The following is a 72,089-nucleotide window of genomic DNA, read 5'->3' as shown; positions in this document are numbered from 1 at the left end:
ACCAGCTGGTAAAAAGGGGGGGGTGATGGTTGGAGATTGAATGGTAGGTTCTCCATCCCACCTAGAAGGAACAGCATATGGAAGGTTCTCAAGTGCAAAAAAGCTAGTGTAAAAAAGCAAAGCATATTTATGGGAACTACAAGTTCTGATAAGAGAACAGGGTACTCGGGTGAGGGGGTTGGGACTGGAAGATGAAGCCCCTGACGTGGGTAAGGCAGAATGAACTGATAAATCACATTATGCTAATGGAGGTAAGGACTAATGACTCTTCAGCAGAAAAGAGCTAATAATTTCAGTATTTCAGATCACACTTTGAAATAGTGTAAGGTAGTATCAGAAAAATAAGTTAAGATGTTGTTACAATAGATGAGAGAGGCAAGGACCCAGACTCCACTCCCTCCCCCAAACATTCTAACATTTTGATCAGCCACATTATGTTTGTTTTGTTGGTAGGTTGGTTGGTTGCTTTTAGAGAAGGGGGCTTCCCCTGCTTTTCTGCATCTTTTCATTGCTCCCAATCCTTTCCCTTTCTTCACCTTCATTCCTTCACTCATGTATCCCTCCTTCTGCATTTTCCTTCCTCCCTCTTTCTTTATGACCCTGTTTCCCTGCAGTTTAGCACTCTAGGAAACACCTGCTGCGTGTCTAACATACTGTGATCCCTCATGTAGAGTCAGAGTGATTCTGGGAGGTGCTCTGATTTTCAAGACATTTCTGGACAAACACTGACACATTCCTAGTCTTCTATTCTTATTTTAAAATCAGTTGTTGAAGCACCATGACATCATCCTAAGCAAGGTAAAATACAACTGCTATTTTCTGCTTTATAATTATTACATGCCATTCCGTTTTTCCTGATCCCTCTCAGGACTGGAAACCCTTTGCTTCCATTGACAAGGCATTTACAGGTCACCTCCCAGGATGGGTTATTTCCGCAGATGGCTAATTTGGTCCATTTGTCTTGACTTGTGCTAATTTCCTCTCTAGGGGGTGAGATTTTTCTGACAATATTAATTTTTTTATAAGTAATAGTAGTGGGGAAAGATAGAGGAAGGGGCTAGAAGGGTATTCTTATGTAACTTCCAACACTCTAAATTTATCACAGTGCCCTCAGAACTCCCAACTCGTTCAGGAAGTGATTTTATCCAAGGGTTTGGATAAATTTAATCTGATTAAGACAATTTACATTAAAGTGTAAAATTATTAATAACCAACCCATCTAAGCTTGCTGCTCTTTTGTTTTTTTAATATTTATTTATTTATTTAGAGCGAAAGAATGGGGAGGGGAGCGGCAGAGAGAGAGAGAGAGAGAGAGAGAGAGAGAGAATCCCAAGCAGTCTCCAGACTGTCAGCCTAGAGCCAATGCAGGGCTCGATCTCACAGACCACGAGATCATGACCTGAGCTGAAATCAAGAGTCAGGCCCCAACCAACTGAGCCACCCAGGTGCCCCTTGCTGTAGTTTTCAAAGTAGGAGATTATTAAGCAGAAAGAATCTCAAATTGAATAAATTCTGGTTATTAAGTAGAAGAAGATAACTTAAAGCAGATCAAGAATAATATGTTTGATCAATTAATAACACTGCAGCATGAACATAAAATCATTATTCACCCTATGACAAGTTGGGAATAATTCAGAGCTGATCTAAAACAATGACCTCATGATTCTGTTGCAGTGCAATGGTTGGCCATCTCATACCTATTGATGGAGTAGGGATAAAGGTGAGCTGAGAAAACTTAGAAGGCTTTTATCATATTAACCTCTTTCAAATGTGACAATAACAAAAAGAAAAATGAAACCAACTGTAAAAAGTATAATATCCAAGTAATACAAGTTCGTGGTGTAAAACTGAACATCCCAAATCCACCTAAAGCAATTTATGACAACACAACATTTAATTGTACAGTGTGTTGTAATATGATGATGGAAGTGCTCCTCTGTACCTTCAGGACCTACATCCCATTCATTTCTCAGAGGTAATTAGTGTTAATTTCTCATGTATCTTTCCAAAACTGTTCTTAGTACACTGCATTAGTTAAGGTTCTTTTGGTTTCAGGCCACAAAAATAAACTCCAGCTGACTTAAGCCACAAAGAAGAATTTACTGGAAGGTTGCTGGGGTATTTTGCGGAATTGAAGCAGGCTTAAATCCCTAAGTCTTTGGAAATGGTAGGTTAAGGGAAAGTTAGGAGACATCCCAGCACCATAAGCCAGACGATTGCTGTTGATGTGACTTGGCTACGAAGTTTCCCAGCCTCTGGTATTTCTGTTTTAAATTTCAAATATGATTGGCAAAGCTGGATTGGGCCAGTGAGCTTCAGTGTAGCTAGATGTGTGTGGGTAGAGGGGTTAGTAGATGAGGCAAATGCCATAGTGTAGGAAGCTGGGGAAATTTTTTGGACAGGTTAAATGGTAGCTTGCCGGACAGCAACCCCATGAAATAGTTATTGCATGTAAGTATGTTTACATTTATCCACATACAAAACACACATCCGCAGTGTATATATTTGATTCTAAGACAAGTATCTTTCACATTTTAATTATCTATGAAATCAGGGATGAATTTTATAATTGATGCTATCTTAGCATTAGTGGAAAGTTTTATATACACCATTTTGTATTTCTCTGTGGCATATAAAATAGTGAAATCTCTCCCATTTGGCATTCCAGTAACTTCTTTACGGTGGAAAAAATACTGTTTGTTCTGGAGCCAGGTGTCACTTATAGGCATATTAGAATTGCATACCTGGCATTATTTTTAGGAACCCTACACTTAAAACTGGTGCCTGAAATTACCTTCATAGAAAATTCTCTTCACCATTGCAATTAAATTAAACTTTATGTAAACACTATAGAGCTTATTTTAGGAGCTAAGTACAAAGCTAGGTACTGTGGGTTAGAATAAAATGTGACTCCATTTTACTCCCAAGGTAATTACAAATTGACAACTTGATTTTGAACTTCTAGCCTTCAGAACTATGAGAGAATAAATTTCTGTTCTTCTAAGGAACCACGTTTATGGTAATTTGTTATAGAAGCCTTAGGAAACTAATATACCCTGGGAGAGGTTATACGGTGTTTTAAAAGTATAAAGCGTAATGATGTATATCAGATCTTTCTTGAGGTCTGATTTTGGGGAAGAAGGAGCATTATGAGTCTGAAACTGTGGATTTTTAGCAATTTAATTCACCAGGTACAGCCTGAGTTTCTGTTAAATCTATATAGCTGGTGGGAAATCCCCTTCTGGCTAACAGGGCATTAAGAGGAAATGTATTTACCTGCTTGCCTGAAATAACCAAAAAATCAGACCAAATATACCAAAACAAAACAAAGGAATCAGACCAAATATACAAAAGAAAAAAAAAAAGAAAAAAAAATTTTAGGACATTAGTCCTCAGGTAAAGCAGGACGGTGATGCCTGAGAGAGAAACAAGTGTGGGGCATATGTTTTTCTCTGGAGGAGAAAGGGGCATACGCTTGAGAATCATGCACCTTGGTGCATAGAGCTCTAGCACATTAATTGTCATCAAATGCTGTATGATCTGCTTCGATGTAGTTCTTCACAGTAATTCCTCAAAGTTTAGCACTTCTATCTGGGCAAACTTTTGGTGCGTACTACATATTTCTTCATGTCATTTCTACTGAAGAGAATTCGTATGACCGTAATGGTAAGAACCATTCCTCTATGCATATTCTGTCTCTGTCAGCCCCTGCAGGCTGAAGAGAACTCTTAGCACCTTCAGTTCTGCCAGCCAAGAAGGGTCTGACCAGTCCTTCTGACATTTGTGACGGGGGCCGGTAGATGAACAGGACTGAAAGCTGAAAGGAGGAGGGAAAGGATTAACAAAGGCAATCAATGATCATAATAACAGGATGAAGGGGTACAATGGGAAGTAGGAGTAAACATCTGGATGACAGGAGGTTTAGAGGGTAATGTGGTCTTGCTATTTTGAAGAAAGTTCCTTAAGAGTGGCTTCCATGCTGAAGTCAGTGGATGAGAGCAGAAAATTTATTTTTCTTCAAGTTTATTACTAAAGACTCTCTGTCCTCTCTGCAAGGAGTTAAAAAATGTAAATAAAGAATTTAGGGGGAACATCTCTTTATTTGCTAGAAGGGGTGCTAACCAATGCATGACTGGCTTACCAAAGCCAATTACATAATTTTACCTTAAAAATAAGTGATTTAGGTCACTTTGAGAGTTATTGTTTCATGAACTGTGTTCATTTGACTTTTCGGAGCCTGAACTCAGGGAGGTACAGTATATCATAGGACTTTAGGAAACATTTAGATCTCACTGTTTAATTAGGACTGTATTATAATTCTGATGTTATGGGACTTCAGAAAACATTTAATCCTGCTTCAGGTGGCCATGAGAGAATTATGATAAGAATTTGGAGTCTCAGGGGATTCTCATCTATCTCTTTTTTCCTGTAGGTACATTTCATCAGATTGGTCTTTCCTCAACTCTTTGAGTTAATTGATTTTCCCTCCAGTGTCTTCCATGTCCTACCAGCCTTTCTTAGTAAGTTCTTTGTTCCACGATTGGTTGTTTCTACTGCTTTATATTCCTACACCAAAGATGTTAGATAAAGTCTGTAATGCTCAAGTACTGATCCATGAGAATTTTGGTTTGGTTGAGTTACTCTACCATGGGTCCGTGTGCAAGAAGCTTGGCATTCAAATGTTCAGAATGGGCACATAGAGAAAGACTGACAGACACATCTTGTCTGAACCAACTGGAAGGGGAATAATGAACTTACTTGAGCTTGGTGGTTATGAGTGTGCCTTCTTCTCCTCTATGCAAACTTGATCCTGAAAGTCATTTTCAACTAGGTATGGAGACTATTTTCTAAGACCTCTTACACATACAGGTGGGGCAGTATTAACACATTATTTATATTAATAATTCAATGTTATCTCTCATAACTAATATGCTGCAAATATTGAACTGGGGAGCAGCTGTGTGCCTGCTCATATCTGAAATAAACAAAGAGCTAGTGTCTGTGGAAAGAAAGAGCTCAATTCATAACAAAATTGCATATATTTCTAATATAGGAAATATAGCTGCTTTGCAAAGTTCTCTCTAGGACAGTGGGAGATGTTATTTTACACACTCAGCATTCACTAGTTTTAACTTTCCAAACAGAACCTATTTCAAATATTTTAGAGATTTTTTTTTGTTCTGTTTTATTTTTACTTTCCTTAAATTGGATGGCCAAAGACTGCCTTCTGGAGGTCAAGCACTTGATGGACAGCTGAGCTCTGGTTTGAGCAATCAGAAGGCATCAGGCAATGGTGTAGACAGGAAGAAACAGAGGAACATCGGGTAGAAAACAGGCCAGGGGCTCTGGGCCTGGGAGTCTTGCCACATGTCAGAAGTGGAGTTCGAGGAGGCTGAAGATGAGGTGGATGAGAGCCAGAGAAAGACAAATGATGGTGGCAGGTTGTGAAGGAGACAGAGGGAGTTGGGAGAGGGGCATATGAAACATTGGAACTGTTTGGCGTGAGACAGACTTCTTCTGTTGGGGTCTGCATGCAGAAAACCTGCCAAGGCCCAGTGCTAAGCATAAGTAACCAGGTTGACTGAAGGAGAAACTATGAAGGAGGTAAGGGTTGTTTCCAACATTCTGCCATTACTTTTCAACACCCTGTAGCTCTTTTGGCAGACTGTCTCCATCCAGGTGTTCAGGCCCCCACCCTCCCTTCTCCTGAACTATAGCGTACAGGGTCACCCACATTGGAGTAATCATTGGACAACCTTCTTATTCCAAACTTTTCTTCCCAGATTTTCTGCTTCCCCTGAATCTGGTTCCCTCCTTGCTCATGCCCTTGATCCCTGCTGGAGCTAATTTGACAACTGATTGGATCCAGGGTGTCAATGGCTGATGTCGTCTCAGTGTTTCTTCCCTCCCTGGTTACATTTGGACTTCTAACACAGGAAAGAGGGAATTTGATGGAGTTGGGCAGGAATACGGCCTTTTCTTAATTCCTTCAGATAACTTACTGCTTTACCCACGAGTAGGGGTCAACCGTGAGAGTGTGAACTTAATTGTTAGAGCAGCTGTGTTTTAGGAGAAATGCAGGGAAGGATGGAAATTACTAGGGGAAGGAGTCAGTCAGAAGCTTGATGGAGACAGAAAACCTGTGGGATCTGAGCAGGGGCTAGATCAGAGTGTCTATTGGCCAGTTTTGGGAGATAAGCACAAAATATTGGAAGGCCCTGGTGTGTGGCTGAGGTAATTCCATAAAGTCGTCGTCTTCTTCTTCTTCTTCTTCTTCTTCTTCTTCTTCTTCCCTCCTCCCCCTCCTCCTCCCCCCTCCTCCTCCTCCTTCTCCTTCTTCTTCTCTTCCTCCTCCTCCTTCTTCTTCTTCTCCTCCTCCTCCCCCTCCTTCTTCTTCTTCTTTCTTAAATCATGGCTTGAACTAATGGCTTTCTCCAGGAGGGTTTCTCCATTCTCCCACTCTGTGTGTGTAGCCCAGCCTTCTGTTCTGATGATGTTCATTGGTTCTGTTACTGGGTCTGGGGATGGAAAAGGTTGCTTAGGTGTCAGCCAAGACACTCCTTCTGTTTGGGGGAGACGGAGCTGCCAGCCCGACTATCCGCTTCCTGCCAGCTTAAGGAGCTTATGACTCAGATTCAAGCAAAACACTGAGCTGAAGCAAAAAGAGAGGGAGGGAACCACAGCTCAGATGAAGGCTCCAGTGCCAAACTGCATCACTGAGACATTCAACTCAGGGGAACCCATAACACCAGAAGGCTGTGTGATTTTCTGTTCATGCTCTGCTTTGAAAACACACACATGTGTGCATGGACACACATGTTTCCTTTCTCTTACACTCAGACACCTTTCTCTCCAAGCTGGAGTTCTGAGGCTGTTGTACCCTCCTGTAGAAAAAGCTACTCTTGGAATCTGGAATGATTGGTAAGCCTCTCTAGGGTTCTGTGATAGCAGAAAAGTCCTCATTCGATGTTACAATTCAGCTGGAGTGTCTATTTATCCCTTCTTGCCATGTGTCACCTAGTTTCCATTCCTCATGCAAGGGGGTGTTGGAGGAAGGCTATAGACATTTCTTGGGAATAACACTGAAACCCAGACGCATGTGTTTCAAGTTCTCTGTAGTTCCGTTAGCTTCCTGGATACTGCTCTCATGGCTGAGTTGCTGCCAGTGTTGACTTGCTGGTCATTTTGGAAGGCAAATTCCACCCCTGAGGGAAGGTACTGGATGAATTAGAGACCTCCATTCTTCCTTTTCTTTTCCCCTTCCATTACTCATAGAAAGGCCCACATCCCTCCCTTTCCCCTTTCAGTTGTCTCTCTGTGAGTAAACATTAGTCATTTCCTTCTAAGTGTCTTACCTCCAGGTACCAAAGAGAAACATGTAGCCTCTTTGAAGTCAGAAGTATTGAAATGTATACTTCTGTGGTAAATACAGTCTACAGTGTGGTTTCTTCATGTATGATTGTGTATCTATGCATAATCTTCCTAATATTCAAAATGATCTGTCACTACCTTTCAAGAAACCCTAAAAACTCTCATAGTCAATTATTCAGGACCAGATGCCTTAATACTCTTTGGAAATCTTCCTGATCTAGATCTGGCTTAAGTTTGTAGTTTCATCTCACCTGGCATCACTACTCCTCTTTAAATTGGCTGGACTGGTCTACTTAATCCCCCAACCCAATTTAATCACTCCTATCTTTGAAATTCCCTCTTCTAAAATCTTCCTAATCCCAACCATTCTTAAAACTCAGACCTATCTCAGCTCATTATGTTTATTGGGTGAGAAGAAGAAGGAGAAGAAGGATGTGGACAGAGGGAAAGAATAAATGTATTGACGTTTCAGGGGAGAGAAGCTCTGTTGTGATGTGTGATGCTCCTTGGAAAAGTCTGTCTTTAGCCTAAGGAATGCATTATAGACACCCCCCTGCTCCCTTCAACATTTTGAAAAGCTCAGAAAATTAGATTTATCAGTGTATCAAGAGCCATCAATCCCAGTCAGAAAAACATTACCGTCATTCTGGAGTGGGACCAAATTTTTCCTGCCTAGCAGTGACAGATACATGGGAAGTCAAGTTGGAATCAGGAGGTAGTTTAGTGGGTGGAATTAGTTGGAAGGTCTAAATGCTGATTACAATTTAGCATAGTAGTTTTGTGTCTTCTATTCTTGAGGACCTCTCTTAAAGAGTGTTTATAGATGTGAATTGTCCTAGAGACGGGTTCTCAAGGTTGTATCTCTGAATTTGTAAGGCAGACAAATGCTGTTCCCATCAGACACATTTCTTTTTCAAACATGTGAACACCATGCATCTGGTTACTATCCAGGCTTAGATGGGGGGCTGTTCTGCCTCTTTAAGAGGACTCAGCATATCTCTGCTTTGATCATTACCTGTGGGCCTCACTCTTTAATTATATTCCCAGTTATAGGGAGGACCACCACCCACCTGCCCCATAGCTGATTCTCAGTGAGGCTCTAAAACTAATCAGTTTTATGTAGCACTTGTCCTCTCGCAGCCTCTCAGTGAATATTTGCTGCCTAAGTATTTGCCACTTTTGTAAGCTATTGTATTTTCCTTTGTCGGGGATGGGCAGCCCTGAGCTTAATTAGTGAGCCAAAGTTATGGCTGAAATTTTCCAAAAAGCTTCAACATTTAAGTAAATTTTCTTTTTCACCTTGAAAATAGAATTAGACTGATAATTTATATTTTTTATGAAAATCACTTCAGAGTTATCTAGATAAACCATTTCTTATTTTAATGGATAAAATAACTAAGAGTTTGATTGTCTTATTCAAATTCAAATAATTGGCCAGTGATGAAACAGGACAGGAATCCACATCTTCCAGACTAGGCAAGTGGAAATCACTCCATTAAACCGTAGTTTAATTATGGAGTCTAATTGAGAACATAGTTACTTGATCTTTATATTTCAGTATGGTCTCCCAGGAGCCAATGGAACAAAAGCCACCAGAGTTAGGCAATTTCATTATTGCTGCCAAACATTTATGTCCAACGTTCTTTATGTTCATTATAAAAGTTAGTAATGAAATAAACATTACTATGGTTACCATGGTGTTAGACAAAAATTTCAACATATGCTGCTTGGAGGGATTGATCCAGCTACTTCAGATGTGATTTCCAAGGTAAAGATTGTGGTAAGGGTGACTCCTATGAAGGAGTCAGCTATTACAAATATTGGGCTTCCAAGTTGCAATGTCTTTTCATACATTTATTTATTCTGACCTTGGCGGAGTTTGGAAATATTGTATAATTAGACTGGTTGATATCAGAGAGGCAAAGAACAGTGTTTTTTTTTTTCCCCTTCCAGAATGATGCAGTGTGCACAATCCTACTTTTATAGAAATTTTGGGGTACATTTTCCTTTTGTACCCAAATGTGAGTCAATCAAAGAAATATTAATTGGAAAAAAGTTGGAATAATACTAACAACACAGTTTCGAGAAGAATACAGTTTGTTACACACTGAGTGATATTTGGTTGGTGTCTTTCATAAAGTTAAAAGAGTTTTGTGATGAAAGTAGAATTTCTTAAAGTTTCACTTGAAGTAGCTGGATTATAAGGACACATTCTATGTAGTTTGAATTGTTTTCAATATTTTATTCTTTCTTCTTTTAATGTTTATTTATTTATTTTTGAGAGAGAGAGAGAGAGAGAGCACGAGCAGGGAGGGGGCAGAGGGAGAGAAAGAGAATCTCAAGCAGGTTCCATGCTATCAGCACAGAGCCCGATGTGGGGCTCAATCCTGTGGACCATGAGAGATCATGACTGGACCTGAAATCAAGAGCCAGAAACTCAACCAACTGAGCCACCCAGGTGCCCCTATTCTTTCTTTTTATGGTGGACTTTTTCTCTATCAAAGAAAAAGAAAGCCATGATCTTATTCATTGTCTTGTTATTAACCCAGGGAAGTAAATTTTCAAAGTATGTTAGTAGTTTTTGCCTTGAACTGGCATTATTTCATAGAAGGTGAAAATCTTTTCATCAGCTTTGTCATTGAAGATAACACATTGGAATGGCCAAGGGTTCATAATGTCAATGTGTGCTTCAAAGAAATAGTAGAACAATGAGGGTAATTTCTGTAAGCGATTAAAGACGATTAGACTACATATAGGTTGTTTTTTCCTCCCAAAGTTGAGATGTTTCAAATGAGCGTGTTTTTTTTCTTGTGTCCTGAAGACCTGAATAATAGATTGACTAAGAGGATAAAGAAGCTCAGCTCAGTGCACTCCCGACTAACATGTAACCACAATACCACCGGGCATGAATCATATTGGCATTATAAGTATTACGTCCTGTGTGTTTTATAACAATTCTAAGAGAACATGTATTTGCGCAATATTTAGTCTGGGTGGTAAGTAGATTTAATTATATTTTGTAGGACTTTTTTTTCCTTCTCAAAGAGTAAGAGAAAGGAGTTTGGGTTGGTATGGGTAATTGCAGCAGTGACTATAGTAATGCTCATTAGAAACAGAATAGATTTTTATTATGATACAAATTTGTTTCCTATCAGTCTTTCTTTCATGGAAATCTTGTAACCTTATAATTTAAAGACATTCAGAGGTCTATGTTCTATAATAAAAGCAGATGAAATTCAAGGTATAAGAATAATGGAATTCTCTGAATATTATAGACTATGTCAGTAAAAAAAAGAAGGGCAGAAGACTGTCAGTCCTGCAGACAAGCATGAGATCAAAGGGGAGAGATGAAAGTTCCTTTTAGTCATTTTAAAAAATTTTCTGGAATATCTAGATCCTTGAGACTCAAAGTGTGGCCAACATCTGCATCTTCTAGGAACTGGTTAGAAATGAAGAATCTCAGTTTCCACAGTAGATTCACAGCTGCATTTTAACAAGATCCCCAAGTAATTCATATGCATGCTGAATTTTGAGAATTGCTGATATATAGAGCTTTTCTCCTTGTAAATGTCTACAGAGGAAAACATATGGAGTTTGTCTGTTTGATGATGTGCAAAAGTGAGACATCTCTCGCCTTACTATAGGAGGAGAGACAGAGGGTCTAAAAGCGTCAGGGTGGAACGCTAGCACCAGACCAGACAGCGAAAATAGGAGTCCTTGTCTACCATTGGGGTGGCTGTTGTTCCATAAGTCACATCCTGAAGGGTTAGATGTGACTCCACACCACTGTGCTGAAGTTATTTATTTACTTATTTTCTCAAGGAGCCGAGTGATGGTTGTGTTCACTGGAAGTTGTTTTCTCAGGTTAGATTTGACCATGTTGTTTCTGGAAAATATTAATTTTTTCCTTTGACAAGGTGTGCTTGCATCTTAGGTAATTAGTGAGGAAGTTAACTGCAGCACTCCATAGTCACGAACCTAAAGTGGATCCGGGGCACCTGGGAGGCTCAGTTGGTTAAGCACCTGACTCTTGGTTTCGGCTCAGGTCATGATCTCACAGTTTCTGAATTCCAGCCCTGCTTTGGCCTCTGAGCTGCCAGTGCAGAGCTTGCATGGGATTCTCTCTCTCTGACCCTCCCCACCTCTCTCTCTCTCTCTCTCTCTCTCTCTCCCTCTCTTAAAATAAATACATAAACTTAAAAAAAAATAAAGCAGATTCACACATTCTACTTTCTCCCCTGGTCTTGGAAACAGAGCAAATTTCTACTCTTTAGGGATCTATAAGGGCCAGCGTCTGGGGTTTAATGGAGTTAAGTAGGCCCTGAAAGATACTAAGAAATTCTCCAACTTCTGTGGGAAATGATGAATTTACTCAGGGAGTGGGTTGAGAAACAAGGACCTGGAGTTTAAAAATAAGGGTTGATTTTTGGTGTTGAGTTGTCAAAATTCTTTTCATAGTTTGACTTTAACCCCTTACTGGATAGCTATACATGTGGTGAGCATAGCATGATGCATAGAGAAGTTGAAATTCTATATGGTATACACCTGAAAGTAATGTAACATTGCCAACTAAACTCAAAAACAAACAAACAAGAAAAAGGAATATTGAAACAAAATAAATAAAAATAAGGGTTGTAAGAATGGGATGGAGAAATTAAGGAAGAAAGATAGTCATAAGAGAGAACATTCAGAAGAGGTTGTCTCTGTGGTTCTCAACTTTTTGCTGCACATTAGAACCAGCTGGGAAGAGGGGCGCCTGGGTGGCGCAGTCGGTTAAGCGTCCGACTTCAGCCAGGTCACGATCTCGCGGTCCGAGAGTTCGAGCCCCGCGTCAGGCTCTGGGCTGATGGCTCGGAGCCTGGAGCCTGTTTCTGATTCTGTGTCTCCCTCTCTCTCTGCCTCTCCCCCGTTCATGCTCTGTCTCTCTCTGTCCCAAAAATAAATAAAAAATGTTGAAAAAAAATTAAAAAAAAAAAAAGAACCAACTGGGAAGATTTTAAAATTTCTACTTCTTTGGCTGCACCTAGATCAGTAACATTAGAATCTCTGGTGGGACCTAAGTATCAATTGCCTTGTTTTGTCTTTTTTTTTTAAGATCTCACTCATTCCATTTTGTGACTAAGATTAAGAAACACTGAAGGTCTAAGTCTGTAAAGTTTCCTCCCTTTATGTGGTAAATATGTTCTATGTGGGAAGGTTAGTAGGCAGGAAGTGTTCCAACTTTTTGATCATTTGAGGAAAGCTAAGGCTGAATGAGACATGAGGCTTCCTTTGGGGACCACTAGGCAGAATATTCCCAGGCACCAGAGACAGTGTGATTAACTTCCTCTTGGTAATGTTTTCTGCTTGCTCTTCTCAACCCCTGTAATCTAGCAAGAAATGGTGCTGGCTGAGTATGGTAGCCAGCCTCTAAGATGGTTCCTGATAGTCATGCTCTAATGAACTCCTTTTCCACATTGAATCACTCAGGGCTGACCTGCGTAATCAACAGAATATGATTGAAGCGATGATCTGTGATACACAAGGCTAGGCCATAGAAAGTATTACAACTTTCGCTTCAGTATCTTGGATCTCTAGCTTTACCAGAAGCCAGCTGCCATACTATGAAGCCACTAACAAAGTCTCATGGAGATGAATCAGCTTGCCAGCTATTTGAGCGAGTCGCCTTAGGAGTGATTATCCAAGTCAACTAAGTCTTCAGATAACTTCAGCCCCAGGAGACATTTGACAGCAACTTCACTGGAGACTCTGACCCAGTTTAGGTGCTCCCAGAATTCTATTCTACAGGATCCATGAGAGAGAATTAGTGATTACTGCTTTTTTAGGCTACTACATTTTGGAATGATTTGTTATATATTTGGAATGATTTGTTTGCTCATCCAAACTCTGGTTACTCAGAGTTTGGGCATATTTATAGAAGACTTTGAGAGCATGGCGACAGAGCTGAATATTTTAGCAACAAGTTGCATACCATTCTGTCTTAAATTATACTAACTACTTTGAAAGTCAGATACTGAAATTTGTGGCAAACTAGTGATATCATTAAAATCTTAGCTTTTCATTAGGTTTTAACATGTAGCTAGACAGTATTTGATATACAGATTAGCACTGTCGAATATAACTTTCTGAAGTTATGGAAATGTTCTATGTCTGCATTGTACAGTGTGGTAGCCACTAGCTACAGTTGCCTATTGAACACTTGAAACTTGGCTGGTGTAACTGAGCTGAATTTCTAATGTATTTAATTTTGAATTGTTGCTAGAATGTTGACAGAATAGTTTATATAATTTCTGGGAAGAATATGGAGATGACAAAAATATTCTGTGTTGGTTTGTAAGTTGTGAATTGAGAATAAGTGGAAAACCCAGTGATGGATACAGTTTACCTATGGTATATCAGCTAAAATGCTTTTTCCCCCCTTTTAACCCCTAAATACATGTCTCTTGGAGTGAGTGCTGACAAAGAAGCAGGTCATAAAGGATACCTGTTGTATCCAAGATGTAATTGACTTCAGGCTTTCTAATGATAAAGGGGGCTATATTGGAATTTGAGAGGTATTTTGGGATGTTTTCAAACACAGTTGTCTGCATGGTAAACTGCTGAGTTGTTTTCCATAAAGGTACTGGTCCTGCCAGCTGCCATCTTACTCCGTTTGCTCCATGTTGTTGGACGGCTCCATACTACACTATTTATAGTGTCTATTATCTGGGAATGTTGTTCATTTGCGATGATGGGATGATGATGGGTATGATAATGATAATGACTATTAAATATCCATTACTATGGGGCACCTGAGGGGCTAAATTGGTTAAGTGTCTGACTCTTGATCTCACCTTAGATCTTGATCTCTGGGTCATGAGTTCAAGCCCTGTGTTGGACTCTGTGCTGAGCATGAAGCCTACTTAAAAAATAAATATCAATTACTGGTTAGGAGGAAACTAACTTATTATGTTTACCTAGTCTCTTGGACTTTTTTTTTATTTAATCAGAGAAAACACTCAAAATCAGGGGACCAGAAATAAATAAATAGAAATTCCTAGCACCTTTTTTTTTGCCCTCTGCCTTATCCAAAATTTCCAAACATGTTTTATGTGAAAAATTGTGGGTAGGCTAAATTGTACAACCTGAATTTTATTTAAAAATACACATGAACTAGTCCCATTTTATGATCATTTAGTCATAGTTTAATAGAAAAATGGTAACTTCTTATTATAGTAATCAGTGATAGATGACATGTTCTTTAATCAACTAAGGATATTTTTTGTCATATAGGTGCCTATGAATGATATCTTTTAATTTATCTGCTTTCTTATTTTGGGTATCTGTTTATACCAATTGCCACACTTTTTTTGCTTGTTTATTATTACAAAAATAAAATGATTTTGTTTTTGGAAATGTAAATCAGGCACATAATTAAAAGAAGGAAAAAAATCACCCCAAATCTGACCACCTATACACTCTATATTTATATACACACATCTTTATAAAAATGAGTTCATATCATGCATACTGCTTTGAAATTATTTTTTTTATTTACCATAAAACACCCCTATATATCATATTTTTATGCTGTTAGATGTCCTATAGTTATTTTACAGAACACTGAAATGAATAATAATTTATAATTATAAATTATTTATAATTTTTATAGAATGTTTGATACACGTTTGTGTATATTTGCATTCTACTTCTAATCCAAGAATTCCAGAAGCATGTCTACTACAAATCATGAGACAAAGTGAGGAAAACAATAGATGTCAAAGTCAGATACACACAGATGTTCCATTTAAATCTCTGTCAACCTGCTGCTATGTCTGGGGAAAGTCAGTCTTTTCCAGAGCGCTGAGGAGAGTACATGATTTTGTTTGGGAAAGTGGGGGAAACACTTGAAACATGAAGTCACTGAAACATTTGTTATTTCATGGTCTTGAAGTCAATCTGAATGACTGCTCCAGTTGCAAAGATGCAAAGATGCATTTTTCAATGTTGTGGGGATGGAAGGGTTAAATTCTTCATCCTACCTTTGCCTGTCTTACTTCCCCAACTTCCCTCCTGGTGTTTCATGAGGTTTCCTCCAAAACAAACTGATTGCATTACAATACTGCTTCTGGGGGAAATCAAAACACCTACTTTTGAAAGGACATTTGGCATAGGAGTAAGATCAAATTTGGTGTTTCTCAGAAATACATTGACGAGTAACAGAAAACTCAAGTCCTATTTCCTATCAATCTTCACTAAGGAAAAGGTTTTTCTAACTGAGAGGAATAGACTTATAATTGTGATATTGAGTAACTGAGTGAATTTGAGACCTAAGGACTTGATTGATTATTTCTTAGTTCTTCACTTAGTATCTTTCATGCAGTGGGTGTATTATGCTTGGGGCACTATTTTAGGCGCTGTGGATACAATACTGAGAAAGGCAGACATGGTCTCAAGCATTTATGGGCAAGGGGTAGACAGAGAACTGTATGTAAAGTGAACAATAAATGAATGGGATAACTTCATAATGTTCTATGAAGAAAAGGAAACCAAAGGATGTCATAGTTCATGTATTTTTCATTCATTTATTAATCAGTTCATTCATTTAATAAATATTAGTCGCTAGTGTAAGATAGCTACACTCTAATTTTTAAGAAATATAAAGGAACAAAATTGCTGGTAGAAGTCTGAGCTACGAACATTATATCTTGGTCTTAAAAATGGTAGTAAACTTATGAAGTTATTATGGAAATCATTGCCTTTTCTTTTTTAGCTTAATACAATATTCTAGAATGCATCACCATGTCTGTAGTTTATCTCCCAAAGGAAATACTATATAGATAATCTCTAGTAGCTAGGATACATTCACTAAAGATAAATCATGCTAAATTCACACAATTTCTCATTTTGTTAGGATCTCTAGAAAACAGAAAATTCCATTGATAAAATACATTTTAATTATTTCAGTTACATCACTACATGTGACAATGCCTTTTGCAAGAACATCATGATTAAGAAGTACTTTGAATGACAAAGTTATTGATATTTAGTGACTTGTGCCTGCTATGTATTGGCAAATGGTTTTCTAATGGAATCTGACTAGGCTATACTCTTAGTCCTGTTGGCTCTGTCTTTATACAGATAATTCCGACAGAATTTAGATGTGGAGATGCATAGGTGGGATGCATAGCTGAAACTATAAGTGATACACCCAAGCATAAAAGTGATGTCAACTGACAGAGACACACTGGTCCAAAACCAATGAAATGAAACTAAGCAGAAACCAATTTCAAGTTCTGTTTAGGTTCAGAAAGTCAGCTGCATGAGAGTGAGCTGGCTTGGCTACAGTACAGATGGCAAAGTTGTGGGACTTCCATTTGATGACAACCATAAAATAAGCCAAGAGTGTGATGTGGCTGTTAGAAAAATAGGCTAGCAGGATCATCAGTTGCATTCATGAAATATTGGGTCTAGCACAACAGAGACAATAAAAAATAACAATTTCACCAAATTCTGTTCAAGTGTGATGACTTATAGAATAAAGTGTCAAACTTCTTGCGTTATATTTTAAGACAGTTGGAGTATGTTCAAAGGAAGGTACACAGAATTCAGAAAATCATATCTTTTGAGACAAGTCTGAAAGAATGGGGCATTGTTTTCCCACAGGAGAAAAGACCAAGAAGATATTTGCAGAATGTTTTTGTCTACGTGGCAAACTTCCCTGTTGGAGAAACAAACATTTGTTTTATGCCGACCTAGAAGGTTAATCCAGAATAATAGTTTGAAGTTAGAGGGATGACAATTTTGGTCTGATATGAGAAACAGACTAGAGTTATCCTAAACATGGCTAACAGGTGAAGGGTGTCCCCTTTACTAGAGTCATTTAAGCCCAAAGTTTCAACCCAGAGTGGAGATTTTGGATCAGGTGGCATACCAATTATCTATCATCACATTAACAAATTACCCCAAAACACAAAGGCAGAACAATTCTATTTTCTTCATCCTTTAGTGGGTCAGGAACTCAGAAGGGCTTGCTTGGCTGGGCAATTCTCACTTCGGGTTTCTCATACAGTTGCATTAATACCAATTGCAACCATATGAAGTTATGTACCAATTGCAACCTTAGGAGGGCTTTACTAGTTGGATGTCCAAGGTGGCTTATTCACCTGGCTGACAGGTATTGCTGGTAATTGGTTGGGAGCTCAGTTGGGGCTGCCTACTAGAGGGTGTATTTGTAGCTTTTTTACGTCTTTATGTGTTTTAGACTTCACAGCATGGTTGCATCATAATAGTTGGGCCTCTTACATGGTGATATAAATCCCACGTGCTGTAGTATTCAACGTAGAAGTTGTATTGTCGTAGAAGTCAGGAAACATTACTTTCCCTACATTAAAGTATTTGCAAGGGAGTGAGAATGCTATGTAGATGCACGGAAGGGAGATACAAATCCCATTTTTGATGGAAAAAATATACAAAATTTGTGGATATTTAAAAACACCACAGGTGAGTTCTTAAGTAAACTTCAATTTGAAGCCTTTGATTTTATGAAACTTATTGCTGTACAGTAAGATTTTAAGAGAAATAGGGGATTTTGGTATCTTCTTACAAAAATTTGGTGTCGAAAGCTGGGCTGTCTTGAAATTATTCATTGGTATTATCAAAGAAAGAATTTTTAGTTTGATTTCATACACACACACAGGATAGATATTATGAGAAACACACAATTAAAATTATAAATTCACCCAAATAATTTATTGGATATTATAAATATAAATATGAAAATAAAAATCTAAAACAATGTGATAAAACAGGAGAGTTTGGCTAACTTCGTCCATTAGAGAGATCATGGTAAGACAGGCATGCCATTAACAAGCTTACAGAATTTGAGGCTTCTACACTTGTCTTGCTGGGTTGAAACAGCTATGAAAATAAAAATTTGAATTTAAACACTGTGTTTGGTGACAGATAAACTTAGAGTATTGTGCCATACAGGCAGATAGAGTTATTTTCATCAGGATGGAGGGGCCCTTACAGAATCTCAGTTCAAATAATCTCTGAAGACTCTCTCTCTCTCTCTCTCTCTCTCTCTCTCTCTCTCTCTTTCTCTCTCTGTGCGTGTGTGTGTGTGTGTGTGTGTGTGTGTGTATGCTGGTTCCTATCAATTATCTTCTTGATATCTCCTCAGATCCTGTACCAGGGGCTAACTATTGCTTTCATTTGCCCACAGAAATTTGCTATGCCTTTGGATTCTCCTGATGTCTAAGCCAGAACATACCCTTACTCTATTTCTGCCACAACAACTAGATTTTTAGCATTCTGTCTACTTTCTAATGGTATCTGACCCCTGCCGTGAACCTGACTTTGTCTTGGTGTCCTTATTAAACATTGACAAATCTACCCATGTTCATCACATTGCTGAGATCCACCTACTCCCCTTCTGAGATTTTAGCAAAGGGATTTGCTTCTCATAATTTTTGGAGTTTTGTTTCTTTTCATTCGAGGAACAACATCTATGCTTTCACGGAATAGCCTCTAAACAACTATAAATATTGATAGAGCTAATCATAATATTTTATTGAAGTTTCTCCTGATTTTTTCTATTCTTATGATGAAAGAAAATAGAAATAGAAATTGAAAACTTGCCTTTCCTAACCTTAATTTCCTTGGCTCAAACTTTCATTATCTTTTTTTTCACATTGATTAATGTCTGTTTGTTTGTTTTTGGAAATATTTGCAAAAGCTTTAGCTGTTGCTTTACTGTCATAAAATTAAGTAAAGGTCTACTTTGTACTGCACAAAGAGGATTCAGACAGTATTTTCAAAAAAGATGTCATTTGAAAAATGTTCAGTCTTGATCTCAAAGTTGTGAGTTCAAGCCCTGTTTTGGGCTCCATGCTGGGCATGAAGCCTACTTAAAAAAAATATTCTGCTACTCTGTCTAGCAAATACTCTGTATTTTTTACTTTAATTTTATTTCAAATCTAATTTTCATTCACCAGACCAAAATAGGAGACCTCTGCGTGAAAAGAACCACCCATTAAAAAACAGAAACAAAACCAAATTCTTTTTCATCGCAAGATACCAGCTCAAACAGAAGCCTCTTGAAATGCTGTGAAGAGTCATGAAAGCCAAAATAGCAGACCTCACAGGCCCTATGGATGGGAATTCATAAATAGTAATTTGGATAAATAAAATGCTGGGTTCCAAGGATGGTAATGAGACTGTTGCCTTATTCTTTAACTTTTTTTCCTTTAAAGAATAAAAACAAACTCATTTACAACAAAGGTACAAAACAATCCCTGCAAGAAGTGCAAATCTACTCCTTCACCAACACACTTCCCAGGGGAGTGTTCCTATCCCAGGCTGATTTTAAACATTTTCAAGTCTTTCATGTATGGCCCAGTTTGAGGTAACCCAATTGTGTCAGATGTATCAGCCCATCCAGGTATAAGCTCAGCATTCAGACCAACATTTGGCCAATGTCTGTAAAGTCTGGTCAAATAGATTATTTATTTTTTTGGAAGCTGAAGCAGAGATGAAATATGGTTTGAGATCTTGTGCCAAATTTTTCCTTGAAAAATCGGAGAACTTTCTCCTGTAAAATGTCCAGCAATGGAGTAAGAAAGTAAAATAAGGCAGCCTGTTCTTCAGGGATATATGTACTATTATTATGGTGTCAGTGATACATATGCTGTATTATTCTTGATCCATTACTGGCAGTTATGACCATTCTATCACCCTAGCCAAAAGAATGTCAAAAAGGTGGATGCAGAACAGGTTCTCATGAGGTCATTATTGCTCAAGAAGTGGGGGTGCTTGACTGGACTCAAGAATTGCTACCTGAAGGCTATTTGGTTACTTTGGACAGGGGAACAGTTTGCCATTCCATTGCCCCAGGGCAGCCCAGAACCCAGAACCCAAATGATGGGGTGGTTCATAGTAAGAGGTAATCGAAAAAATGGGAACAACTGTTGAACCTTCTCTAACTAGAAACAGTATGTGAGCATGTGATAATGTAAATACAATTTCAGGAGTGTTCAGATGAATTGAAACAACAAAAACATAACTTACATACTTTACAAGAGATGAACAGAAAGTCTAGTCATGTTCACCAATGGAAAAAGAGAAGATCTTTATTTTTGAACAGTGGCAAATAAGGTCATGGCCAATTAAAAAAAAAGTTCTGAAAAAGGATGTATTTTCTTTGCAAAAATTAGCATATGGATAAAACACATATAATAAGAAAGAAAAGAACAATAAAAGTAAAAAAAACCATGAGTGTAGATGAAGTAAGAATTGATTTTTTATATATATGTAAGTTTTTACCCACATACTCTAAATATAGAGTACTTAGAAACATGTAGATGTCACGTTGTACCATAGTTTATGCATACTCTTCAGACATATTTTTCATGTCACATTTTTATGAATACATAATTTCCATTGGTTATATGGTGTTCCATGATAAGGATGAGAAGAACCTACTGTTGAATACTTAGGGCTTTCTATCATTAAAAATTTTTAATGAACACTACTGTAGTAAATAAGCTTGTAGATTAAGTTTTATGTAACTACATGATTTTTTTCTTAAGGAAAATTCCTCCGAGCGTAAAACCTTCAGTGACTCTCTACCACTAATAGGATAAAGATAGGTTTTCTTACTCTGGCTCATATTTTCCTCACCCTCTCAGCTCCAACCACACTGGGCATGTGATTAGTGTGCTCTTGAAGTATTCCAGCTTTCTGGCATCTTTGTACCTGGCAAGAGTGCACTCCCTGGGCCCCTCTGTGGTTGGTTGAGGCCATGTGACTAGTTATGACCTTTTAGCCTTTTCTTCTTCCCATGGTGATTGGTAACTAACATTCCAGATAGTGGCTTTTTTATTAGACTGTGTTCCCTGGTGAGATGAACAAGGAGCAGAGATGACTGGAGCAAAATCAATTCACATTGAGTGAGAAATAAATCTTTGTTGGTTAAAATCACTGAGGCTTTGGGGTTATTTGTTACTGTCGCATAGCAGAGCCTATGCTAACTGATATACTGGCCTTTATGTTCTGCATTCCCTTTCCTTCTTTATGTTATTTGTATATATGATTACATTTTCCAGGTGCTTCTTTTCTTTACCTAGTAAGCATTTACTTACTCAATGCTTTATAGATAGGTGAATCTTAGGAAATTTTGTTAGAATTCTGGGACTGCTCAGTTTACCCTTCTAGGCACCTCTAACTCCATATAAATCTTTTTCAGTGTTTGCCACAATTGCAATTTTACCTTGTTTACTTTTTTGAAGTTTTTTTCTTAATGTGTATTTATTTTTGAGAGCGAAAGAGCAAGAGATACAGAGACCAAGTAGGGGAGGGTCAGAGACAGAGGGAGACACAGAATCTGAAGCAGGCTTCAGGCTCTGAGCTGTCAGCACAGAGCCCAATGTAAGGCTCGGATTCAAGACATCATGACCTGAGCTGAAGTTGGACACTTAATCAACTGAGGCACCCAGGAGCTCCTGTTTACTTTTTTAGTATGCCTGATTTTTGGTAATGTCTATCTTGTCTTATTGATCATAACCACTGTGAGAGGTAGATATTTTCAGTGTGCTGGGTATATAATAGATACTTGGTAAAATATTTGTTTAATGAATGAATGAAATGCTAAGATACATTCCTAAAATTTATCATTGTCAGGCCAAATTGATCTGCAGATTTTATACCACACTACACAAAAGTGAACGTTCTCTGTTATACGTAGCTTCCGAATTTTAGAGGCAATAAGATCTCATTGCTCATTGTTTTAATTTTAATTTCTTCTCTAAGGATAAAATACTTCCATTAACTCCTAGCCATTTATATTTCTGGTCACCTATTCATATTCTCTGTTCAGTGTGAGTTGGGTTTCTATCACTTATAATCGAAAGGGTACTGAATAATGCAAATAATGAGTTAAATTCAGCTTTGTTCTGCTACACAGACATTGAATGCTCTCTTTTACTCTGGATCTCTGAGCCACTCTCCTTTCTCCAAAACATTCTAGAAGTGCCAAGTTCACTGAACCTGAGGATATTAAAGTTCTTCAGGAGCTAGTAATAAGGTAATATTTTGATTCCTACTCCACTAATTTTCCTTCCATAGAGTGTCCTTGGGAATCTGTCAAGGAGATTCATATGACCAACAGACCAGTGTTTGGACATTCTAGAATTTATGGCTATGAAACAATTACCAGATCACCTAATTTTTTAGAATTCTGACACAACATATCTTATCTAGCTATGGATCTCACATGTGAAACTTTAAATTAAACTCAGTCATGTATACACAACCCAAACCCATAGCCAAGTCCTTGCTACAATACTGATGGCATGGTATTCCCAAAATTAATTTTAACCTAATTGTTTTCTTTTCTCTGGACGCAAAATGTGAATAAAAATTCATTCAAAACAAACAAATTTCTCCATGCTCAGTAGTTCTCACTTCTTGGCAAATTGTACCCTTCCCTTCTATAAGGGTGCTCTCTATATAATTTACCAAAAGATGAGTTTCTTATTAAACTTTTACATCTTCAGCCTTGTAATGTAAATCCTATTCTTCTGGATTTGTAGCAAAAGTTAATTTCCTATGGATTCTATTTCCTAGTGAAAACGTGAATTGTTTTTCCTTTGGTCACAAAATGTATACATATGCCTCCCTAATTTGATCCTAACATCTGCCTAAAATCCCAGTGGAACAAGGTTTGCAATGCTGACCTTCACTGTAGTCTTGCTCGCCAGAAAAAAGGAAACTTTTTCTTTTGTATGTCTTTTATTTGACATTTGTGATCTTTTTCCTCTAGAATTTAGTTTTGTTCAATTGATTGCTCTGTTTCAGTGAAGTAAAGTGCATTTCCAGATTTATACTGCACAGTCTGTTATAGCGATATGTTGAAGGAATTATTAATAAATATCTCCTGTTTATTGTGCATTGTTTCAGAAAGCAGATACCTGTGGAGAGGAATGACACCAGTGTCCATCAGATTCATTTAGTGGTCTTGGTGTATGAGTGAATTTGCTGCCATGTCACAATTGCCATATCCCTTGCTTCATGTTGGGCTAGTCCACAATATATTACTGTTCTTTGTACCACACACATGTGCCACAGATGGTCACTTTCAATTTCAGAGCTCAAATGTAATAAATTCAGCACATTAATATTTGGCTAAGATTAAGTGCTGGGAGGCTACCACGGAAAACCCATCAGTCAAGTTCATCTCTAACCAGGAAGTTGTGATTCCATTGCTACAAAATAAACCTTTGTTATGCCTTCTTCTTGGCCTCACCACCATTTCTCTTTCTTTGTGAGTAAGATGTAAATCTAATCCACACGCTAACATTTGCTTACAAGCTGTGCAAAAGAACTCAAGATTTTGAATTTTGGTTAAAACAGACCTTTGGGGAGAAATTCTATTACCTGGTATACATTAGGGCAGGTCCTGGGTTTCTTTTTGCCCTCTGTTTGGACTCTGCATTTGTTTTACTTATTTTATTTTATTTTTTATTGAGTTCAGTGGAAGGCAATCAACTCATCATCAGCAATTCTAGTAGAATCACTGTGTTGATGGCATAGTGTGAGAGGCTTGGTGGGAAATCTGATTTCTGTCCTCAGGCCAAGTATAAAGACATCTTCAGGTGGAAAGGTGATAAGAAATACCAGATAAAGTTGGACAAAACTCCCATAGAGACTCCCATCCATCCTTTTCTTGCAATCTATCTATTTTTTCTTCATTTCTCTCCATTTACAATTTATATTCCAAAGGTTAGAATTTCATAACATCCTTGCCATCCTTACCTACTTATTCTCCTTTTATCCGTAATTACCTGGTACTACACTAATCCTTATTGAGCCCATGTAATTTACCTTCTCTGTGCTTGCACTTGGACAGATAAACACTGCACTCATGTTTTATTTCATGAGTTGCACATTCCTGGTGATGAGTCTCACTAATTCTTCCATATGCTCAGCCATGTTGTTACAGTTCGTAGTCAGCTCACTCTTACTCTGCATGATGACTGTTTCACACCGTCCTCACTCTTCTCCATTGTCCAACCAATCCTCCCCTTCCTTCTCAGAAGACGTCACCTCCTGTTTAGGTGCTATCTTTCCTCCCAGAGTTTGTATCCTGTCTTTCCCAGCCATCTAGTTAACTTCAGCTATTTAACCCTTTTCCCCATGAGTATTTAGTCACTCACTCTTACTTGGATCCTTTCCATTGTCCTTCAAACAGACATTGGTTTATAGACTCTCTGTCCTATTCCATTGGTCTGTTTATTTTTGCACTGATACCACATTATTTTAGTTTCAGTATCTTTATAGGGAAGTCTTTAAAGAAGTCTTTGGGACAGGTGGGGGTTGTGGGCAAGTTCCCTAGCATGATTCTTCTTCAAGATTTTCTTGGATTTTTTGAATTTTCTTATCAGTTTTAGAATAAGCATGCCAAGCCATATATATATATATATATATATATATATATATATATATATATATATACACACACACACACACACACACACACACGCCACATTCACATACATGAATACACTATCTGTTAGGATTTTGATTGTAATTGCTTTGAATCCATAGATCAGCTTGGAGATGATTGGTACCTTTACAATATTGAATCTTCCAAACCATGAGCATAATATTATCTCCATTATTATGTAGATCTTCTTTAAAGTCTATGAATGAAAATTTTTTATAGTTTTTCCTTTAGAAATTTTGCATTTCTTTTTTCTTTTTTATTATCTCTGAGAAAAAGAGAGCGAGCGTACCAGTGCTTGAGCGGGGTAAGGACAGAGAGAAGAGGACAAGCATAGAGAGAGGGAACAGAATCCAAAGCAGGATAAGGGAGTTCAAAGCAGGCTTAGAGAATCCAAATCAGTCTCTGTGCTGTCAGTATGGGGCTCGAACACGTGAGCCGAAGTCACACACTCAACCAACTGAGCCACCCAAGCACCCCTAGAAATTTTGCATATCTTATGTTAGATTTATGTTTTAGGGGCGCCCACGTGGCTCAGTGGGTTAAGTGTCCAACTCTTGATTTTGGCTCAAGCAGGAACTCACGGTTCCCGAGTTCAAGGCCCGTTTCATGCCTGCTGGGATTCTCTCTCTCTCTCTCTCTCTCTCTCTCCCTCTCTCTCTGCCCCTTCCCTCCCCCCCAAAATAAATAAATAAATAAGTAAAACTTAAAAAAAGATTTATGTTTTAGTATCTTTAATTGAAAGCAGTATCTTTTAACTTCTTTTTCAGTTTGTTGCTTGTAAACAGAATATAATTTGACTTTGTATATTAATTTGCATCCAGCAATATTCCTAAATTCTCTCACTTATTTGAACAGTACGTTGGTAGAGTTTTTGGATTTTCTACGTATAATCATATTATCTGTTAATAATAGCACTTCTTATATTGTTGTTTTTTTATATCTTTGTTTCTTTTTACTTTTCTTTCTTCCTTTTTTTCTTCCTTCCCTTCTTTCTTGAACGTGGGAAAAGGAACTAGTAATTTTGAGAACGGGAGAAGGAGCCTAGCAATTTTGTATTCATATATTTTTTCACTTATAAAGGGCCTTCAAAACTGAATAAATTTAAGAATACACACACTCTTGTTACCTCTGAATTTAATGATTATTATGGATGAATAACCATAGTTTTGATGTTTTCCTTTTTTGATGATTAGGGAAATAATAATAGCTATAGATGAAACAAATACTACAAAATGTCAACAACTGATGATTTTCTTGGTGGGCATTAGGGCTATTGTACTATTTTTCCTCTTACTTATGTTTGACATTTTCACAATAAAACTTAAAAATACAAAAATCAATTAGTTGTTCTATTAAAAGACAAAGATGGAGAGATTGGGAAAAAATCCATGTGATATTTATGAAAGATTCACCTAAAGCAAATATGTGTAAAGGTTTAAATAAAAGGATAGGGAAAAAGATTAATCATGGAAATACAAAAGAAAATGATAATAGCTATAGAAGTATCGCATTTAATAGACTTCAGTATGAAGAAGGCCAACTCAGAAGAAGGTTAAATAATTCTAAATGTATAAGGCAGAATTAATTTTAAAGATTATTTAATCTTTTCCTTTAGGTACCATTTTGAGAGGAAGGAATTGGTGTATTAGACAGTTATCAAGGTAGTATTTGGAGTCTACTGTTTCATTTTATATCATTGTTATTAGCATCATATGCTTAGGAATTTTTACATCTTCAGGTGTTTGTGTTGCAGACAGGATTATTTTTGATGATCAAATTAGCTTAAATTTGACCAATATGAACCTCTTTAAATATTTGATCCTTTTACATATAATGACATGTGTTGCTTGGGTGTTCAAATCAGTTTTCACTTTTTCTCCTTGGTATTTTTCCAGCTTAGAATTGTTTTGTTCCCCCTTCTTTTGTGACTACATTTTAATTGATTTTTTTTTCTAGGAATCTCAGCAAATCTGAGTTCTATTGTGGGTTATTCATATACGCACAGTTACTCAGTGCCCAAGTAACTGACCTCAACTACTTGGACTCTAGCTGCCCAGAGGTCAAACTGAGATAGCATGGCCCAAGGTTTCAGGCATACAAAAAACACTCTTATCCAGCAGGATATTCTAAAGGTTCAGAGATTATCTCCCAGGATCCAGTCAAGAGCTGGTCCTGAAGACTGGCCTTTCTTTGGAATGTGTGTATTTGAGCAGCCCAGTCCTGCTGAGTTAACCCTTTCTTGCACACAGGCTGTGGAAAATAAATAAAAGTTTAGCAAGTTATTTTCACAGGACTATTAACCCACAATTGGTCATTAATCTACTTCTAAAATTCACCCCTCTCTAAACTATGCCTATAAAGGAAAATGTTACTTCTCAGCTTCCCTTATTAAGTATCTCCTCCTCTAGGATGTATCTTCTCTTTTGCCTGCTTGTCTCACACATGTTAGAAAAATGATTGTTAACAGCCTGTGGATACAAATATTAAAATTATTATTATGAATAATAAAAACCAATGTTAGTGTTCTTGACCTCATCAATTCAGGATCTGCCTCCACCCCACCCCCACACCAATTTCTATCAGAATCTGTTTCTGCTGAGTCTAGGAGCAGAAATGCCTTTGAATTGTTGGAGGGGGCTATGCCCCGGGGAGATATGAATGAGTCCAAATTATCTTTAGTTCCACACAGACATGGGGAGAATGTTTGCTCTATAGTTTACGTCACATGTAATCCAACTGAGCACCAAAGCATCTTTACTTGGTGCCCTAATTTCTCACAGTCCTTGGTGCAACACGGCTCTCTTATTCTGCCCACAACCCATCTCCACAAGGTTCAGATTAATATCCATGGAGCAGAGTCAGCACAGCCATCCCAGCAACCTCTCCTCCCTACAGATTTTTTCACCTCATGCAGCTGCTGGCTGGCAGCTCTTCCTTTTTCTGATCATCTGATATGTGGGCAGAGGTAACAGTTGACATTGGAAGGTTGGTTCCAGCGATATCAAACTAGTGTCAATTTCTGAAAATTCTTGGGAATCTCATTCTCCTCTTGCACAATAGAGAAATTGGCCAAGCATGGCTGGTGCACTTTGAAGCAGTGGTTCCCAGACTTAATGCTTAAAAAAAATCAGTTAATGTAAATTTTGGAAGAATCTAATAGAATTTCCATATATTTTTTACTTTTCCAAGGAAGAATATTACAAAGTACAGCTATCATCTGCTATTCCTTCATTTATTCCTGCTTGTTGAATACAAGTATCTGTACAAAAGAGTAGGTAGAGCATACTCCAGGAATAAACAAATATATTTAAATGAAATAAATTCAAAATCTTTAAAAATTTATTTCATTTTGTCTCAGAGTGCTGAAAAATCTGCTGTGGCCCAGCCCTGTGTGGAAACCAGCACATGACTGCCTTCTTACAAATTGTTTTGGTCACTCTTATCTTCCAAGGGCCTAACTCAAAGCCTGGCCCATAGTAGGTATTCAATTATTGGACAAAATAAATGGATGAATGCCTCAAAAAATTAAAAATAGATCTACCCTCTGACCCAGCAGTTGCACTTCTAGGTATTTACCCAAAGGATACAGGAGTGTTATCTTGAAGGGGCACATGTACCCCAGTGTTTAGAGTAGCACTACCAACAATAGCCGAAGTATGGAAAGAGCTCAAATGTCCATCGACTGATGAATGGAGAAAGAAGATGTGGTATAATATACAATAGAATATTACTTGATGGTCAAAAAAAATGAAATCTTGACATTTGCAATAATGTGGATGGAACTAGAGTATATTATACTAAGTGATATTAGAGAAAGACAAATATATGATTTCACTCATGTGGAATTTAAGAAACACAACAGGTGAACATAGGGGAAGAGAAAGAAAAATAAGATAAAAACAGAGATGAAGGGAAACTATGAGACTCTTAAATACAGAGGACAAACTGGGGGTTGCTTGAGACGAAGTGGGGGGGGTGGCCTAAATAGGTAATGGGCGTTAAGGAGGGCACTTGTTGGGATAAGCACTGGGTGTTACATGTGAGGAGTCACTGGGTTCTACTCCTGAAACCAATATTACACTGTATGTTAACTAACTTGAATTCAAATAAATAAGTTTAAAATAAATAAATGGGTGAATGGAGCAATGCATGTGTAAAAGGCTAAGCAATGGATTACTGCTATTTTACCCATTATTTTCATTTTAATTTATTATAAAAAAATTAATTCAATGTACTTAATATACAGTATTATATTAATTTCAGGTGTACAATATAGCAATTCAGTAATTCTATCCATTACTCAGTGCTCATCCTGATAAGTGTAGTCTTAATCCCCTTCACATATTTTATCCATTCCCCCACCCACTTCCCCTCTGGTAACCCTCTGTTTGTTCTCTGTAGTTAAGAGTCTGTTTTTGATTTCTCTCTCTCTCTCTTTTACTTTACTTTGTTTCTTAAATTACACATATCAGTGAAATCGTATGGCATTTGTTTATCTCTGACTTATTTTGCTTACCATTATACTCTAGAGTCATCCATGTTGTTGCAAGTGGCAAGATTTAATTCTTTTTTATGGCTGAATAATATTCCTCTGTGTGTGTGTGTGTGTGTGTGTGTGTGTGTGTGTGTATCACATCTTCTTTATTCATTCATCAGTCAATGGACACTTGGGCTGCTACCAATTGTTGTTAATTCTCAAACTTCTTTCATAATTGCAGTGAATTGAATTGTGGGTCCTAAAATACATGTCTATCTAGAACATCAGAATCTAACTATCTGAAAAAGGGGGGTTGCTCATGTAATTATGATAAGAATCTCAAGGTAAGATCATCCTGGATTAGATCAGCCTGCTGTATTTTCTCCTTTTAGCCTCTGATTTTCTTATATCTAAAGCTATCTTGATTTGACCTGCAGGGATTTTAATCAGAAGAATTCAGTGTGCTGATCATGTGGAAAAATTTAATATAATTACTAGAATTTGTGTAATCTCCCTATTATAATTGATATTTCTTTGCCTTGATTTCAGTCAACTATCATTTATGAATACAATTTAAACATATGATAAGAACAGTGGTAGACTAGATTACTTTTTAGAAAATATTTACTCCCTGCTATTCCCTACCTGTGATATTTCCTCACCATTTGATGTTTAGCTTAGTCTTGTGTATACGTTAAAAAGGAATATTTTATTACTATAATTTCCTCATATAAATTGAAGTAAAAATTAATTGATTTTTAGGTATAAATAATAGAGTTATAATGTAAGCACAGAATGGTTATTAGCATTCAACTTATTAAATGTTTCAGCATTCAATGTATTTATATTTTTTGTTTTAGTTGAATAGAATGAAGAAAATTTCAGTCATTTAGAATAGTAAATACAAGCATCAGTTCATTTTTAAAATCTTGTTTTACAATGTTAACGATTATCTTTAATCTAGAAGCCCTAAAATGAATTACTAGGACTTTTTTTGTTATAGTTACAACAAACAGTATGTCACAATTGTTAATATTCTTTACTATAATTATGAAAGTTAGACAATGGAGCCAAAAATCATATTAATAGTGATATGCACTTATTAATAAATGGTAGACTGCTATATGTGAGCTTATTATTGAATAATTGCCCTGGAAGAAGCTTCCCATGAGTGACACACCTAAGCTTTGACTGGCATTTGAGTAAAACACACGTATGACAGTGCTTTAGCTGTTTGATCTGTGGATGGCAAGTGTGATTTGTGTATGGCAACATCAGCGCGGCCTGGGAGCCAATCAGAAATGCAGAATCTCAGGCCTTACAGAGACCACTGAATCAGAACTCCTGAGGGTGGGGCCCAGCAGTCTATTTTAACAAGCCACCTGTGTGATTCTTATGTAGTTCAAGTTTGGGAGGTCTTGGGCCAGATAGACATACACTTGGACACACACTTGTACTTATATAGATGTGCGTAGGTCAGAAATCATATAAAAGGTCAGTCCAGTGCAACTTTTAGTGTAGTGCAGGTCTTATTAATGACTCATTTATAACATTTCAAATATCTGAGAGAAAGAGAAGAAGGAGATGCATTTAAATTAAATTAACTTGAATTCAAATGATTATTCCAATATACTAATTTTATAGAATGTATTTAAATTTGATATTTTAAATTATTATTATTTTTTTTTTACAAATAGCTAAGTATATTTCAAACATAAATCTGGATCAAAATGTCTGGAAATTCTGAGATAAAAACTCATAACTTCTGTGTAGTTGCTCACAGTTTGGTGGGAGGAAAAGGCAAGAAAAGAGACTGCTGGGGTCTGAGAACCAGGCAAAAGGTGCATCAGATACATAGTATCAACCCCTGGCAAGGGTGGAGATAATTATGGAGCTTCCAAGTAGAGGCAGCAAGGCATTGACCATTTAGGAATTACACAGCCATTGATGGTGTGATTTTGTACTCTGATGGGCAAAGAAAAGTCAGCTTCTTTCCTTTTGATTTTGTAGCCACTTTATTGAGATTTAATTCACATGCCATAAAATTCACCCATTTCAAGTGTATAATTTGGTGTTTTTAAGTATACTCACAGAGTTGTGTAACCATCACCACTACCTAATTTTAGAACATTTTCGTCATCCTGCAAAGAAACACCCATACCCTGAAAATTCCAGACTTTTCATATAAGTGGGATCATATGCTATATGTCCTTCCCTATCTTTCGTATTGGCTTCTTTCACTTTGCACATTTTCAAATGTTCATCCATGATATTGGATGTTATCAGTACTTCATTACCTTTTATTGCCAAATAATATGCCATTGTACAGATACAACAGCTTTTATTAACCCATTCGTCATTTGAGGAACATTTGGGTTGCTTCGACTTTTTGGCTACTACGGATAAAGTTTGTCATAAATATTTATGAACATGTTTTTTGTGGACATAGGTTTCCATTTCTCTTGGATATAGACTTAAGAGTGGGGTTGTTGGATCATATGGTAACTATGTTTAATTTTTTGAGAAACTGCCAGACTGTATTCAAATAACATTGGTGCATCATTTTACATTCTCGCCACCATTGTAGGAGGGTTCCAATTTCTCCACATTCCTGCCAACACTTATTATTGAATCTCTTTGTGATTATAGCCATTCCTGAGAATATCAAGTGTATCTCATTGTGGTTTGGATTTGCATCTTCCTAATGACTAATGATGTTTTCATGTGCCTTCTGGCCATTTGTATGTTTTTTTGTTTTTTTGTTTTTTTTTGAGAAATCTTAATTCACAACTTTCAATATTTTTAGCATTGATTTTTGATAGTTTTCTAAAATCTGGGTACAAGTCTCTTCTCAGTTATAGGGTTTCCATGGATGAAGTACAATTTACACTTCATCATGAATGCAAACTTCCTCATCATTGGTCAGTTTGGGTCCGGAAGATGATCCTCAGGTGGGCAAGGACATTCCCTAAGCAACTGGCCAGGTGGGCCTGAAGCCGCAGGGCAGTTCACGGGAGGAAACTGCGCATGCACCTGCAGCATGACTCAGCATCTGCTTCCTGCATATGGGGCTAGGGTCCCTCCCACTTGGGATAGGCCAGACGCAGGCTGGGATTTCTGAGGGGCACAGCGGACTGCCAAGTTCAGGCCCACTCCCAGGCAAACTCACGGGAGCTCAGCCGTGCCATCCTGAGCAGTGCGGAGGAGTCCACTGATGAGAGACAGGTGGGAGTCCAGACGCCCACAGAAGGCCTTAAATATCTTTCCTGCACTGAGCCAAAGAGGTCTGGCTCAAACGACCTTCTTTGCTTGGTCTCAGGAATGCAGCATGGGGGAACTGCTGGCCCCAGGAAGATGGTCTGCTAGACTGGGGTGAGGGGGTGCAGACCCATCTGCACAGCCATAGAGGTTCTGAATGCCTGAGGGAGAACTCTTCATGTGCCTGCCGCCAACTCGGAATCCAGGATCTTTGAGCTGAGTCTCCACGTCTGCTGAGTAGAGACCCTTAAGGGCCAGACATTCTGCTCCCAGGGTCCCTTCTGCTCCAGAACAGAGTTGCTAATTTCCCTGAAGCCAGATCTCACCGGGATCTCAGAGGCCATTCTGTGCCTGACCAGGGGCATGTGGGATGAGAGACACCTGTCTATCATGAGGCCAGTCTGTAAGTCCTGTATGAACTGCAGGTCCTTGTGGAGTCTGAAGGTAACCACCCCTCAAGTATCCTCATCAAGGAGTGGTTTGGAAACCTCTGGCTGCTGTATAATGGATCTGGGTGATGACGGTACCTTTCCAATAGGCCTGGGAATCCTGAGGGCAGGTACGTGGGATTGATCTGCGCATGGACCTGTGGTGTGATTTAGCATTCAGGTTCCCAGATACTCTGGGACACGGCCACTGTCTGGGACTTCTGGAGGACACAGAGTGACATGCATGGTCTGAGGTAGGTGCATAATTTTATTATTTTGCATATTGCTGTCCTGTTGGCTTAGCGCCATTTTTTGAAAGACTTTTATTTCCCCCTGAATTTTCTTGGCACACCTATCAAAAATCAATTGACTACAAATGTAAAGGTTTACTTTTGGACACTGAACACCATTCTATTGGTTAATATGAATATGTCATTTTATGCCAATATCATGCTGTCTTGATTACTGTAGCTTTGTGGTAATTTTTATTTATATTTTTCTTTATCTGTTTCAAGAACGTAGCCACACTGGGTTCCTTGCATTTCCATATGAATTTTAGGATCTGCTTTCCGATTTCTGCACAGAAGCCATGTGAGGTTTTGATAGGTTGTATTGAAATTATAGATACACTTTATTTTCATGTGTGATTGTAAATGTTTACTATGCCAAGAAATCTCAAATATCTGTACTTAATCCAGGTATGTTAGAAATTCTAGACTTGTATGTCTACCTGCCTAGTTGGCTGTCTGTGAGGCATCGCAAACTCATCCCATTCAAAGTAACTTGGTGTTTCTCCCCATCACCTGGACTTCATTTAGCCTTCCCCCTCCCTGTAAATGACACTCCTTCTAGTGGACACTAGTGGATTATGCTGTGTGTCAGGTCACGTTCTTTTGGTTGTAGGTGATTTAGACATAAAACATTTGATTTTCTCATGAAAAAGAAGTCTGGAGGTATGCAGGTCTGGCTGACATGTGAGTGCCTACTTTTTATATCTGAGTTCTCGACAGTAGGGTTTAGGAAGAGTAAGGCCATGACATCTCTCTTTTAAGGACACCTCTCAGAAGGTCCCAGCACTTCCACTTATATTTTATTGGCCAGTGTTTAGCTCTGTATGTGATAACCAAATGTAGCTGAAAGTAATATAGAAAAATACAGATCTTAGCTGGAAGTCGTGGCCCAACAAATAAATGTAGGGTTATATTGTTAGGAAGGAAGGGGGAAGATAGATGTTGGGAAAGGAAATTAGCAAAAAATCATCCTATAAATGTCATTTTCCTTTTCTTTCCTTTTCTTTCCCTCCTCACCCAAACTAGCAACAAGTCCTATTTGTTTTACTTTCCAACAGTATGTTAAATTTGTTCACTTTGTATCTCCAGTGCCTTTTTTTCCAAGTCATCATCGTATTTGGCAGGCAGTAAGTAATCTCTGGTTCTCTCTCTCCTGCTGCTCCTTGCCCCTATGATCTCCAATCATATGTCAGAGTAACATTTTAAAAACACGCAAATCTGATAACATTGTTTAGCTTAAAACTCCTGTATAGTTATCTTTGCCCTTGGTATCCTTAGGTTACCTATGCAGCCTTGTGTGGATTGGTCACTACCTATATCTCCAGTCTTAACTCATACCATGTACTCTTGACTTTCTCTAATTTGGCCACGTGGATGGATGTTAGTTCCTCACATGCATTGTGCTTCCTGTCAAAAAGCACATACAGTTTCCTTTGTTGGAATTCATTTTCCTCTCCCTTTGACTAGTTAAAATAATGCCTTTCATTCTTCTGATCTCTTACGAGGTCACATCCTCCTATTCCAGGCTCCCAGAGCTTCTTTCCCGTGAAATATGTAGCACTGTGGTAATTTCTAATTTTTTAAATGCAAATTGTTTCTTAATTTTTTAATGTTTATTTTTATTTTTTTGAGAGCGAGTGTGAGTGGGGAAGGGCAGAGAGAGAGGGGGACAGAATCTGGAGCAGCCTCCGTGCCATCAGCACAAAACCTGATGTGGGGCCCAAACCCACGAACCATGAGATCATGACCTGAGCAGAAGTTGGATGCTCAACCGAGTCATTCAGGTGCCCTGGTAATTTCACATTTTATATGATGATTTATTTGCTAGTTGCCTTTTCCCCAGTAAGCATCTTAAGGGCAGATATAATGTCTTTATTTACTCATCACTGTATTCTTAGAATAGCATTGACATTTGATATAGTCAATAAATCTTGGTTAAGTGAATGGAATAATGAATTGAGTAGGTATCATGGGGAAGAGTGAATCCATTTATTTTGAGCTTCATCAATACAAAATTAGGAGTATTGAGTTTTTGGAAAGCAGCATCATTAAAAAGAAATGACATACACACACATATTCTTTTAAATAAAGGAAGGGAAAGAGAAATAAAGACTCATACTCAAAGCTTTTATCTAACAAAGTGCTTAAATAGTGAAGTTTTTCAGGGAGGTTGGGTACACCATAACTCATACTTTGAGAATTCCCACCAGATGATTTGTAAGCGTGTCTAGTGTTCATACGTAGCATTGAAAAGATCAACATCCATGAGTTTATCCTTATAGTCTGGACAATGCTAGGCAGTTGTCACAGTATTGGCCCCAAATGTGACTCCTAGGAGGCACATACTCCCAAGACATCATTGTTTCCAGTGTCCATGGACCAATGTCAGCTTCATGGAGTCAGGACTGCACTTGATCTTAGCCAAAAGGCTGAGAAGTGATTGGAGTCGGGACTGAATGAAACCTGGTTAACTAGTGAATTCATCTCTTCCAGTGAAAAGTGGGACCATGTCCACCTGGTCAACCAGAGACAGATGATGAGAACCATGTCTGTTCTGAGTGCTCTCTGCAGAATGTTTCACAAATTCAGCCACTCATTGTTATGTCAAGTGACCCCCCCCCCCCCCCCCCCCCCGCACCTTGTTAAGGATTTCTTTCTTGTGTTTAACTTTTGAAGCCTGCTCCTTTCACTATTTTGCTCTGGTAGAGATGAGAAATTTGGCTACCATGTAATCATGGCTGTTAGTACTCCTTAACCTTCATCCCTTCTGGTTTACGGAATAATCTTATGTTCATTTGCTTTCTTTGATTGACATATAACCATTTTGACCTTTTCTTAGTGATGTTGAATATTCTTGTGTTTCTGTTAAAAAAAAAAGAAGCTTTACAGACAGCAGGGAAAGGAATTCAACTGGAGGCCAAAAATCACATGAGAAAGTAGGTTTCTGAACTTAAAGGCTAATGTTCCTTCTTCTCTACCTCAGTAAACTCCCCTTTCTGTCTGGAACATCACCTAGCATTTTTCTAAAATGCAAAACTTAGACAAGTAAGGGTTCATAGAACTATGAGTATTTGGAGGATGATGGTAGTTTGTAGGAGAAGTGTCAATTATTTTATTATTTTAAAGCCTGGAGAATGAGAATTGAAACCATGATGAGTTTTCTGTCTCTCTTGAGGAAAGCATGTTCTGCTCTACTGATCATTCTCAAAGTAGGAATACAAACATAGTTGGGTTTGTTGTCATTCTTGGTTGTGGTTCAGGGTTTTGGGTGATATAAACACTAGTCATTATGGAAATCCACTGCAGGTTCCAGTACAGGATTGTGAGAGTCCTAAAGTCTGCTGGCCTTGACTTGTGCTCTGTGAATGCATTCTACAGCTCTGTCCAAAGAATACTTGTCACCACTTTTGACACCCACTCTGTATCTAATTATAATAACAGAGCCAACTGTTACTGGATACTTATAATGTGCCATGTGTTTGCTTATATATATGTATTATATACAATATATACAATATGTGTGTATAAAATATATATATACATTTTATATATTATATATATTGTATATATGTGTGTAATTTTGTGTGTGTATGTATATAATGTTTATATATACATATAGAAAAATGTATAAATGTATTTGAATATATGTAAACAATGTACATAGATACACAAAACATACAAACCTACGTGTATAGAATAAGGTCTGGAAAAAAATATAAACTATGATTGTCTAAAGTTCATGGGACTGCAGGTACTTTTGTGTTCTACGTAGTTTTCTGCATGTTTAAAACTTCCTAGATGAGCATATATTGATTTAATCATTAAAAGAACAAAAAAAATGTGGAAGATACTATAGATCCCAAATATGCATAATATTATAAGGTTTTAAAGTCTGTTATATACATTATCTCATGAGTTGTTCTACTGGAGTCACAAGAGCCCCTAGTAAGAGAGTGAGATAAAGCTGCATTTTGGAAGCCCTTGTCCTGCGAAACCTCTGTGAGCATGTCTTCGACTTATGGAAGATGTCAAGTTCAATTAGATGATTCTGGTACTGGTAGTATGTAAATTTGCAGGCAGCTCTTTATAGTTTTAAGAAAGTGTAATTACAAGTGAAATTGCAGCTGTTCCTTGTCCAGGAACCCACCAGGTGAAATGAGTCAGAGGAAAGAACAATCTACTTAGCAGTGAGAATATGTTTATATTTATATTCATGTTTGTATTTAATATGTAAATTAGAGAATATAAACAACATAAAATATGTATCTGAGTCACCATGTTTATCACATTTTGGTTTTATGTAATATGAAAAGGTTGGATTAATCTTTGAGGACTTCTCTAGATCTCAGTGTCTGGAATTCTGATACAAATTGCACCATTAAAAGACTCTTGGAACACTCACAGGAATGATAGAATTATAGATGAAAGAGAAATAGAAGCTTCTTTCCAAACAGCCAGAAACAAATCAGCAACAAAGAGTCCCATGGTTAGCTCCATTTAAAATAAGAAAAAAACCTTGCAGTTTCCACTGAAAACTATCCTTAGTGTTTTTATTGTTGTTTGCAGTGGGTTTTTCCACTGTAGTTAAAAACACCTAAATGGGAATGGCCTGTATGACTGTTTTCTGGTCAACTTGAAAGGACAAGTGGAAATTTTTATAAGACACAGCTCTGTAGAGGAGAGGAACCAAGAAGGTAAAGTGTGTGTGGGAACACCCAGAGTTGAGTGGTTAGTTATCCAAATTCTTAGAATCTGAAGATAAATGGAAAGCACTATGTGTGGAGATAGTTTGGGGAAGACATACATACATTTTCTCCCAAAGCTTAACCCATCCATTAGCAACAATGCTCAACTTTCTATCTTCAGACCACGTGGTTCCTATAAGCCTGACACTCAAACATCCAATTATCCATTTGGCATTTCTGTTTGGATGTCTCATAGGCATCTCAAACTATTATTAATATGGCCAAAACAGAGCCCTTAATCTACCCCTTAAATCTGGCTCTCCTCAGCCTTTTCCATCTCTGTAAATGGCACCACCATCGACCCAGTTACCAAAGCCAGAAGCCTGAGAGTCATTCTTGATTCCTCCCTCCGTTTCCCTGATCCCCACATCCAGTTCATCAGTAAATGCTGTCCATTTTCTCTCCAAAATATACCTCATTTCCATCAATTTTCTCAATCTTGAGAACTCCCACTGTATCAAAATCACTATTACGTTTTACCCAGACCTCTGCAGCAGCCTCCAGATTGATTGGTTCCTTCATGTCTGCTCTTGCCCCTGCAATTTATTGTCTACATCACAGCTAGAGGGATATTTTAAAAGTATGACACTTGTCTGCTTAAATCCATTGTTCTCAGAATAAAAACTGTTCCTGTCTGTGGACTATGAGTGCCTATGTGATCTTGTTCATTCTACTCTGCATCTCTAGCTACTATTCTGTCCTTTGAAATATCCAAAAGATCTAGCTTCTTACTGAGTTTTAAAGCCTATCCATTTATTTAGGTCACAAGACCTTTCTCTACTTTTCCTCTACTTGGGATATTTCTTCCCATGGATCACATCTCATTGTGGTTTACCTTTCAGTCTTCAGCTGAAATTTCACTTTATCAAAATGGCCTTACTGTGACCAGTCTCCTGAAAAGTAGAGCTTTCTCTCATTCTGGACCGTGACACCTTGTTAATTTTTCTTTAATCATTAGTATCAGTCAGTTATTACTATTTACTGATTTATTGAATTGTGAATAGCCAGTCTCACCCTCTTGTATGTGAGCTCTCAGCAGATAGGACCTTTGCCTTCCTTGGATCCACAGGGCCTACATGGTGCCTGGCTACTAATAGGCACCTGATCAGTCTTTGCCAAATGCACGGATAGATATGCAGGCTTCGACCTCAACCAGTGGAAAACCAAAAACATTTTTGACAGTGGCACTATCATAGGATGGAGAATAGTATTTGAAAATAATTTTCAGTTGGATGTATAACCTTTAGAGAGTTTAGCTGAAGGAAAAAAAAACTGTCATTAGTCTATTTTCAGACCTTTATTTGTACAGTGTCTGCTGATTGGAATGAATTCCAGATCAATAGTGACACCTGTATTTTCTCACAGGAATTCTTGGCCCACTGTTTTGCTCCTGAAATCTGTGTGTGAAATACGAACCCTTCTACTAGCCCCTGGGTGGGAGATGGAACATGATTCTAAATCCAGATTTTCTCCAAAGTATTTGTGTAATAACTTCAGCAGCCAGTGACTCTCCAATCCTCAATTTTCTTATCTATAAAATAATGCAGAGGGAGAACGGTTTGGAAACAATTTTTCCTCAGGTTACTTTCAATTTTTTTTGATTGCAGGAGATGAATTTATTCCCTCTTAACTACAAGTAGGAGGCACTTAGTATGGTGTTTCCAAACCTTATTGCACTTACTTACTTCGTCTGATTTTTTTTTGTCATGTATGCTTCTTACCTATACAGTTACTGGTAGACAACATTTTTAAATTGATTCAGTTTTGTTTTGGTTACAATATTACTGCCATATATGCAAACACAGAATCAGTGGTAATAATTAGAATTTAATTTAAAAATATATTTTTGAAATTAAATATAATGATTTTTGTGTCCCTGCAATAATAATTTTATTCTTAATATCTGGTATGATAGAAGGACATGATTTAAATCCCAAGTTAAAAGATGGGTTAAAATCCTATCTCTTTCAAATCAAAGTTGGAGAAATTGGAACATACTTCTTGAGCCTTATTTTTTTCAGCAACAGAGATATATACATAAATAGACAAACAGGATCAGAAGAAGGGATAACTGGCAAAAGAGAATTCAGTTAATTACTCCTTTATTGTGTGTTTTGAGTACTTTTTCTTGCTGTGTCAGGGAACCTAATAGAGACAGAGACAGAGACAGAGAGAAAGAGAGAAAGATTGGGGGGAGGTGGGAGTTCTGTCTCTTGTCATGCCTCCTGGAAAACATGTTAAACAACTAAGAGATGCATCACAAACTCAATGTGCAAAAGCAGCAATTGTGACCTTAAATTGCATTGTCATTGCAGCTATTTATAAGAGCATCTTATTAAAGCTGTTAATACTTACGTGGTTGCATCTGTTATATTTAGCAACAAGAGGTATATTTACAGAAATGGATGCTTAACAGAATAGCCGTGAGAGTCTTTACACTACTATGATTCAATTTGGACTGAATTATTTTTCTCTGCCTTATGTTTATGGTACAAACAAGCCTGCCTCCTAAGAGTTTCTTTTCCTCTGGTACTTAGTAATTCAGTTAGCACCCTTAGCTCCAAGATGTGGTCTGAGAACCTTGAACTAACTTGAGCCTGGCCAATGGTTCAAAGCTAACTTTGCATATTCTACGTAAGAATCAGCTGGATTTCTCAGCACACATTGCTTAATTTCCTTCCCATCCTAGTGTTTGCATTTTGCCCAGTGTTACTCTCTATTGAGCATGTATAATGGTCTTTGCCAGTAGTATAGTCTATGAGTATACAAGAAACTTTCTGATTCTATCTTGTGTAACTTCAGATCCGGAAAAGTCAACAGACTTCCCCTGGATCCACAAGGCATAGAGAATTTTCTTATGAGAGTTATTTTTCCAATGTTTGTAAATAAGTACCTCCTCAAAGACATAGTCAACCAAGGATTCCTTTCTACACTTACTCATTATTTTCTCACTCTTCACAGTAAGCTAGAGTCTAACTCTTAACCTAATTACCAAAATCTTGGCTCCGTTATTATTTTCTGTCTGGTAAGTTACATTAATCAGAGTCAACTGAATTTGAAAACCCTTCTAAATGACCTCTGGAAGAAAACAGCTCCTGGCAATTAAAAAAGAATAATTTGTAATCATCATATATTGACTAAGGTTATTCATAATATTTATAAATAACCATAGAAACACATGACTAACAGGATCTACACAGTTGCTTCCAAACCTCCTTCCAGCACCAGGGGAGTCACATAACACTTATAATCTGAGATGCCAGGTGATGGCAAATATTACTTACATGAAGATAGAGAAATGAACTGCTGGAGTGGTTTCTTAATGGGATTACTTTGCAAGCAGCCCAGACACATTCACACAGAGTCCAGATGACTGATGATTGATGAGACCTCAGTCCAGCCATGCCCACTTAGTTGAGAAAAGGGATTTCAGAAACAGCAGAAATATGTAAAACAGAATTTATGTTCCATCCTAAAATACAGTGGGGGCAACCTTCATATCGGGAATGGAAGCCATTCATTCAGGACCAAAATGAATGCAGTCTTGTCTCAGATAACAAATAAAACCATGGTGCCATTTGAGTTACCATGTCGCCAGGTAGCTATAGAGCCAAATGTTGGGGGACTGGTGCTATTTGAGAAAGTTATTTCTGCCTAATTATTTGTACTACTAAGTCACATGGGGAAATGCATTGTCACATGTCACTTACCCAAGGATGACTTTAGGAGGCTGGAAATAAGGATTGTCTGTCACTGGAGTGTAATGAATACAGATTGACTTTTCATGATTAGAAACATAAAACCTTGTGTCTGTTTTATTTTATCTTTTTTTAATTTTATTTTTTTATTTTTTAAAATTTACATCCAAATTAGTTGGCATATAGTGCAGCAATGATTTCAGGAGTAGATTCCTTAGTGCCCCTTACTCATTTATCCCATCCCCCCTCCCACAACCCCTCCAGTAACCTTCAGTTTTTTCTCCATATTTGAGTCTCTTCTGTTTTGTCCCCCTCCATGTTTTTATATTATTTTGTTTTCCTTTCCTTATGTTCATCTGTTTTGTCTCTTAAAGTCCTCATATGAGTGAAGTCATATGATTTTTGTCTTTCTCTGACTAATTTCACTTAGCATACTACCCTCAAGTTCCATCCATGTAGTTGCAAATGGCAAGATTTCATTCTTTTTGACTGCCAAGTAATACTTCATTGTGTATATATATGCCACATTTTCCTTATCCATTCATCCATCAATGGACATTTGGGTTCTTTCCATACTTTGGCTATTGTTGATAGTGCTGCTATAAACATGGGGGTGCATGTGTCTCTTCGAAACAGCACACCCGTATCCCGTGGATAAATGCCTACTAGTGCAATTGCTGGGTCATAGGGTAGTTCTAGTTTTAGTTTTTTGAGGAACCTCCATACTGTTTTCCAGAGTGGCTGCACCAGCTTGCATTTCCACCAACAATGCAAAAGAGATCCTCTTTCTCCTCATCCTCGCCAAAATCTGTTACTGCCTGAGCTGTTAATGCTAGCCATTGTGACAAGTGTGGTTTTGATTTATATTTCCCTGATGATGAGTGATGTTGAGCATTATTTCATGTGTCAGTTGTCCATCTGGATGTCTTCTTTGGAGAATTGTCTATTCATGTCTTTTGCCCATTTCTTCACTGGATTATTTGTTTTTTGGTTGTTGAGTTTGATAAGTTCTTTATAGATTTTGGATACTAACCCTTTATCTGATATGTCATTTGCAAATATCTTCTCCCATTCTGTTGGTTGCCTTTTAGTTTTGTGATTGTTTCTTTTGCTGTGCAGAAGCTTTTTATTTTGATAAGGTCCCAGTAGTTCACCTTGTGTCTGTTTTAATGCCCTGACAAGATCTCACCTGTCCCAACCTCCATCTATTCACCCCATTTCCATCAAACATCATATATCTCGGGTTCTAATGTAAGTATTGGGGTATGGCAGTGAATATGTAAGATGGTCTTCACTGGAATAAGTGATTCCTATAGGTTAGTTGTCTCAGATAATTGGCCTTAAGGACAAACAAAAGTGTAAGCGTTATTAAAGTGTTAAGGATTTATTTGACTTTAGTCTGAATGTTAGTTTGGAAATACTTACTTATGAATAAAATGGCTAAATTAGAATTCTTTGGTATTTTATTACTTTAATCTTGTATGACAGTGATTCTGGTGGAGGTTTATAAAATCATGTAGCCTTAGACAAATCCTTTGTATTTCTGGCCATACTCAATTAAAATTGAAATACTATATATATTCCTCAAAGGTAAGGGTTATGAATTTGAATTTTTTAGCTTTTAATATTATAATAGGGAGGCAAAGAATAAATATGAAACAAATAAAACAGATCTTTTTTCTTGCTTTTAGGAAGATTGTCCTGGCTCTGTTTCTTCATTTGCCACATTTAAGGACTGTAAGTTGGAGATTAAATTGGTGTTGTTAATTGTTTTAGGAGCCTTCAAAGACAGGGATAATAGATGCAAGGTCTTTTCATGTGTGTGTATGTATGTGTGGGCCTGTGTGTGTCTGTGTGTTAACATTCATGTTTCTTTTCTGTTCCAGAAATGATTTTCTCTTACTGCTAATCATTTCACTGTGTGTTTCCCCAAAGCAAGGACATTCTGCGATATAAGCACAGTATCGTTACCAATATCTGGGAAATCAACATGGGCGACAGTAATATTATCTAATATACAGACCTCTTCAGATCTTATCAACTGCCCTCTCAATGTTACTTTTCTGGCCCAAGATCCAATCCAAGGTCTTGCACTTTCATGCTCTCTGGTAATAGTTCATCTGGAATTATTTCTGGTCCCGCCAGGTCTTCCGTGGCCTTCCATGGCCTTCCATGACCCCAGTATCCCTGGAGGGTACAACACAATCACCTTGTAATGTGCCCTCAATTCAGGCATGCTGCTTCCTCATAATCAGACTCTGGCTATGCATTCCTTATAGGAATCCTCAGAAGCAATTCTGAGTGTCTCTTGGTGAATCATACCTGGAGAATGGATTTTGAATTTAGAAACCAAAATATCAGGCAGTGTGACCTGGGGAAAATTATATAACTTATCTGAATTTCAGTTTCATTTTCTGCAAAACGGGAATATCCATATGAATCCCACACCGTTTCTAGGAAATTATATAACGTGGTAAATGACATAGTGCAATATCTTGTATATATGAATTGCTTAACAAATGTTAGTAATTATTACCTCTATCTTAGAAGATGGACATAAGTAGGCCTTCAGAAATTATGGTAACTGGTATCTAGATTCCCTAGTATCTCACCAAGAAAGCAATAGAATCCTTGTGATTTATCGTTTTGGCAAAACATTTAGGAGGAAGAAAAAGCGGCTGCAATTATTGTTTCATGTAAAATTTAGGATTAACTGAATCATTCAGTTCAGCAGACTAACCCTGTCCATGATAACTCATGGAAACTCAGGCTTTAAGTCATAATCCAGCAATACAGTTAATGTAAAATTCATTTCCCACTCAGCATCAATGAGCCAAAATGTGAATGAAAGGGAAGGGGGAAGATGGGGGTGGTAGGTCTGACTATTTGAGGAACCAGCCAAAAGACAAGAGATGCACATTTAACCACATTCATTTCATCTAGTGGAACTTTATTTTTTAAAGTGATGAATTATCTTCTAACTAAGAGGAAATCATCTTGGTCTAAACTTTCTGTTTGTTTTTGTTTTTGTTGTTGTTTTAGACAGGCATTATTTTTTAGAGCAGTTTTAGATTCATAGCAAAATAAAGCAGAAGGCACAGAGATTTCCTATATATCCCTTGCCCCCATATTATATGCATAACTTCTCTCCTTATCAGAATCCTCTACAGGAGTCATGTTTGCTATAGTTGATGAGTTTGCATAGGTCCATCATTATCACCCAAAGTCCATGGTTCCCACTAGGGTTCACTCTTAGTGAAAATCCACACTCTGTGGGTTTTGACAAATGTGTGATGACTTGTATCTGCCATTATAGAATCACACAGGATAGTTTCACTGCCCTAAAAATTTTAGCCCCTGTGCTCTGTTTATTCATCTCTCCATCCCCCCAACCCCTGGCAACTGCCAATCCTTTCACTGTCTCCATAGTTTTAACTTTTTCAGAATTATACATTACATAGCCTTTTCTGATTGGCTTCTTTCACAGAGTAATATTTAGGGTTCCTCCATGTCTTTCATGGTTTGATAATTCAGGTTTTTTTTGTTTTGTTTTGTTTTTTAGCACTGAATAATATTACACTATCTGGGTATGCTACACTTTATCAATTAACCTACTGAAGGACATCTTGGTTGCTTTAATATTTTTGAAATTATGATAAAGTTGCTTTAAACACCTATGTACGAGCTTTTGTGTGGATGTTTTCAGATCATTTGGGCAAATACTAAGCAGTTGAAAGCGGAACTACATGTTAGAGTATGTTTAGTTTTGTAGGCCTCCTTTGTAAGAAACTGCTAAATTATCTTCCAAAGTGGCTGAATTCCCACCAGCAAAAAAGGAAAACTCCTGTCATTCCCTATCCTCCTTGGCATTTGGTTTTGCCAGTGGTTTGGATTTTGGCTATTCTAATAGGTTTTTGCCCATTTAAAAAATAATGTTGTTAGTTTATTATTGAGTTTTAATAGTTCTTTGTGCCTTTTAGATAACAGTCCTTTATCAGATGTGTCTTTTGCAAACATTCTTCCCCAGTCTGTGGCTTTTCTCTTGACAGTGTTGTTTGCAAAATAGAAGTCAGGTTCATCAATACTTTCATGAATTATGCTTTTGGTGCTGTATCTGAAAAGTTATCACCACACTCAGACATCTAAGATTGCTCCTACCTTATCTTCTGGGATGTTTATAGTTTTGCATTTTACATTAAAGTTCGTGATCCATTTTGAGGTAGGTGTGTGTGTGTGTGTGTGTGTGTGTGTGTGTGTGTGTGTGAGAGAGAGAGAGAGTGAGCGAGCGAGAGAGAGAGAGAGAGAGAGAGACAAGGGTTAAGGTTTGTGACTAGATTCATTATTTGTATGTGTGTATATATGTCCAGTTGTTCTATCACCATTTGTTAAAATGTTATTTCTGCATTCTATTGCCTTTAATCTTTTGTCAAAGATTTAGTTGACTTTATTTATGTGGATATTTCTGGGCTGTCTGTTCTGTTCCTTTGATCTGTTGGTCTATTCTTTCACCAATACCACTCTGCTTTGATTACTGTAGTTTTATAATAATTCTTGGAACTGAGTAGTTTCAGTCCTCTGACTTTGTTCTCCTCAGTATTATGTTGGTTACTCTGGATCTTTTGCCTCTCCACATAAATTTTAGATTTATAGTCTGTCAATACCCACAAAATAACCTGATGGGATTTTGATGGATTGCATTGAATCTGTAGTTTGAGTTGGGAAGAACTGACATCTTGAAAAATTTAATCTTCTTATCCATGAACATGGAATATTTCTCTTTTTATTTAGTTTCTCTTTGATTTCTTTTATCAGAGTTTTATAGTTTTTTCTTATGCAGATACTGTGTATAATTAAAATTTTTTTTAAGGTTTATTTATTTTTGAGAGACAGAGAGAGACAGAGCATGAGCAGGGGAGGAGCAGAGAGAGAGGGAGACACAGAATCTGAAGCAAGCTCCAGGCTCTGAGCTGTCAGCACAGAGCCCAACGTGGGGCTCGAACCCACAAACTGTGAGATCATGACCTGAGCTGAAGTCAGATGCTTAACTGACTGAGCCACCCAGGCGCCCCGAGGGTATTATATTTTTAATTTCAAATTCCACTTGTTCATTGTTAGTGTATAAGAAAGTGATTGACTTTTATATATTAACTTTGTATCCTGCAATCTTGCTATAATCACTTCCACGAGGTTTTTTGTGTGTCATTTTTTTTTCAGATTTTCTAGGTAGACAGTCATGCCATGTATGAACAAAAGCAGTTTTATCTCTTTCTAGTTAGACTACTTTTCATTTCCTTGATTAGGTCACTTAATTCTTTCCCATGAAATACTTATAGTTAATGATTAAGAAAAAGTTCAGATATGTTTAGAAATGTCCACAAGATCACAAAGTAAATGACAGAGTGCTTATGAATAGATGTTTGAAGACTTCTCTGCCTGCATACCTTCTAATAAAATGAACAAGGGCCTAGATCTATTGGCAACTTCTTCAGGGCCATTATTTTAGGATAGAGGTCAGGAAACTTTTCACTGTAAAGGGATGATGACTTGATCTTAGAATTCCCAGTCTTCACAACTGTGAGAAATAAATTTCTGTTGTGTGTAAGCCACCCTTTCTATAGTATTCTATTATATAAGTCTGAACAGAGACACCGTATTAATGGTATTGCCTTCCCATCCTTAAATGCAGAATGTCTTTCCATATATAATGTTAATGGGTTTTGATAATTAGGAAATTAAGTGTAGGTAAGTGGTAGGTAGAATTGAGTTTGTCCATAATTTCTAATGCACCTGTATGATTTTGGTTATGTATTTAGGCTTTCTCAGGCTCAATTTTCAAATCACTAAAAAATGATGTAAGGCTTACTCTTTATTTACACCTACAAATCTGGAGGCTGGAACTAGTGTCTTAGTCCTAAATTTGTGTGTGTGTGTGTGTGTGTGTGTGTGTGTGTGTGTGTTATGGATGGTCAAAGGATCAAGGAAAAGAGCTTTCTTTAGCCTTCCTTTCTACTACTCTGAATTTTTATCTAAGGAAAAGTGGGGTTTTGGCTGTGATTGTGTATTGAGAAGGCAGTAACTACTTTTTTACACTATCTCAAATTTGTGTTTTCGGGAGATACTAAATGTGAGAGACCAAATATGAGCCAAAATCTATACTTATAAGATCTGAAGTATTTCAACTATGACTGTTACTGCTACTCAAGCCACAATTATTAGAAAACTCTTACTGAAAACCTCCATGCACTAGGTGACATGCTAAGAGTTTTAAATGTATCAGCCTATTATATTCTCAAAGAAACCATATTGAACTTTTCTTATTATCTCCTTTTTAAATCTAAGAAAATTGAGGCATTGAGAAATTGATATTTCCAAATTTAGGCAGCATTAACATCCTGAGCTGAGAGTTAGGCCAAACTTTTATATGCCTCGAAACCTGTGTACTTTCCATGTGGCATAAATGATTACATTGGTTGAGTTGAGACATCCCTGCAAGTTGTTACACAGCATCTTCAGGGGGCTATTAAAAGGAGCAACATCTTTTTGCCCTTTTACTCTTATAGTTTGGTCCATTTGAAACTGTCTCCTTCTTTAAACACTTGATGCCAAATCATCTGATAATGCCTAATTTGTGTGTGTGTGTGTGTGTGTGTGTGTGTGTGTGTGTCTCCTGGGGGATTCTTCACTTCCTCTCAGCCACAGTTAAACCCTGTTCTCTGACCCTCTGTGGACTGGAGAACTTGAAGGGATCTGAGATGACCTTTCTGAACCTCCTCATTTTTCACCTTAGGAAACTGAAGCCGAATGATATTAAGTCATAGAACTAAAGATTGATTGGTTTTCAGGGCTAGAATTTCCAACATAGTCCTTCCATTATATGTTATATCTCCTTAAACAAGACAACCTAATGTTTGATCATTTTATGTCTTTTATTCTATGCCTTCTTTTCTTTAAGCAGCTTGTGATGGCCACCATGACAGGGACTTCCTCATATATGCCATAGCACCTCATTATTAGAAATAGGCTCTCAACATATGCTTATCAAATTAAATCTTGTGTCCAAGAACAGGTTGTCAGAATTCCAAAGATAATGGGTTTTAGTACAAGATAGTTTGTTGTGTGTGAGTCTGGATTTTCCCAACCAAGCCTGGGAGATACTGGCTGAGCACTGTATTAGACAATGAACTCTGTTTATGACTGATTCACTATTTACTCGTGCTGTAGTGTACAGAGAATTATTCACAGGTGGGGTTCCAAATCTTGGGCAATGAATAAACATTATTTTTGCTCTAGCTTAGGGTACGTATAGTTAGGATAACACCTGTTAGATGAAATTTTTAGGTGAGTGGATTGTATGATAGGATGACAAGAAAAATGGCAATCTCTATAAATAAGAAGAGACCAAACATGAAGTTGCTAATGGTTGTGTTTTTACTGGAATATACTACAATGTGGTTAATAGGTGCTTTTATAGACTTAGGCATTTCTTCCCTGCAGCCATGATTAGATTTTATTTATTGCTAGCTTGTTTGTATGATTTTTGGTCTTTTAATCCCTTTAAGCACGTTGCCCAAAGATTCAATATTTAAAAAGATGTTATAGTTACCAAAAGCATGAGACCATTGTTGTAGATAGTGGTTTACCAAAGATAGGTTGTGAAAAGTATAACCAGAAATTTATTTAATTCAGTCTTGACTAGAATGACAAATACAACTGCAGGAAAGACATGAACCTCAACGAGTACTTTAATAAGAAAATCTGAAATAATCTACGTGAGAACTCGAGTTTCTATTACATTATGTTGAAGAATTAAAGTTTAGCAACTAGTTATTTTCTTGGTAGCAAAACATAAAAATTAGATCTGTATTAGTTATGTATCTTGTCAACATAAAGTCGAGTTTGAGTTTATTTACTAAAAAGACAATTTTCTTAACATTGAGAATTTTTTATTATAGTTTGAAAGATGGTTCTTTTATTTTTTTTAATTTTTTGATGTTTATTTATTTTGAGAGAGAGAGAGAGAAGGAAAGAAAGAGAGAAAGAATGGGGCAGGGGCAGAGAGAGACGGAGATACAGAATCTGAAGCAGACTCCAGGCTCCAAGCTATCTGCACAGAGCTGGACACGATGCTCAAACTCATGAGCCGGCTCAACTGAGCCACCCAGGTGCTCCTAAAGATGATTGGCTTTTAAAATTGAAACTAGGGTGTACCTGAGTGGCTCAGTCGGTTGAGCGTCTGACTTCAGCTCAGGTCATGATCTCCCGGTTCGTGAATTCGAGCCCCGTGTCCAGCTCTGTGCAGATAGCTCGGAGCCTGGAGTCTGCTTCGGATTCTGTGTCTCCCTCTCTCTCTGCCCCTCCCCCACTCACGTTCTGTCTCTCTGTCTCTCCAAAATAAAATAAAAACATTCAAAAAAATGTAAAATTGAAACTAGGCTATGTTTATTTGAGCAAACCATATTTGTCAGGATGTTGGCTGTAAGATTTATGTTTATTTCCTTAAAGTTGCAAACTCTGTATGGGACACAGATTTTTCACACCAAGCTTGATGATAATTAGGTGCCTAGGATATTATCAGCTCTTACTCCTCCTTAAAATTAGAACCATGTCTAAAAGCATATCCCTTTGTATGAGTCGATTTAGTAAGTAAAACTGGTGACTCCAATAATTGACTTGAAATCAGGGTAGAGTTATAATTTGTTATGACAATGGGATTAAAATTAACCTGATTTGGTCTGGAGATAATAGTCTCTTTGCAAAGGAGGTTATAAGAATAGTCAGCTGTTGCTGGCTCGAGACCCTGTTCTCTACTGTTATGTCATATGTAGTTTCAGAGTAAGCATACGTGAGAAAGGTGAAGAAAAGGAATAAGCAGGTAGTGAACAGATCTTCTGTGAGCCAAAGAGACTTTGGCAGGATAAAGGCAAAAATTAGCTGTGAGATAATGTGTGAATGATATTAGCAAGATCATACTAACGTGCTTTATAACAAAGACTTGGACAGAATCAGGAACCAATAATATTTAGATTTTAAAAATTATTTTATATATTCCAAACGTTTTGCTAGATATATTCAGTCATGAGTGATCTCATTTAAAAACCAGACAAAATATGGCTGTGACCTTCTCCATATAGTTTTTAAGACTAGAGAATTGTGAGGAAAGCATTTCATTTGATGAACTGAGAAAAATGCACAGCTGAATGTCAAGCTGAAAGCAAAATTTCATTAAGATCTTTATGAGATTATGTGTGTGCATGCTTCAGAGTGCACAATACACAAATAACATCTACTGAGGTCCTAGAGATCTTTCATTTTTCATTTTATCATATATATATGTTTGTGTATGTGTGTGTGTGTATATGATTAAAAGATAAATATTAAATTTCACTAATTGGCAAACATATTTAAAAAGTGAGAGATATTTTTTGTTTTCAAATCTTATGTGGTAGCTTACATTATTTGGTCACATTATCCATTCTCTTCTGTCTTTGTGTGTTTCAATGTGGGTGGAGAACACTCGTCTGTCATATTAATTTGGGGCTTGGTAGTCATGTGACTTGAGTTGTCTAATGAAACGTTTGCAAGTATGACAGCTCCCACAGAGACTCTAACAAAGATTCGTGTTTTCTTTTCCCAATAGGGGTATATAGGTCCTAAACTTGACCTGCTTTTGGAGCAGGGGTACTGCAGCTAATCTGCTGATCCATTAGCAAGAAGGAGAGGTTTGCTGTTGCAAACTGCTGAAATTTTGGAATAGTTTATTACTGCAACAAATATTTAGTACTATACCTAGAACTTTGTACTAATTGTCAAAAATCATTTATCCATGGTAAATTTTGTAATTAAGATTTTTCTTTGCACAAGAATATTTTTTAGTTTTCTTTGCACCAGTGAATAATTTTAGATTGAATAGAAGTAGATTGTTCTGCCTTCTGGAAACTTTAAAGAACGTACCTGTTAAGATGTACTAAGAAAAACAAAGATTGGAAATGTAACAACATATATGGTTGTTGCTTCAGAATGAATTTTCTATAATAATAAAAATAAAATATGAATATATAGATTAAGAAGTAAAACAAATTGGGTTGCAAGACACTCAGTTTTTTCCATGGCCTAAATGGTTTGGCTATTTGGAGAATATGGGGTCTCATATAATTTTTGAAGAACAAAGAGACATATGGTTGTCTTGAACAACTAGAACCAGAAGCTTGAATTATATCAGAATACTTTTGCTCAGACTTTTGCCTCTGCTTTCCTTACTGCATCTTGACTTCCTTTTCTCTTACTGTGAACCACCTACAAGGCCTTGGGTAGCCTCTCAAAGCATATATTAAAGCATTGCAACCAGGGAGAGACTTCCTCACCTCTTTGTTTCCAGATAGAAAATTCCCGGTTAAGGACTCTTGATTGGACCACCTGATGTCACATGCTCAACTTCAGGCTAATCAACTCTGCCTTGAAGTGGTGTATTATGATTGAAAGTCTTTAGTAGAACTCCATGACTGAAAAAGATGGAGAAAATGTTCCCTATGGGTGTTATTCCCAGAAGAAAGGAAGCTTCCTGGGTAGGAAAAAAAAATACATAGCCAATTTAGAGGATTTGAAAAAAATAATCAGATAATGTGAAGCTTGGTAAAAGTTTATTGTAGCAGTGCAAATTTAAAAGTCCTTGACTTTGTTTTAGGTCCGTGTTTTCTCAAAGTATGGCTCATGGATCATCTGTATCAGAATCACTGGAAAGTTCATTACAGAAGATCGAAAACTTGATTCAATCCCTTACCTAAAAATTCAGAATCTCTGACAGGGACCAGGAATCTGCGTATTAAATTAGTCCTTCTGATAGTTACAAAGCCCTGCTAAGTTTGGAAACTACCATTTAAAATTTTCCCATGAAAAAGTGTCTGTGAGATTAAAAGGGAGTAAGTTAAACAAGAGAAGTTCAGCTACCTGGCAATAAAGCCAGAATGAAAATGGTTCCCTGGTTCTTCACAGATAGGGCATGCACTTTTGCTTCCATATTTTCTGGTTCCTCAGCTGCAGTATTTTTACTAAAGTGGATCTAATTATGTTTTCTCTTTTTAAATCTCCCTTTTCTCATGACTCTCTTTATTGACTAAGACTTCTCTAACTCTACTTCAGCAGTCCTCTGTACTCTCTCCTCTGTTCCCACTGAGGTGTTTTCAGTTCAGTCTCCAATTACTCCCCATATTTCATCTGTATTTTAGAATACAATCCACAAAACTGTATCTGAAATCCTTGGGCTCAGATTTATTTCAGATTTGTGTGTGTGTGTGTGTGTGTGTGTGTGTGTGTGTGTGTGTGTATAAGTATGAGCCACATGTCATATATTAGTAGGGTTTGAGTCGGTACTCCATTTTCAAACATTGATATTTCTGCAGTGAAACTAATTGGGGTATATATTATAAAAAGCCTCCTGTCAGTTTAGGTCCCCTTTTGCCATGAATGAGTTGCCAATGAACTGGAATTTTGGAATTATAGGTAAGAGATTGTTACATAAATGACCTTGTTTCTTGCCTCCAATTCCTCTTTCTGTTTTAGAAAGTTGTTATATACTTGTTTTCCACTTGCAAAAACTATGCTAGACACTCCAGTAGATGCAAAGAGGAGAAAACCAAAATGCCTCTCTTTGAAGATGTTCATTTTTCTTAGGAAGAAATAGACATGAAGAGAAATACCTTAAGGGACAAAATGAAGGAAGGGTACAGAGGGATGAGGTCTTCATATTGCAGGATTAGTAAAAGTCTACCAAGCATCAGGGTTTGACTGGGAGAGCTTTTATGGTATGGAGGGAGTGCTGACAAAATTCCTTCTCAGGACCCGAATTGTTCGAATGTCCCACAGAGATTTGAGGGATTGCCCGTTGAGATGGTTTCTTCGAAAATTCTATACCACCTATATGGATGATGGTTCGTTTTGTCACAGATTCTCAGCACTCCCTTGTATCACTTACTTGTCTGGGTTTTTTTTTTTTTTTTTGTCATTTCTCACGGTAGTACTTTCTTTTTTTCCATTTTTGTATAATAAACAATAGGAATTCAGTGTCACACAAAAATTTGAATTTATTGCTCACATGTCTGGAGTCATGTGGGTGTTGAGTGGGTGGCCCTACTGAACTGTGCTGAACTTACATGTCTAGAGTTGCCTGGTGGTCACCTGAGCTAGACTGTTTGGCTGGGCAGCTGTGACAGCTGGAGCCACATCGTTCTGCTTCATGTGCCTTCAATCCTTCAAGAAGCTATCTCAAGGCATTTTCTCCTGGTAATGACAGAGGAATAATAAAGCAAGCCACCATGAGCAGGCCCATGTCAAGCTTCTGTTTGTGTCACACCTGCTAACCTCCCATTGGCCTAGGCAAGTTCCATGGCTGAGCCAAAGCCAAGGGTCAGAGGAGCTCACCCTATCCCCAGGTGGAAGATCCAGCAAGGTTACGTGGCAAAGGGTATACAAAGAGGGGTGAAGACCTGAGATAATCTTTGCAATCTTCAGCACTTCTCTTTCGCAGACTTATGTTTTAACCTTTATGAAATAGTGTGATATTGTCACAATTTCTTTCCTTTTTTTTTTTTTTTTTTTTTTAATGATTCCCCTCATGCAGCCTCTGTTCTGGAAATCCTGAATCATCTTCTATTCCTGCATGCTCATTCTCCCTGTCCCTCTGCTGAGGGTGTTCTTCTCCCTTCCTCTATTAATCCTATAAAGTCTAGCTGAAATGTACATGAGGCTTTCCCTCTGTATGGCAGATATTTGTGTGTGGTGCCTCATGCCAAACAACAAATAAGAGGCAGGGTCAGTGTCTGTTTCATCATAGTATAACGAACCATGCTTTGGACAAATAGAATCTTGAGAATAGCATGGGAAATTTATGAATAAAAGGCCCTGCCAAGAGGCTCATCTCTGAGGGTCAAGTATTAACAATGTGAACTGGATGGCACAAATTTTCACTTGTTTTAGGAGTTAAAAAAAATCAACAAATCATCAAAAGGGAACAAATTTGAATCTTTAGTTAGGGCTTGGATCGTAATTGATATAGGGATTGTTAGACTGGAAATATCCTACATTCTGAGGTCACTACAACCTATGTTCAAATCCTCATATTTTCACTGTATTCTTTGTGGAAATTTAGGCAGATTATAGACTTTCTGAGAATTTCACTTCCTTATCCTTTCATAATGTATCGGAAAAATTAAATGAGGTATATAAATGATGTAGGGCAACTGGCACAACATTACAATTTCTTTTCTAAATCTTTCAATAAAAAAGAAGCAAAATTATATAAAACAACTTACAGGGGCGCCTTGGTGGCTAAGTCAGTTAAGCGTCAACTCTTAATTTTGGCTCAGGTCATGATCTTGCAGTTCGTGAGTCCAAGCCCCATGTCAGACTCTGCACTGACAGTGCATAGCCTACTTGGGATTCCCTGTCTTCCTCTCCCTCTCTCAAAAGAAGTAAATATTTAAAAAAGAAAACTTATGGGCGCCTGGGTGGCGCAGTCGGTTAAGCGTCTGACTTCAGCCAGGTCACGATCTCGCGGTCCGTGAGTTCGAGCCCCGCGTCAGGCTCTGGGCTGATGGTTCAGAGCCTGGAGCCTGTTTCCGATTCTGTGTCTCCCTCTCTCTCTGCCCCTCCCCCGTTCATGCTCTGTCTCTCTCTGTCCCAAAAATAAATAAACGTTGAAAAAAAAATTAAAAAAAATAAAAAAGAAAACATAATTTAATATTTCCTTGAGAGATTTCATGTTGTTGGGATTATTCATTTTTGAATTATTTCTATTCTGGCACTCCTCTGATAACAGATCACTTATGTGCTTTGTGGTGCATACACAGGGAGAAATGAGGCACCCCGACCTCTGACTGCCAGTGATTTGTGAAAATGCTGATTGGCTCATGTGACATCCTCTACCTGATGTGTCTGTTTCACAGCCCAGATGGTTGGCAAAACAATTTGCAAACCCTCTGTCAAGGCTTTTGTGACATCTGGAGATATGCTGATGTTTGATGTCTTAATCCAATCCATCAAAGACCTTGTGGAGAAAACCACGTGTCTGTACTATTGTCCACATAGAATTCAAATACACAGCACTTGCTGCAAAATAATCTGGCAGACTCAGGAGTAAGGAAGAAGAAAAAAAATTGGTGGCTCCAAAGTGACCCTAAACCCACTATGTACCTTGTTCTAACATTGCTCAGCTACCCAGAGGCTTGCTGCTAGTCTTCTAGAAACACAAAACAACCCTTTAATGGCTCTATGAAAATGATTTATATGCAGTAGAGGAATATCACAATACCAGTTCTGTGGTCAAAGAGAAGCAAATTGTTAACCTTGGTACTTTGGGTTTGGTTTGTCAATTATGTAAAGATGCTCCCAACAGTGTACTTGGCCCTCGAATATTAAACACCTGGCAATCTGCCACATCCTGTGTAGCTGAGGTCTTTCTTTTGATTTGAAAAGCAGCATCATAGTTGGGTTTCCACTTAAGTGACTTTCAGCTGCTTTGAAATTGCCTGAAGTTGAATGAAAATATGTTTTACCAGGTGTTTTCCAAGCAAGGTTGGTTAGAAATCTGCCAGAGCACTTGGGAACTGGTTTGTTAATACGTGTAATCGTGACTGGGCTCACCGATCTCTGAAAACAAATGATAAAGATAGAAAGACATAGTAAATCTACAATAAGAAGCCACTTTACTTCTTTATATTTTTATAAGAACGTGTTAAACGTCTATCCAAGGCTCGAAAAAAGCAAAAACATATTAATTTAACTAAACTTTGCCAAATAATGGAAGACTAGGAAGGAAGTACTAACTCTAGTACTGTTTATGCAAGAATAAAATTAACAGGGAGCACCTTCTTGCCTGGGCTCATGCATGAGGCAGCCTGACAAAGTTGAAGAAATTGATAGGAGGCTTGACTCCTAGTTCTCAGAGATAGAGATTCATAGAGCATCTCATTAAGTAGAGATGTTCTCATGATGAACACCTGTGGAAGTGAGGAAGAGAAGCAGGATTGGACATGGAGAACACCATGTCTCAGTGAAGCAGGACATGCCAAGACCAGAACCCCAGTGTGATCAGTCTTTGGGTATAGGCTGCTCTGGAAGGAGGCACAATCTTGGACAAGCTGTGTATTCCGCTGAAGCAGTCCCCAAGGAGGGTTGGCAGTGGATGCCATCTTCTTACAGCATTTCCAACAAATGGAGGGATAAATACTTCATTCCTGAAGGGGGATTTGGACATCACACCGCTGTATGACCTCACCATTCTACTTTTTTCTTACAACCTAATTTTCTAATCCATAGGTGTTAGTTCTGCCACCTCCTATCTCAAAGCATTGAACAATGATCAAAAGTGCTGATAGATAACTTTTTCTTTTCAATAAAATTATAGTTACTTCATATTAATTGGGTATTCATATGCACGTTGAACTCAGCAAATAGACAAAGGATTAGGAACGCTTTGGTGAGCAAAACAAAGTCCCTGTCCTCTTGGAGCTTACACACTCATTCATGACTCATCCAATTAAGTGAAGCTATTTTTGGCTTCCTAATACTTGGTCAATATAATGTAGTAGTTAGCCAATGATCAACCAAGATATCTTAAATACCTTGCTTCTATGTCTTCCACTCCTTGTCAAGGGGCTGTGTGTGTGAAAGCCCACCTTCAAAATTCAGGAAATTTACAAGACTGTTTTTGGTTTCACTTCCGATGATGAAATGCCTCAAGGTCTGCAAGAGGTGAACGAATGAGGTTTGTACTTTCCCATGTTTTTGTGGCATGCACATAGCACCCTATACATGTGAGAGGGTGCTTTTAGATCCCTGGGAATATGTTGGAGCCTTTCGAAGTGCCTTCTGGTCCTGCAGTTCTCCAGGACTCCTTTTTAAAATTTTGTCTAGGATCTAACATTCCCTAACTCAAATCACACCTTTAGGCATCTGCAAACTAACTGAAAGATTGCTATTGTTTATACCAGTCGCCTAGGGGTGAGGCTTTTTTATTTTATTTTTTTGTAAGGTGAGCTCTGAATCAAATCAAATAGCTATACAAACATGAAAATGAGAGATTTTCTAGGGAGCTACCAGTTTGGACGAAATAATTGAGATGTTCTAAGCATGAGGCTTTTAATAGAATTCCAAAAGGGCTAGCCGTCTTTCAGCCATGAGGCTGCTGCTCTTTCATGGCTACAGTGCCACTGCGCTGATAAGGGAGAGTAGGATGGCTGGAATAGCCTGAAGTTTAAATGCCATACAGTCTACTGTCTGTCTTAGGTATGTCAGTCATTTCTCTTGGACAAGCACTTTTTAGTTTGTTCAGTGGGTTGGGCTAATTTCAAGAGTTCTGAAATTACTGGTTTTAATTGCTTTGCCAGTATTTTCATTGTTTTTGTAGGAGTGCAGTTTCATGGGCATCCTCACTCCACCATTCCATAAATCTATATATTCCTGGGTTCTTAAACTTCATGATGATATGCATTAGTGTGACCTTTAAAACATTTTTTTAATTTTTAATTTTTATTTTTTAAATAATTTATTTAATTTATATCCAAGTTAGTTAGCATGCAGCGCCTTTTAATTATCCCTTTATTGTCCTGGGCTTTTCCAATTCAGAAATGCATGTATTTTACCATTGGCAATATTTCTCATGTGATTTTTAAAATAATTTCTTCCCTTTTCCCTTTTTTGTCCATCTGAAATGCCTATTTCCCATATTAATTTTCAGACCTTTTATTATTTCTCTATTTTTCCTTTTATCCTTCTTCTATTGTCTCAGATATCTCCTTGATATTATCTTCTCAATCTGTTTTGGAATTTTTATTTTGATGCTCATATTTTTAATTTCTAAAAATCATTCTCTATTATTTTAAAAATAGCATACTGTTTTGTTTTGCAAATACAATATTTTTTTTCACTGTTGCTAACCAATTAGCATTTCTCATGAAGTTTTGCTTGATGTTTTCTGGAGTGTTTTTTTTTTTTTTTTTCCTGCTCATTTTCATCTTTCCTGTATGTTGGGAGCATATTTCATAGTAAGAGTGAGGCACTAAAACGTATTGGCCACTCTATATGCTTTGGTGGGGCTTTGGATGGGATTTACATTAGGGTGATTGTTTGGGTTGTGAGTAGGACATTTAATTGGGTGATTCACATGGTAGTATGCAAGCAGTATTTTTTTTTTTTTATTGGGAACACTAAGTTCTGTCAGAAAAAAAAAATTATCACTTGAATGGGGGCTGGAAATCTGGTCTCTGGCATTCTGTGTATAGACTTTGAGTGAATAACTTTCTTTTATTTTTTTAATCCCATGTCTTGCCCCTTTTGTATACTTCAACCATATTTGGTACCTGTGAATGCCATGCTTTTCTGGGGTTCTTGAGGAAAATGATCCCTACCACTATCCCTCACCTGTCTCCTTTATAGTGACCCAAGTCTTCATTTTTCTGCATCTTTAAACATCATTTCCATCTTCCATCTGCTTTTCTGCCTTTCAAAACTGTTGAAATATTTTGTCTGCTAATGAAGACTCTCTCCTCCGCAATCTCTTTTGTCCTTGATTTAAGCATTTTATACCTTACCCTTATTCTGGTAGGCCTCTAAAAGAAGTCCCACTAAAAACAAGAAGAAATGAATAATCTTTTAAAAATATTTGAAGAATAATACATAAATAATTTTTAGATGGATGTCTTATACATTTGACTTTATAATCAAATCTTTGGGCTGTTTTCCATATAATTTCCATAATCATCATTAACAATTCTTAAATTCCAGCATGGGAGCAGCTTTTTTTTTTTTAATTTTTTTTTCAACGTTTATTTATTTTTGGGACAGAGAGAGACAGAGCATGAACGGGGGAGGGGCAGAGAGAGAGGGAGACACAGAATCGGAAACAGGCTCCAGGCTCTGAACCATCAGCCCAGAGCCTGACGCGGGGCTCGAACTCACGGACCGCGAGATCGTGACCTGGCTGAAGTCAGACGCTTAACCGACTGCGCCACCCAGGCGCCCCTGGGAGCAGCTTTTGAATTTGGGTATGAGAATATTTCACAAATGTAGTTGGTCATATTAAGCAATTTTGAAATTAAAATTGTCAGTTAAGTTATAGCATGTAAAGTGTACACATCATAAACTCAATGTTTACTTATGCATGTGTCCACTTTACTACCTAGGGTAAGATACAGAACATTTCAGAATTGCAGAAGGCTTTTTTATGCCTCCTTTCAGTCAAAGACAACTACTTTTCTGAATTTTATGGCTATCAATTAGTTTTGTTTGCTCTTGAACTTCATATAAATGGAACCATAGAGTATGAACTCTTTATGTCTGGCTTATTTGAGTATTGCATCTATGAGAGTCATCATGTTGTTACATGGTACACTTTTTTTTTTGAGTTTATTTATTTTGGGACAGAGAGAGAGAGCAAGGGAGGGGCAGAGAGAGAGGGAGAGAGAGAATCCCAAGCAGGCTCTGTGCCATCAGCGCAGAACCCAATGCAGGGCTTCATTCCACAAGCTGTGAGATCATGACCTGAGCTGAGATCAAAAGTTGAATGCATAACCTACTGAAGCCACCCAGGTGCCTCTACACTTTTTAAATTGTTTTTTTAATACTTTATTGTATAGATATGTCATCATTTATTCTATTGTTGATGAACTGTTTTCAGTCTTTTTTCTATTATGAATAAAGCCGATATGAACATCCACATATAATTCTTTAAAAAATTATTTTATAAAAGCATTGGTGCATACCTAGCCAACCAGCAAAAATCAAAAACCTAAAAAGGGATAAATGGATTTGATACCTTGATACCAAGACCTATAATTGTCACATGAGGGATTTAGTGTGATGTCCCTCACCTGGTATGAAGGCCAGAGATGTTGGGAGTTTTCAAAAAATTAGAAGAAAGTTGTTTGCTAAGGAATGAGAAAAACATCATGAATTAGATAAGTATTTTGAATTATTGCCTTTTTGCTAATCAAGGTGCAGTTACACAATTCTCTTTCTGTGATGCCTAGCTGCTCACATTTTCAAGTGAATTGGGTGAAACAAACCAGATACTTCATGAAATTGATTATAATCTGTGGTATTTACAAGGGTTACAGTTTCACCTAAGTACTGCATAAGTGGTTTGTTTAAACATCTCAGTTATATTTTATGAGCTGGATTTCTTCTATAATTGGGAGGGAAATGAAGCCATTAAGACTTACTCTTTGGCACTGTCACCACTATTTCCATTAGTTTGTCAAATTAAAGATTATATAATGCTATTAAAAACAGCTGTTTGTATTAAACCAACTTCTCTAAAATGTAAACAAATGAGCTTTATTTCTTTTGCCTAAAACTGGCAGATCAACATATTCATGTAAGACTTTGGTTCTCAAGGTGTGGTCCCATATTAAAAGCATCAGTTTCAGTGTCACTTGGGGATTGTTGAAGATGCAGATTCTTGGGCTTCACCCCATACCTACTGAATCAGAAACTTTGCGGTTGAGACCCAGTAATCTGTATTTTAACATGTTCTCCAGGTGATTCAGATGTACTCTGAAGCTTGAACCGTAGCTTAATACATGGGTTTTTAATCCTGGCCATGCATTAGGGTCACCAATGTGATTTCAGAGAATACTGATCCCTGAGTCCCACCTCCAGAATTCCTATTTAAATAGGCCAAGGTAGTATGGGCTTTGGGATTTTTTTAAATGCCCTGAGGTGATTCTAATGTGTGGCCAAAGTTGAGAACTATTTGTTTAACGGGATCAAAAGAAATAGCATCCTAGGCTTGCTAATTGTTGGTCACTGGATGGAGTAAGACCTGGAAGCTATCACTTGCATTTTGAGATAAGTCTTGGATAATGTTCCTGTCTTCATCTGAGTCCAACTCAGAAAATTAAGTACTACCAGAAAGCAAATGGACTATTGAGTGTTAGAAATGACTCCTTTTTTCCCATTTAGCAGAAAATCCTTCATTTAAGAAAAATACAAGTAGCTCATTCAGTGGTATACATGACAGGATATTATAAAGTAAGCCTCTTGATTAGAGAACTTCAGTCAGAAAGAGGTATCAATTCTAGATCCGTCCTAGGTATAGAGAATCTGGAGAGAGTGTTACTCAGGTTTGTACTTTTGCATCTGGTTCTTTAAAGTGAAGCAATACTGTAGGCCCCTATTATCTTCAGATTCCTCATTTAAACCAAGACTCAACCAATAACTCTAGTTTCCTTTGTGTTAGAATGTTTTACTTTTCCCTGGCTATAAGAGAGATTTTTTGGTGGGAAACGGTGGGTGGGGGTGGAGACCCACCGATACCTTAAAAATCAAGATGTGGAGGAAGGCCTGTTTTCTGCTAATGGGTTAGAGCTAGAGTCACAAAATGTTCAGTTTACACATTTGTGAATTCTCTAATTACAAGCTATCTGAATGAAAGGGGAAATTTGCTGAAGTTGCTTAACTAATTCTTACCTTGATAACACCTCTGTTATTCGGGTGAAAAGAAGGGACTGAAGCCAAGAAAGGGTTGTAAACAGGTGTGATGGAAGGCATGTTTCTGTAATTTATATGAATTTTATTGAGAATTGTAGTGTGTTGAGATAGTCTTGGAACATCCTTACCATTCCTGGGAAGCCACAAACAAAACATCCTACTAAGATTTTGCAAGCAAGAGTAGTCCGGCATCTCTATCACAACAGCAATACAATTTCCTAAGACTCTAAAGGTCAGACTAGTTAACCTTTCTCTCCCTTTAAAGTCCCCATTCCCAGTGGTCATGAGTAACTCTAATAAGGCTCTGAGTGGTGTAGGTTGATGAGGGAAAAGAAATGCCACTTTGCAAGGTATCTCTAGTCTTCTGTGTATATTGGAGAACTAGTCTGGATCTTGATCAAGATGACCCAATGGCAAATGCCTTGATGATTTCTCTTTCCAGGCTGGGTATTTGTTAATTTAATATGAATTTCTAAGGAGACAAAACAGCTGTCTTCATCAGTTCTCTCTATTGGGAGTCAGCCATTAGTTACCTAAGTAAGGGTTTTTCTTTAGCCAGAGACACTTATAGGCATTTGATGAACATTTATAGGTTATATAAACATGAAAATCGTGATGACTACATTATTTACATAAACAGGTATTGGCTGCCTAAGCGTATGCCAAATTTCAAAGGTATAAATCCTTATTCTTGAGTTGTTTAGTGGAGATGGTATAGAAATCTAGAAATTATGCTGTTATACTAGGATTCTTCAAATGTGGGTTGACCCTGAGCCAGAAAAATATGACCATAAACCTAGCTAGATACAACTGAATTCATGTAGAACTCCTCTTGGACTCCCCAAGAAATGGGCTTTCATTTTACTCCCTGTCCAAGCTTTCAAGGATTGTAACTTCTGGGTTTTACAAGAGTCTCTCACAGTAAAGATGTTCTGACTCAGTATAGAAGTTGATATGGTTAAAGCAAGCCAGACATGTTTTCCATCAGCATGTAGAAAATGTTATTCCCAAGTGACCTCAGATTGTAAATATTTGTAGGATTTCCTGGAAATGAGCAAATTTGGAAGAAGATATTCTAGGTGGCACAGCTCAGCTGCTGAATTGTTGGCTGCATTTGTGATATAGTGGGAGCTGAGCAGGAGGCCTGGCTTTCTCTCATATGAGTTCCAGCAGGAGGGTGGTTGATTCAGGCCTTATTTTTTTAAATTAATTAATTTATTTGTGAGAGAGAGCATGCATGTGAGAGAGTGAAAGAGCACATGCTTAAGCAGGGGAGGGGCAGAGAGGGAGAGGGAGAATCCCAAGGAAGCTCTGCACCATCAGCGTGGTGCCCAATGGTGGGGCTTGAACTCACAAACTGTGAGGTCGTGACCTGAGCCAAAATCAAGAGTTAAACAGTTAACCAACAGATCATGATCTGAGCAGACATCAAGATTTGGACACTTAACCAACTGAGCTATCCAGGCACCCCAACCAAGTCCTTATTTTTAATTCTGATTGGGTAATGTATCCTCTGGATAGTTTCACTGCTAGGTGAAAGTACCTCAGAGGGAAAACCCAACCATTTTTCTGACCAACTTCGCCAGACCTACTAACATTAATGTTGTAAGACTCTGGATGCAATTTATTTTAAATGAGGAAAGTCCTGATATTTTAACACACAGTTCTCATTCTTTCCAGACATTGTCAGCATAGAAAAACATGGATACTGGGAATGCTTGTTTCTTTCTTCTTACCAGCAGCTGGGTGGTCCAGCCCAGACCATTTGTTAAACATTATTGGAGACGATTAAGTGAGGATAAACACTTCTTGGCAGGAACAGGAATCAGGTATAGGAGCTGCTGTATCCTGTGGGTGAAAATGGAAATTTATATCTTGCTTTAAAGTAGCCTGTTTGTGATGATACCTTGAAGAAGACAAGGTTCTTCTCTCAGATGATGAGGCATTCTGAAAAATAATGCCTCTCCTCTGGTTTCATTTATTATTTTTTGCCCCAGATTTTTGTCAGTTGAGGCAATTGGGACACGTGCCTCTGGGTGGAATATATATCTTTTACTTCTTATGATACAACAGAATGTGGAACCCTGAGCCCCTCAGTCAGAAGTTCTGGCTTCTGGTCCCTGTTCTGGGATGGACCGTTCGTGTCTTTCCATGTTATGTCTCCTCCACAAGTGAAGGTAGTCAGTGACTCTTCTCAGTCTCTCATTAATATAATGTACATGAAGGTAACACTTGAAGTAGTGGCCACTCTTTGAAGAAAGATTGTATGTAAACATCAGATAATAAATAAGAATGATAAAAACGTCAAGCATCTGAATGTGGGCAAAAGTAATTTAGGATGAAACCACATCTATAGGTATTTCTTAAATGCTGGTTCCTGAGCTATATTTATCTTAGATGAATCTAATCCAGTCTAATACCACACATATGCAGTGAATTCTGGAAGTCAGGGGTGGGGGCTAGAGGGAGTAGGGGGAATGGAGGTGTCAGGGAGTGGCTTTTTATGCTTCCTATGGGGGTTGAGTGGTAGCAAAAAAACTGATCATGGCATTTGCCCTTCTCTAATGAGAACTGACTAAATGGGATCCTGCACATGTTAGAGACTATGTATATTGTTGTGTTTATTATAGCATTATAATTATTTGTGGACATGCTTTTATTTTCAACTATCAATTCAGAGAGTTTAAGGTATGTGTCTTATTCATCATAGTATATATAGAATAGATCTATTCTGGCATCTCACCAAATATCTGGTCTATAGTAGGGGCCTGATAAATGAAAAATAATGTTGCCTTCTATTTAAGAGCCCAAACTCTTTGTTAGGTGCATTTCTAAACAATTTCACATGTGATTGCACATGTAATCCCCACTATAGCCACAGACATACCCCATTAGCATTAGGCAATGTGGATAAAAAAGAGAGGTTATTGGGAAAATGTTACAGAGAAGTAGTGAGGTATACATAATCCTCAGACTCTCTCCACCCAGAGCCCAATGGTTCTGTAGAGAGGAACCTTGTCTCCAAAGTGTTCTGCATCAGTGGTTCTTAGGCTAGCATCAGGACTACTTGAAAACTTGTTATAAATGCAAATTAGGAACCATAGCCAGTCCCTAAGGACTTGGAAGTTCTAGGGGTAGGACCCAGAAATTTGCATTTTATCAAGTCCTCCAATGGGTTCAGTGCACGTTGAAATTTCAAAATCATAACTCTACATAATTTTGGTGAGAATAGGGTTGGGGAGAACATGCAAGGAATGTCTGTGGGATTAAAAACCAATAGAAACTCCCTCATTGGTGAAGTGGCCTTGTTAGAAGTGGGTAGGATGGGGGCTGGTTCTAGTATCAGCCTGTTGTTCTACTGAGATAACTCAGAGCCACTGAACCAGCTCTCCGGTGAGCTAGCCAAAAAGGGAGGGGAAGAGAGTCACCACAGCTATCCACATCCATCCCTCATCAGATGTATCCTACCCTCCTTGCTCTATAGATGTGGAAAATAAAGCACAGATGGAATGCCTACCTTGCCTTAAGGCACCCTGTTGAGGGGTGGTGAAATCCTGACTCAAACCCACAGTCTCACTCTAGGTCCATGGTTCTCAAACTTGGTGGGTAGCAGAATCACCTAGGGCACTAGATAAATAGAAGAGGCCAGGCCCTAGCTTACTTCAAGGAGCCTGGTCCTCTGTGGTCCCAATAGCTCTCCAAGTGGTTTTGGTACACCCCACATTTTATGAGGCACTGTTGTAGAGGATTAGTACTCAACCCTTACTAGAGAACATTTAAGAAACACACTTGCTCAGGCTATACCCCTAACCAGTTACATCTGAAACTTTGCTTGGGGCCTTGGTATCAGCATTTTTCAAAGCTTCCAGTTGATCTCAGGCATAGCCAGGATTGACAACCACTGCTCTAGAGTCCATGCTCCTAACCAACAGCAGACAGCTGCCTCCTAGTGAAGGTGCCATATCCAAACCACTAGTGCAATGCCTGGCAGATAGTTGTAACCTGGTGATTGTTTGCTGGCCTGGAATTTTCTTATGGTCTTATATTTTCCAAACTGCTGTTCTTCCCCAGATGGGTCTTAGGCAAAGTTTTGAAATTCTGAGAGTTTTTTTTTTTTTTTCCTCAGCAACCACTCCTCCTTTTTGGTCTTTCACTACTTTTCTGGAGTATTTTATACTCAAGAGTTTCCTGTCACTCCCTGTTCTGTGAGGCTTTACTTCAGCCAGAAACTCCTGCCAGGGTCCTGCTATACTCAGTTCTTTCCTAAATACTCCTCTCCCCTCAAATTAAGTTACTCTCAATGGAAGCATAGTATAAATCTTTTATAGGTATCTCAGTCTTGTGTTTATAGCATTCCTGGAGTGCTTATTAATATGCAGATTCCTGACCCCTCCACAGTCTTTGTAAATCAGAATATATGGGGTCAAGCCTCAGAGATCTGCTTTTTAATATATTCTCGTATTTCTTTTTCACATTTCGGTTTGAAATTGATGCATCTCAGCCTAACACAATGCCACGGAGATAGTAGACTTCCGTAGCTCTCTGCTGAACTGACTGGAGTGAGTGGCTAATTACGTGTCTGATGAAGTAATGTCTCTTGACTGATTATGGCAGGTGTGTAACTTTCCCAGTGGTCTTTTACATTTAACAAAAGCTGCCTCGGGCTACCAGCCTTGATTTCTTACTACCAGGGACCTCACTTGTACATGCCCTTTCAGAAAGGTTTTCCAACAGAGCTCTGTAATCACACTTATTTATAACCATACCCTAGATTTTTACCACAGCAGACCCTATTGTTCTCATTTCCCCACCCATTAAAGGGTACTCAAGGACATAGCAGGTGTCTTACTTTTCCTGCCCAGCTGTGTATGCACCACCTGTAGCCCAAAGAATCCCAGCTTCTGCGTTTATAAATGTTAGAATTTTCTTATTGCCAGTTTCTGGGGTAGCATAACAAGGAGGGCTTGCCCTGTATTTGGAATTGATGGTTTTCAAAGGCTCAATTTCCAAATCAAATATCTAAATTGGCACCCCAATTTCTAATTACCCATTGATTCTCGAAATATCCTATGAACTCCACCAAGGAGAAACGGGAAATGAACTAAAACAGGCCACCTGCCTACCGGACAGATGCTATTTGAAGGAGTGGTTTTAAATTTTCATTTTGGTTTTAAAGATTTGTTACTTGGAAGAGGCTGTGTACTTGGCACCATTTTATTTTGATGGAAAAATAATTGTAGAGTATTAGTATTTTTCAAGAGAGTTTATTTTACTAAATCTTTCATGCTTGCATTTTTGTTCTGAAATCTACACACAGTTTTCTACACTTAACAAGTATCATTTGAAGATCAACATTCCATTTTAAGCATATTACATCATCGATTGGCTCAATGCTTCTATCCTTATTGTGCATCAGAATCAACTGGGGGCATTTGAAAAAATACTGTATCTCAGGTCCCACACTCCAACCTTCAGGTCAAATTAGTCTTTGGTGAGCTAGTCACCTGTCATCATCGTCGTCGTCGTCTTCTCCTCCTCCTCCTCCTCCTCCTCCTCCTCCTCCTCCTCCTCTTCCTTCTTCTTCTTCTTTTCTTCTTTTTAAAATCTTCCCAGGTAAGTCTGTGGGATAGCCAAGGCAGAAAATACTGGACTGAAATTAATTAATTTAATGGCCAAAGTAATGGGCATTTTTAGTCTATTCATTTTATAACATCCTTTGTGAGCAATAGCTCTACCTCTTTTACTTTGTTTTTCTCCATTGTTTTAACTTTATATGCTAATGTAAATAAAGTGATCTTAAATTATTTTTGGAACAAGATGAGCATAAACATTAGAATTTTTAGAACAGAAGCTGAATGAAGCACACAAGAATTCTGATTTGTAATGGAATTAAGAGAGTGAACATAAAGTGCATATAGACAAAGAGAAACTGAAGAAGTCTTTTAAGTGGCAAAAATTTACTTAAGTGTTAGGCATTAGGTTTTGGCTGGTGAAGGTTAAAAGATGACATAATCCTGTGTTAGGGTTCTTTGGTTCAAGCAACAGAATTCATTTCTGCTCACTAAAGAAGAAATGGCATTTTTTGGAGGGATTTGGAGTGGGGTACAGGTTAAAAGGAAAGACAAAAGAAGAAATGGAAGAAAAATCAGAATTACAAGGGCTGAAGCCAGGTATTCCCCTGATCTCAGTAAGAGCACCCATACAACAGTTTTGTTAGGGATCTAAGGTTGAAATGAAAGTCCTCCAATTATTTTTTTTCAACCTTTCATTACTCAGTTCAAGGTAGAAAGTCTCAAAACAGAAACTCCAATTTGTCCTGCTTAAGTAATGTGCCCACAGGTTTGGCAGGGAAGGCCAGGCACCTTGATTTATAGCCTCTCCAGGACTAGGCCTAATGAGGGGAAATATTCCCCCAGAATGCTGTTACCAAAAGAAAGTGGAAAGGATGCTGGGCAGCCAATAATAAAATAAAATAAAATGAAATGAAATGAAATAAAATGAAATAAAACTTATTTAGTCTCTCATTAAATAATTTTAATTAGAACGCATACTCAGATATATAAGATGTAATGTTTAGGGGTCATGTAAAAGCTACTTACTATGGGCCAGTTTCATTCATTTATTCCTACAAAAGCCTGAAGAAGTAAACGCTATTGTCTTAGATTTTTAGGGACATTGAAAAGTAGGGCATGGAGCCATTTGGTTAGTTGGCAAGGTCACAGAAGTGACAAATGGCAATGCTGAGTGCAAACTGAAAACTGTTGGACTTTATCATCACACACCTTTGTGCTTACTAACACCTAAGAAGCTGAAGAATGTTAATATGAGAGAGAATCCAGTGAAAGGTGATAGGTATTAAAGGAGGGAAAATTGCTTCCTTTGGGGGAATTGGGAAGACCTTGAGGCAGGTTTGGCACATGTGGAAACACTGTAATCCAAGGAAAGGGTGTGGCAAAATGTATTTCAGGGAGTGATAGAATGAGTGAATGAGGGCTTAGAGGCAGTTCAAATGAATCTATGATGGAAAGGTTGGTATGTAGCCTAGGTGGGGTCTTGGGTTGGATTTTATTTGCCTAATAATAGGAAACTGTCAACAGTTTTTGATCAAGGCTAATAAGCAGGGGAGGCACAAGGGAGTCTGTTTAAGAAAATTAGTCTCTTGCTGTGTACAGCATCAATGGAGTGAGTAGGGGCTTTGGGAGAGAAATAAGCCGGCCATATGGTTGAGCAGGTGAAAGATGAGGCCGCTGAAGGCCTATGCTAGGAAGCAGTCAGCAAGAGTGGAGGAACCCTGATAGGTTTCAGATACTGAATGATGTAGGGGTGGTGGGAAGAGTGAGGGAGATGTCAAAGGAGGCAGGTTGATGCCTGGACACGTCAGGAAGAGAGACAAGGTTGGAAGAGGATGGAAATGTTCAAAGGCCTTTGCAAATGGGGGAGTGGTGCGCGTCAGAGTGGTGTGTCCTGGATGTAGGAGATGGACAATCCCCTGTGTGGAAATGATGCTTGAAGACGTGACAGGAGTCGGGCAGGTGAGCTGTTGAGTTGACAGAAGTGAGAAATGATTGCATGAGTGTGGCTGCAGCTTTGAAATATGCCCTAAAGTTAATCTGATCCAACCCTGATTGTGCGTACAAGTCAGAGCTCATTGAAAGCTATTTTCTTACAGAAATGTTCTTCTAGTTTTTAAACCACTCACCACATATTTTATGTTTCAGGCCTGAAAGATTTCAGATAATTTGCATACATCTCTCTCCTTAATTGAATTCATGATTATTTTATAGAACTCTCTTATATGTTGATGGGGTGGATGAGAGGGGAGGATTCTGAGCCATCATCTGTGCTACAGGCAGGTAGTTACTACAGACTAGCAGAGCTGGGAAATACCCAAGAGCTTTATATTGGTGAATTGGCCCATTTTACGGATGCAAAGAGGAAGTTTTTCTTTCCATGGACTCTGAAGACATAGGGAGTGTTGGACGTGGGAGGTGGCATTGGGAATTGAGGTAGGGTCAAGTAGTCTCACCAAGAGACTTGTGGACTCGCCTGTAGTGAAGAGAAAGGCCTCACACCTCTTGTCTTGTTTTTCCCTAGGTGTTTGTGCTGCTTGTCCTCGGTCCTGAGTATAGAATGCTGTCATGTTTGCCTCAGAGCTAGATTGTCAATGTTTTAATTTTCAGAAAGTTAAAAGCGTAATTCTCAGATGAATATAGAGTTAACATTAATTGGCTTAAGTGACTCATTAACTGAGGGACAGGAAGGAAGGCAAAGCTGATGTGAAGACGCTTTGAGGATCTAGGGTCTAGAGAGTCAGTCCATTAGGAGAGGCAGACGGAAATTAGAGTTTACTTTTGAAGGTAGAATCAAAACTGTTTAAAGCCCTATGGGACAGTACTGCGCTAACCTTTTGGGATATCTATTCTATAAAATAATAATGATAATAATTTACAGCTCTAAAGGATCAATATGTACCTTTCAATATCTACAAGTTAACTTGTGACCTGGACCCTTACTGAGTGCAGTTAGCAAGTCAGACAATGGTTCTTCTCCTTTATTAGGGCAAAAGTTGGCAAGTTACAGTGGGCCAAAATCCACGGGCCACCCATTTTTATAAATAAAATTTTTAATAAATTAAGTTTCTTTGGAACAGAGCCATGGCTGCTTTGGCTGTTTTGTGCTACAACAGACTGTTGTGACTGAGTGTCATATGTGGCCCCTAAAGCCTAAAATATGTTCTGTCTGGCCCTTTAAAGGAAAAGTTTGCTGACTCCTGCACTAGAGAATGAAATAATCCTTGGTTGGGCCGTTAAACAATTAACATGAACGTGCAATTATCCTTTTGCCAATGTTACATTTTGCACAATTTCAACAAGAGAAAAGAATGGAAATCTTGGCAGTAGAAATTTTGTATAATTCCATGAGAATGGGGAACAGCAGAGTCCAAATTACCTTGCATACTGATTGGAAAAGTCAGGAGTCATCTCCTGGCTCCCTGTCATGATCGAGTTTTAAGTATACCAGTTTCTTTGTATATGCTTGTGTTGAGAAAGAATGAGAAAGAAAGGGAAAGGGAGAGAGAGACAGGGGGCATTGAGGGTGAAAGGATAGATTGAGGAAAGAGACAAAGAGCAGATTTTCTGTATCTCTGCCTTGGACACCTGCCCTGAGTATCTAATACTAAAAGCTAAGAGTGTGGATATTAGTTCCTTACTCCAGACCCAGCATCTCAGGATAGCCATGGAAAACAACTTGGCTAAGGTACCACTCTCAGAGCCAGGAGACCTGCATTCTGACAGAGGCTCATTGTTTTGAGGTTTGTATTTAGTTTGGGTCCAGGGTGACCTCTGTTTTCAGCTCCTCAGACACTCATCACCTCCCTTCTCAGGAATGGCCTCAGAGATGAACCACAAGTTCTGCCCACAGAAACACTGAATTTAGGCTCAGTGTCCATTTGCTTGGGAGACAAAAAGCCCACCCTGTTCTGTAATAGAGACTGAGACCGGATAAAACCCCACTTCACCTAAATCTGCAGTATACTTCAAATAATACATTTTTCCCCCCAGAAGGAACAAGGAACCTGCTCTTCAACAAAATGGAATCACCATTTACATTCTTGTGAGGCAGGACAACATTGGCTTTTCTAGAATTTAACAGATCAAAAATCATTGAGAACACGATTCTCTTTCTTACCTGAGCTTGATGCTTCAAGCATTAGCTGCCATCACCAGCAGTACCATTGTTTCCACTTTGCGCTGCATTTTTATTGTATATTCTTGTAAACATATTTAAAAATAATGCTGGAGAGATTGAAACAGGCTAAATGTCCATGATGGATGTGGTATAAACAAACAATGGA

General features: G+C 37.9%; 1 protein-coding gene and 1 long non-coding RNA gene across 2 annotated transcripts; both read right to left on the bottom strand.

Annotated features, from left to right (window-relative positions):
- Positions 1-55,504: 55,504 nt before the first annotated feature.
- On the bottom strand, positions 55,505-57,357 carry LOC123384361. Its single transcript, XM_045053867.1, has 2 exons — positions 56,611-57,357; positions 55,505-56,392 (listed from the first exon to the last, which is right to left on the bottom strand). Exons 1-2 carry the CDS (start codon positions 56,932-56,934, stop codon positions 56,084-56,086), a joined length of 633 nt encoding a protein of 210 aa, XP_044909802.1. The 5' UTR covers positions 56,935-57,357; the 3' UTR covers positions 55,505-56,083.
- Positions 57,358-57,504: 147 nt separating this feature from the next.
- LOC123384362 lies at positions 57,505-64,300 on the bottom strand. The gene is made up of 4 exons (XR_006595354.1): positions 63,970-64,300; positions 62,213-62,366; positions 60,613-60,669; positions 57,505-59,367 (listed from the first exon to the last, which is right to left on the bottom strand). It is a non-coding gene; the product is annotated as an uncharacterized LOC123384362 (long non-coding RNA).
- Positions 64,301-72,089: the final 7,789 nt, after the last annotated feature.

Source organism: Felis catus, chromosome A3, assembly GCF_018350175.1.
Source record: "Felis catus isolate Fca126 chromosome A3, F.catus_Fca126_mat1.0, whole genome shotgun sequence".
In the NCBI taxonomy this organism is placed as follows: domain Eukaryota; kingdom Metazoa; phylum Chordata; class Mammalia; order Carnivora; family Felidae; genus Felis; species Felis catus.
Note: the sequence above shows the minus strand (reverse complement) of the source record. Positions and strands in the feature narration are given on the sequence as shown.

Coding starts and splice junctions, on each gene's coding strand:
- LOC123384361 (XM_045053867.1), bottom strand. CDS start 56,934: ATGGCATCCACTGCCAACCCTCCTTGGGGACTGCTTCAGCGGAATACA. Junction 56,393..56,610: donor GCATGAGCCCAGGCAAGAAG/GTGCTCCCTGTT, acceptor ATTTGTTTTCAG/AGATCGGTGAGCCCAGTCAC.